Source organism: Pygocentrus nattereri, chromosome 25, assembly GCF_015220715.1.
Source record: "Pygocentrus nattereri isolate fPygNat1 chromosome 25, fPygNat1.pri, whole genome shotgun sequence".
Classification (NCBI taxonomy): Eukaryota; Metazoa; Chordata; class Actinopteri; order Characiformes; family Serrasalmidae; genus Pygocentrus; species Pygocentrus nattereri.
In genome coordinates this window covers 16,192,830-16,252,462 of record NC_051235.1, presented here as the reverse complement: position 1 = coordinate 16,252,462, position 59,633 = coordinate 16,192,830, and the positions used below count along the sequence as shown (strand labels likewise).

Genomic DNA, 59,633 nt, shown 5'->3' with positions numbered 1-59,633 from the left:
AAATAAAAAATAAAATGTTTTAATAAAAATAAAAAATTATTATTTTTTAAAATAAACCTTAATTTATATCTGCTTCTGCTATCTGCAGTTAATTATTTTTGCATAGAGGCCCAAGAAGACCCTAGTTATGCCACTGTTTGGGAAGGTTACTTTTCACATATATTCCAGCACAAATTAATGAATACATGTTTTCAAAGGAGTGTAATTTTACAATTTGTTCCGTAATAATAAACAATGCTTTTCAGTGCATGGGTGGCACTTTGAAGCCAGGTGTTAGAGCGATACACCAAAGGCCCACATAGCCAGGAAAGCAAAAAGCATCATGAAGCCATCATGTTAACTGTGATGTAAAGTAGAATTTTTTTAAATAAAAAAATTATATATATAACATTCAAAGTTCAATATTCAAACCAAGTTGTAAATCAGGTTGTCTAAATGTGCCATTCCCATGCTCCCCACACAACGCTTGAAGTCTGTGTATGTCTACAGTTTGTTATGGATTTAAAATACATTATCTACTAGTTTAGTTAACTAACTAACTAACTACTCATATAAACAGTTCTAGAAACAAGCACATTGAAAGGAATATTTCTAATGCAGCTTAATGTAAAGTTAAATTAAAACATACTTGTCCATTTAGAATAACATTGAAACTTTGTTATACTGTACTATGTCAATGTCAATCAATATAGATATTAATCTGAGCAGGTTACACCGTACATCATGAGAGCATTAACACAGCAGTAGATTAGAAGGAGTGCTACACCGTGAGATACTGGCACTGTTGCAGTTTCATACCTACAACCATCACACAATATATCAAGGTAGAGCACACCCTTGAGTGTATTATTGCCATTGTGTTATTTATTGATATATAATTTTTTCTAAGTGCACTGAAAGCATTTAAAAAGCAACATGTCTAAAAAAATAAGTGCACATTTTGGACATTTATGCAGCTTGAGCAACAGAAAAACAATGGTTGTGCTGACTAAGGAAGGTCAGAAGAATTAGTGAGCAGGGAGGAGTAACAGTTTAGGTAAAACAGGGAGTTAACCCTTGGGCCCCTGACAGGGATGCATATGTGATCTGACAAAGGTAAAACTAGGTGAACAAATTTGACTACACAAAGTTATTATGTTCTTATGATGTCTAATGCTATATTTGTCAATGTAGGGTGACCAGGCATCCCATTTCTCCAGGGATAATCCAGTATCTCTATCCATGTCCCAGTGTCCCAACTTGTTTTAAAAGATGTACATTTGTCCTACATGTCAAATGAAATGAGAAATTGATAATGAGTCACAGAGAATCACAGCCAAAATGCTTGCGTTTATGCAAAAGAAACATACCAATTATTTCATGTTACATGTATTACATGTGTACATGTCTAACCGTAAAGCGGCTAATCAAGTTTATTGTTTTTGCAAAAGCCTAATATAATTTAGCCAAATCTCAGCCAACCTTCTTTGATGTTACTTACTGGCCTCACTCTGCACGATGGCAGTTTTACTCGTGAGATGGCTAAATGTGCTTGTTCTTTTAATTAATAGTTTTTCATTTTAATTTTTAAGTTTTTTTTATTTTGCATAGAGGTTGCAACAAAGTTAATCAGCATATTCAAAAGAAAACACAGAAAGAAACCTGAAAAAGCATATGTGACAACCCCAATTCCAATGAAGTCGGGACATTGTGTAAAACATAAATAAAATCAGAATACGATGATTTGCAAATCCTTTTCAACCTATATTCAATTGAATACACTACAAAGACAAGATATTTAATGTTCAAACAGATAAACTTTATTGTTTTTTGCAAATATTCACTCATTTTGAATTTGATGCCTGCAACACGTTCCAAAGAAATTGAGACAGGGGCATGTTTACCACTGTGTTACATCACCTTTCCTTTTAACAACACTCAGTCAGCGTTTGGGAACTGAGGACACTAATTGTTGAAGCTCTGTGGGTGGAATTCTTTCCCATTCTTGCTTGATGTACAACTTCAGTTGCTCAACAGTCCGGGGTCTCCGTTGTCGTATTTTGTGCTTCATAATGCACCACACACTTTCAATGGGAGACAGGTCTGGACTGCAGGCAGGCCAGTCTAGTACCCGCACTCTTTTACTACGAAGCCACACTGTTGTAACGTGCAGAATGTGGCTTGGCATTGTCTTGTTGAAATAAGCAGGATGCCCCTGAAAAAGACGTTGCTTGGATGGCAGCATATGTTGCTCCAAAACCTGTATGTACCTTTCAGCATTAATGGTGCCTTCACAGATGTGCAAGTTACCCATGCCATGGGCACTAACACACCCCCATACCTTTGCACTGATAACAATCCGGACAGGCCTTTTCCTCTTTGGCCCAGAAGACATGACGTTCATGATTTCCAAAAACAGTTTGAAATGTGGACTCGTCAGACCACAGGACACTTTTCCACTTTGTGTCAGTCCATCTCAGATGAGCTTGGGCCCAGAGAAGCTGGCAGCGTTTCTGGGTGTTGTTGATATATGGCTTTTGCTTTGCATGGCAGAGTTTTAACTTGCACTTGTAGATGGAGCGATGTGGTGTGTTCAGTGACAGTGGTTTTCTGAAGTGTTCCTGAGCCCATGTGGTAATATCCATTAAAGAATGATGTCGGTTTTTAATGCAGTGCTGCCTGAGGGATCGAAGGTCACGGGCATTCAATGTTGGTTTTCTGCCTTGCTGCTTACCTGCTTACCTTAGATGATGAAATCCCTAAATTCCTTGCAATTGCACATTGAGAAATGTTCTTAAACTGTTGGACTATTTGCTCACGCAGTTGTTCACAAAGTGGTGAACCTCGCCCCATCCTTGCTTGTGAACGACTGAGCCTTTCAGGGATGCTCCCTTTATACCCAATCATGATACTCACCTGTTTCCAATTAACCTGTTCACCTGTGGAATGGTCATTTGGCTGGTCATTTGTCTTTGACCATCCTGTCATTTTATAATGCTCACAGTGATGAGCTGAATGTCTAGCACGTGTTATAAATCTTTATACAGAATGATGATGTCCTGTGAATGCAACATTGTCTGCCTACCAGCCTGTAAATTTACAGGAAAGATTACCTCTGTGTCAAGGCTTCAGAGAATAACATATATTGTTTTATGATCATGAAAAACTAGCCTTAGACAGCACCGATTGTGCTGAACAGTCACAAATGCATTCTGTACATTTGAGAGAGCCTTTGCTGGTGATGAAGTTATACAATAGATAATGATGTCATCTGTATAAAAGTGCATATCGGCATTTAAAACAGTTTTGCAGAGATCATTAATGTATATCGTAAACAACAAAGGCCCCAAAATGGAACCCTGTGGTTCCCCAGTTCAAAAAGTACACTCTAACTGATATTAAACTGATATTTAAACTGATATTAATAGTAATATATGTAATAAAGTCACCACAATTGATAGTAACTTAGCTCATTTGCAGTGCTTTTAATTAGCACACTATTTCAACTTTAATATTGTACTGATACATGAATATTATCTTGGCATAATGTTACTCCTGTCATTATCGACTATTCATGTTATGTTTTAGTAAGTGACTTTAAAGAACCAAGAATTTGGTTCTGGCTTTTTTCTAATGTAGGCACATATAACGCAAGATCTGAAGACATTGTGCTGAATATTAAGTTTGAGACATTCATGCTCTAAAGCCACCAGAGATCTCTTAAATTACTGTTTAAGTCAACAGATTTACAGATTACCTTTTCAAGCAGGGTTGTTTTTACATATTAAATGAAAACAGATATTTTGCAAAAAATGTTTTCATGTTAACACAATTCACAACATTTATTGATCGGCTGAAATAATAAGAAAGTTATGCAGAGAATGTGGGTTGCACCTTCTCTCTGGCCATACTGTTTAAAAATATATATTTTTTAAAAATAGTTCTTGACCTGCATGTGTTTATGTGGAATAAACCAAGGATTAAGCAGAAGCAAAAATCTTGAAATTAGGCCTCACACTTCAGGAGATGTGGGCCAAAACTTAAAGGTGTTGCTCTATAGCACCACCATCAGGTCAACTGAGGTCATTTCACTTGCCTGAGTAGGGGGGGGTTGGGATACTGCACATACTGCTATAAGAGCTACCACCACTGCTGGGTGATACTGTCGCTCTGTTAGCTGCAGTGATGCTGGCTCTACTGCCGCTCCGTTAACTACTCCTGCTGGGTCCTAGTAGCCTATGGTTCGCCTGCCTTTCGCATGTTCTTTATTGCATTAACACAGCACTTTGTTTCATACCTTACATGCTTTACAATACTACTAGGATGACATTATATACAAGGATTACATTCTGTTTCCCTTGCTTGGAAGCCTGGACACTGGAAGCTATGGGTGAGGTTTGTTAAGTTGAAAATTGTTTTTATTATATAGAACATATACGCTCACGGTTTCCTCCGGGTTCTCCGGTTTCCTCCCACAGTCCAAAGACATGCAGTCAGGCCAATTGGACGTGCTAAATTGCCCCTAGGTGTGAGTGACTGTCTGTGTCTGTCTGTCTGCCCTGCGATGGACTGGCGACCTGTCCAGGGTGTATCCTGCCTTCCGCCCGAAGACTGCTGGGATAGGCTCCAGCACCCCCCCGCAGGGGCGGCACGATAGTGTGGCGGGTAGCGCTGTCGCCTCACAGCAAGGAGGTCCTGGGTTCGATTCCCTGTGCCTTGTGGATGTGAGAGTTCAGAGGAGAATGGGCAGACTGGTTCCAGATGATAGAAAGGCAACAGTAACTCAAATAACCAACCAAAATCTCTGAGGAATGTCTCCAGCACCTTGTTGAAAGTATGCCACGAATAAAGACAGTTCTGAAGGCAAAAGTAGGTCCAACCTTTTACTAGCAAGGTGAGTGTATATATCACTGCTGTCAGATTTTTCAGTTTTTATCATTATTGGAAATGTCTGTTGCCCTTTACCTGTGTACATTTCATGATGAATTGGCCAAAAGAAATGGACCAAAATGACTTGGAAAGATGTCTTTTTCCATTGACTTCAAATTGACATCAAAATTAAAATAATTTATATATATATATATATATATATATATATAATGTAAATATTCTCAAATTTTCTATTCAACTTTTTCCTTGCTAAATGTATTGCTTGGTCTAAATAAAAAAACATTAAATCTTTATTTCACAGGTTATGAAGCCCAAAGATAGGAAAATGTACTTTCTTGATTCAAACAACCCCTCTGGGTTGGGAGATGAGCAATTTTTGATGCTCTTCAGGTTTGCTGGTGTTCAGATTTCAGCTCATTTTGTTGCTATTTTGCAGGCTATTCTTTGATGTTTTTCTAGTCAAATTTATTTTCTGTTTTCAGTGCACGTCATTTTGCTAAAGTTTAAAATTAAGATCATAGGTATACACAGTATAGACAGAAAAACATAACAAGAAAATAACACATTTTCTTACTAACATTAATGGAACAGTTCCATGTTCCATATATTGCATGTATAATCATGTAAAAAGAAGTGACACCTTCCTGTACTGTGGTTGAACGAGTGATAATTTTCTCAAATCCACTTACTGGGGGTGAATGTGCCCATACTCTGCTTCAGCATCTGAATTTTAAAACTTAGCGCGTACCATACAGTGGAACTTTAAGATCTGGATATGTAGTAAGGGACCTAGTCACCAGGTAGTTCGCAGATCACAAATGATAAAGATACTTCCATCAGTGTTAGCCTCCACTAAATCACTGAGTGTATGAGCCAAACTCCAACCAGTGTAGCAATCTAGCAAGCTGGCAAAGGTGCAGTCAAGTACACTGTCCACAGCAATACAGCTGTGTACACGTGGTACAGCGGGTACACATGGCATGGCACATGTCCACCTTTATCTAGTTCACTCTGTGAACTATACACTATGATCAAACAGTTCAAAAAAAGATTACCTTTGGATCAAGGTAGATTAAACACATGACTTAAATAAAAAGACAAACATTATGCCAAACACAAGACAAACACAAACTATCTGGTAATCCTCGAAAAAGGACTAAAGTTCCCACTACGACTGAAGGCAGCTGTTATTTCAATCTCTAGAATGTGGTATCATGTGCTGATTTTTAAGACCTTCTAGCTGCTTCACATCACTAAACAGTCTCTGAGATGTTTAGATTCAACAGGTCTGGCAGTAAGCATGCCTGGGTGTAGCTAGTGAGACTGAATCCAGTAGTCAATTGAATTTGGTTAACTGGTTGATTTAGTAGCTAAGGGGGCACTTACTTTTTCACAAAGGGCCAGGTAGCACTGAACAGCATTTTTCCTTTGATAATTGAAATCATCTTTTAAAAACAGCATTTTGTGTTTACTGTATTTTCTTCATCTGATATTAAAAGTAGTTTGATAATCCAAAACATTTCATTGTGAGAAATATGCCACAAATAGAAGAAATTGGGAAGGGGCAAATACTTTTTCACAGCACTGTACTTTATTTTATTTTAGGATATGTTGTACAACAAGCAGTTTACTGATTGATGACAGAAACACATTGCAGTTGTTCTTTTTTTACTGCTAGTACATAAACCTGATATCAATACAAGGTCAGATAAGGGTATAAAGAACATGTCACATGTGTGGACAATATACTTAAAATTGTACCATGTGTGATTCTTCTGTCATTACACCACCCAGCTTCACGAGGACTGGTGATCAGTGGCTGTTCTCCAGTGCTGATACATTAATAAGATTTGTAATAAGTGATTGCTGCTTTTATTGGAAAGTGTACAATTTCAATTAGCAGTATGTTTTTCTGGCACACAATAAAAGAAACTTGCCAACCGAATCTCAGTTTTAATGATGTTCTGAATTCCAAAATGGGAAATCGCAATTTTATTCAAATTTATATTTATTTATATTTAGGTTATAGTTCTCAAAGAAAGTCTGTCCACTAAAAGGTTTAATAATCATAATAAAGTAATCATAATATTTTTTTTTTTTGTTGGTTCATACAACTTTTTTGAAAAGAAAAATGAGCAAATAGCACAAAGACAAAGATAAAATACTGGAGTCCTTTCTTCTGATGGTACTTTCTCACACTCTTCAGACTATCAGTCAATGGGGGCGCTCACCTTCCTCTGATGCTTTGAGTGCTGTGAACATCTTTGAGGTGTGCAGGTTGTGTAGATCAGGTGCAGAAGCCACTTAGCTCCTTTTATTCGTGTCCCAGACTTCTCCTCTGCAGCTGCTGGAGGAGAGTGTGTGTGTGCTGCTCAGTTGGGTTCTAGAAGATTGTCTCCACAGAAAGAGGTGTGGCACAGCTGTGAATGTTTCTGAGTGGTTCTAGAGTCAGACTCTTTAGTCAGTTTATTATTTCCAGAGGCTTCTGTCTGTCTAGTCTGCAGTGGTTGTCATTCTGGTCCTTCTCATGTTCTCAAACTCCACCTTTAGAGCTACTCTAGAGAAAATCCATCTGCACCGGGGTAACCACTGGCTAAGTCTTCTTCGTCTTTTATGGTCAGTCGGTGGTGGGTTTTGATAGATACCTTGCCTTGCCTTTTAATTAAAATGACAGTATATGAATCTCAAATACTCAACTCATAGCTGAAATATAACAATATTTAGTTTTTTTTCTTATATGGCTCAGTCATTGTGATGTTGAATTGGTGTTGCACTGCAATTTAGTGAATGGTATTTACTTATCTTGGTATTTACGGCATTGTAACAATTGCTATAATTTGATTATTTATTATTATTTATTAAGTTAGATTATTAAGTTAGCTTTGTAGTTCATTTCGCACGTCTTAATTGTTTACAGGTGTCAGTTTACTACCTAATGTAATATTAAACTTTTCCTTCAGTACAGTCTCTATCTCACTGTCTGGTATTTTCCTCATATCATAGAGGTCTACATCTTTTTGAGGGTTAAATGTGACCTCACTGTAGATACAACCAATCAGAGTTCTGAAACCAGTGGGTGTCTGAAGGGAACAGATGGATTTCTGGGTGAACAAAGACTCAGGACTTGTCTGCAGGTACTCAGAGGCCTCCAGAAAATGGTCAATATCACGTGGCGTTAAAAAGAAGCTGTATGTGGTTTTTGTCAGGAGCTTGTTAACGAGACTGCACTTGGCAAAGGCCTCATTCTGGATCAGCGGCTTCCTCCCTGTCTTCTCCAGGGTCCACCTCTCACCATCATTCAGTAGACGGAACACCCCTGGGGCCTGAGGTTGGTCTTTACCTGCGATCAGTTCTAATGGTTCCCAGATTTGGTATGTCAACCCAAAACTCACATCAGCAATATAAGGCTTACTATCGATCTCAACCAGGTTAATGAGATGCGTATCCATGAGGCTGAACTCGTTTGTGACCTTGTTGAAGACCTTAGAGCCCAGCATGGTAAATTTGTAGCCCATCTCTCTCAGCACCCAGGAGAAGAGCAGGTTGTTCTCACAGCACCAACCTCCACGATGATCTAGCACAATCTTCTTATAGATGACTTTCAAGTCCACAGTGTTCCTCTCTCCACAGTGGATACTGAGGTTCTCGAAAGGAACAGTCATCACATGCAGCTTGTGTATGGTGCACAGAGTGGGCAGGTCAGCTTTGTCGTACAGACCAGTGAAGCCAATCCTTTTAAAATATTCCTTCAGGTCCATTATGCCACTGCAAGAACAAACACATTTTTTTTTTTTTGCTATACAGTATCCAGCTGCATTGCGTTGTAGCATCATGAAATGTGAAAGTATGATTCCACAGTTTAGCACAATTTCTGCATGAGATAACCATTTAAATGTAAACTTAGTTTTAAGTATTTTGATCTGAAATGATGCATTATAGGGAAACTTAGTAGCTCTGTAATTCTTTTACAGTGATGATGATGAGAACCAAAGGTTGCCATGTTTACAGGGCAAATGTTACTAATTTATCTGTTATTGAAAACTAACTGATGTGTCTTCAGTGTTAAAATACCGCATTTACTCCTCCACCATGGTTTACTTAATAAAAAAATCATTTTTTCAGCAAAATCTTATTTCAAAACTATCATAAAACAAACTCTCAGCTATCATGTTTGGAACTATTTCATGTAATAGTTTTCTGTGTAGCTAAGATTCCTTAAATGCTATCAACACCATAGTGAACAATTCTATATTCTACATATTTTTCTAGAATGGCACATTTTACATCAAACCACATTGAATGCTCGTGTTTACATCTTAACAATTTTATTATGGAGAAATTTACAAAAAATCTATGGAATTCCCCATCAAACTCTTTTGAAGTTCAACACAGATTACAAAAAATGAAGTGAAAGTTTGTTCTATTAAACAAACAGGACATAGTAATCAGACTGCAGGCGATCTAGTTTTCAGTTTTAGTACAACCAATTCAGGAAAAACAACATGTGAAATCCAGCTAAACAACCAGCATTTAAAAAAACAACATGCCTAAAAAAACCCAGATACACATTTTAGAAACTTATACAATATATGTGACCTGGGAGGAGTGACAGTTTAGGTAAAATAGGGAGTTAACCTTTGGGCCCCTGACATAGATTTGCTTAGAGTTAGGTCAACTAAGTATAACTACATTTAGATTTATAATATTGTTATGCCCTGTAGATGTAGATTCATACCTATGACCATAACACAACATACCATACAGTGTATTATTGCTGTTATGCAGCTGATTGTATAATTTATTGATTAATGTAACTAGGGTAATCATACTGATACAGAGATTTATTTTGCAGATGAGCCCTCGCCAAGAAGGCAAACCAAAGGAGAATACAATAGAACTTGTCAGGGGGACAAACTCCAATTAGATTTTTTTTTTTTTTTGCAGATAATTGCATGCAGATAGAGCACTGTAACTACAAGCTGCCTTGCCATATTCAGACCATAATGTCAGAACGTCCCACTGATAATGACAGCAAATAAATTGTACCTGGGCTTATTTGTTGATAAGAATGTAGCTTCAAATAGTTTTTGTGCCTGTTCAGTAAAGCAACAGCTGTTACTAAAATGAAATTCTTTATCCTTATCAGTTGTGCATTATCATTTAACATAAAACCCAAATATTCATAAGATACTAAACTAATTACAAAACCATAGCCTTGAGTATCTGCTGATACTGACACCAATCCGATACAGTCTTTTTCCCCTCTGTTAAACAGCTACACTGTTAACAGTTTGCCTGGATGCACTTAGCTTAACCCATATATCTAAATAACATGATGCCCAAACCATGATAAAAATATTCTACTCCCCCAAAGGACGAAACAAATAGCCCACAACATGACTCAGTTATGCAATAGTGCGGCTTCTTTTTAATTTTTTTAATTTCTTTTTAATTAGCATTTTAGAGTGGTCAACATCTTTCAAATATTTAAAATAAAATTTAAATTTGAAATTTAAAACACAACATTGGGCAAAAGTTTCAACATTTAATGTAGCCTATACTTCAGTGACATAGCAAAAAACAAGTTGCAATGTAGACCCTAACACATAACCTAAAAGTAACAACATTTCCAGTATAAAATGTACACAGTACAGCAGATATGGCATATTAAAGCACTCACAACTCAACTAAAACTAGGCTATTTAACCTGATATGAAATTAGCTGCATTACTGACTCCACACAGCTGATATGATGACCATGCTGCAGACAGGTTTCTCTTAGCTTGAGCTAGTCTTCACGTAACACATGCTGCTCATCTGTCTTGTGATTAGGGCTGTAAAATTGGCCAAACATGACAAACACAAAGATTCAAACCATTCAGACATCTATTTTTGTGTATTATATCCAAAAGAAGGCAAACCATCATGTTCAGCTGCCCCTCAAATTCACATTTCCCTCACTGAACCGTGTTTGGAGGAGTGCACATTCACTGAGCAGAAATCAGTAAATCTTCATTTGACTCTGATTGGATTATTAAATTGAGGCATGAGACTTTTTTTTTACCAGTTTCTCTTCTATTATTTCAGTGCTCATACTATTGATGTCTGGCCTGCAGCTCGGTTCCAACATACAGAGAAAAGCACATATCAACAGTAATTCTCTTATTTTGCCAGTTTATCCCGGGATAAATATATAAACTGGTAGCTCATAGATCCCAGATGATAAACGACACCTCGTTCAATGTTAGCCAACACTGAACCTCTTTGAGTATATGAGCTTGACACCAGCTGGCAAAGGTATAATCAAGGGTGCTATCAATGCCAAAACAGCAGGTACACAAGTCCACCTTCATCTAGTTCAACTGTGAACTATGAACTATGATCAAAACAGTCCCTCTGGATCAAGGCAGAATAAACACATGATTTAAATAACAAGTCAAATATTAAGCCAAACACAAGACAAACACATTCTGGCTGGCATTCTGGAAAAAGGACCAAAGTCCCCACTATGATTGAAGGCAGCTGTTTAGATAAAAAGACTGCCAATGCCTACAAAGTATCGTGCAAGCACTGTAGTTGGTTTAAGAAGAACCTGGCTATTTCCTCCTGTTATAACAGAAACATGACTGCAAAAGGGCGGAGGCCACCCACAAGCAGGTTTTCAGTGACTGCAGCTAAGAAAAAAGAGTTCTTCTATAGTTAAGATGTCAAGCTTGTAACAATAGAAAAAAAGAATAATCTTTGGTGATATATAGAAACATTTCTGAAAAGTTTCTTTATAGAACCATATATAACACTTTCTCCATCAACCTGAAGAACCATTTCATTATGCAAATAACCATTTAAGCATCTTTATCAAAGAACCCTTAAAGAAACATCTTTTTTAAGATGGCAAAAGACAGGAATGGGACCCCAAATGCACACTTTGAATTTTTTTGATGCAACTTTCTATACTGCAAGAAATGGAGATGATTTATCTATTATTCCTCATTTTGAAATTGCTGAATGAATATTATAAGATCAATTAATTCATTTCCATGCATTTGTCTCCTATAGATGCTCTACTATTGTGAATATGTTGTCACAATGTCCTAGAATCCTCATAAGTTCCATTATGTTGTGCATAGAACTCCATGGAATTTTGCTAAGCTGCCAACAACTATGTCATGCTGTCATAGCTCCGTACAGCAACGTTACTGAATAATGAGGTTGTGACATGTTGTAGCAATGTTATTAGACAACATTATGACATATTGTGTGTTTTCTGGGTTTGAAGATGCCGATGTGAAAGTAAAAAAAAAAGATAATCAAGTTTTTATCCATCTTAATGATCCTCTCCAGGCATCGATGAAACCCCCAAGAACATATTTTTGTAGGAGTTGAATTTGGGCTGATGGACTGAATAGTTTAGTAGTTTTTAATATTTTCTACTTTCATGTTTGGATGTATAATTCTAGCAGTATAAGAGTGTAAAACACTTTAGGAAAATTAGTATTCTTTGTTTATTTGTTATGTCTTGTGATTGGTTTGGGAAATCACATGATTTCCAGTCTCCTGAGAAAAATGTGCGCTTCTACTCCACCCAGCAGGGAAACTCCCATTAGCTACAGTTGAGGGGCAAACATCACCCAGGCAGTTTGTGACTGTAGGAGAGTCTGACCCTGTTACTCAGTCAAGTCCTGTCAATACACCACAACATAGCAATTGTCACAGTACTGATTTCAACAGTGCACAACAGATTTGCTTCTGGCCATTTATGTCACGTCTCATCCGCAAATGGTGTAAGAGATGTGCTCTATGTGATGCTAGATGCTGTCCTACACCTCATCAGCACCTATGAAAACAAGTGTTGCTACTGCACCATTTCAAAAGGTTGCTGCTGTCATACTTGAACTTCCTATCTCAAGCCATTGGCAACAGATACATACTTGTTGTTCACGATTATTTTTCCAAGTATGTAAATCTTTATGCTGTTCCAGATCAGCGCTCTACGACAGTAGCCAAGTGTCTTTTTGAAAACTACATTCGGGAACGTGGCATTCCAGAAACCTTACACACTGATCAAGGCTGTCAATTCGAGTCTGACCGGAGTCTGATCAGTCATCTGTGTAAATTGCTTGGTGTTCAGAAAACCCGAACAAGCCCATATCATCCTCAGTGTGATGGCATGGTCGAGCGTTTCAATAGAACTCTCATTGACCAGCTGGCTAAATCACTTCTCCAACAGCCTGGTGAGGATTCTAGCAGTGTAAGAGTGTAAAGCACTTTAGGAAAATTAGTCTTCTTTGTTTATTGTCACAAATATCTTTTCTGTCTTGTGATTGTGATCTTTTCTGTCTGTTGTGTGAGAGATAGCGATATCAACAACGAGACAGTGAGGCTCGAAAATTAAAAACGCTGCTAGAGAGAAATCACTCTCTATCCTCCTTCCTTTTTAAACTATGATCCAACCACCTTTTCATGAAAAAAAATATCCCTAATATCTTAAAAGTTGCTTAGATGTAATTCCTCAGCTTTGCCTTTATACAGTATGCACAGATGTTTGAACATGCTAATAGAAGTTAACCTTCAAGGCTTTCTGCCAGAAATTGGCTCCATTTCCCAAATGTAATTAGTACTGTAATTAGCTTACCTTATCTTGCTAACGCTATACTAGCAACATATGAGGACGACCCCCAAAGTTGTGATTTTTTTTATGGCAGAATTATCGTAATAGCCATTATCTAACTCTGCAAGCTTAGCTGTCTGACAAACTTTTTGAGTAACGTTTGCCCTAACTGTATTCAACATCCTGAAGTGTATAAAGTGGCAGTATAAAGTGACCTGTCAGCATTTGACATGAATCATCATGTACTTTGTACAGTTGTGTTCAAAATTATTTAACCCCCACTGCAGTAAAGTGTTTTAGCAAGTTTGACATTTATTTTTTATCTTGTTCGCAATCAGATCAAATAAGGACTTGTATAATAGACAATTGCAACTTAAATTACAACATTTTTTGTAATATACCAACAAATGTCCTTTTTGTGATTTCCTCATTGACAAAATTATTCAACCCCTTAGTCGCATACATCATGAGTACTTAGACCAACTCCCTTTGGCATTAATAACGTCCTTCAAACGTGAAACATAGCTTGACACAAGTTTCTTGCAGCAATCAACAGGTATCTTAGCCCATCCCTCATGGGCAAAGGCCTTCAGTTCATTGACATTCTTGGGCTTGTGTGCTGCAACTTCCTTCTTCAGATTCAGATTCCTTTATTGATCCCATGGGGCAATTGCAGGTCTTCAAGTCCCACCAGAGATTTTCTATGGGATTTAAGTCAGGCGATTGCAATGGCCACTCCAAAATCTTCCAGCCCTTCTTCTGCAACCAAGCCATGGTAGAATTGGAGGTATGCTTGGGATCGTTGTCCTGTTGGAAGGTCCAATGTCACTGATTGCATGACATTTCCACCCAAGATCTCGTGGTAGTTAACTGAATTCATGGTACCTTCCACACGGTGGAGATTCCCTGTACCTGAAGCAGCAAAACAGCCCCAGAGCACGAGTGAACCACCGCCATGCTTCACAGTAGGCAAGGTGTTTTTTTTTTTCAATATAGGCCTCGTTCTTCCTCCTCCAACATATCATTGAGCCATAGGCCCAAAGAGTTCCAATTTTGTCTCGTCGCTCCAGAGAACAGTATCCCAAAATGTTTGTGGTTTGTCCGCATGGCTTTTGGTGAACTGGAGTCGACTCTTCTTGTGCTTTTGGTCAGCAGCGGGGTGCGCCTGGGAGTTCTGGCACAGAGGCTTTCATCTCGCAGTGTGTGCCTTATTGTCTGGGCCGAAACCTGAGTACCTCCCTCTGACAGGTCCTGTTGCAGTTCCTCAGCTGTCAGCCGAGGATTTTTCTCCACCTTTCGTTTCAGGTAACGGACAGCAGTCGCCAACAGCATTCTCTTTCTGCCATGCCCAGGTAGTGTTTCTACTGTGCCTTTAGCTTTAAACTTGCAAATTATGCTTCCACTTGTGTCTCTTGAAATGTTTAATGTCTTTTCTATCTTTTTATATCCATGTCCTTGCTTATGAAGAGAAATTACCTCCTTTCTTGACTTCTTTGACCATTCCCTGGACTTCACCATGTTGCAAAGACACCAATAACTGTCTAGAAGGAGCTGAGTATCTCAGTCCTTTTAAATCTGCTTAATTGCTGCTCGTTATGGTTCTGCTCACATCTACAGGTGCTTTCAATGCCTGATTGAAAACACCTGATTGAAACCTCTGTTCTTGAGAGTGGTAATCTTTAAGAGGTTGAATAATTTTGTCAATGAGGAAATCACAAAAAGGACATTTGTTGGTATATTACAAAAAATATTTTTGTAATTTAAGTTGCATTTGTCTATTATACAAGTCCTGATTGATCTAATTGTAAACAAGATAACAAATAAATGAACAATATAAAACAAACAAATAAAATTTTGAACACAACTGTAGGTCTGAACATTGTCTAACATTATCTAGCACATTGTAGATTTGTTACAAGGCTGAAATCATCTTCTTATTCACCAGCTTCATGTTCAAATTTCCTGTTCCACTTCAAATATTGCAGCAATTACATTCTGGTGCCTCAGGCCTTCTTATTCGAATATTACTGTAAATGCTGCACCAAATTAAGGTGCAGTGGACTTCAGCTTTGTGTATTTGTTGTGTACAGTCAACAGATAAAACACAAGAACAATAAGCTTACCATTAGGCTCATACTGTTTCTCCAAGGTAGAGCATCTAGTTTATTGTTTTTGTGTTAAATTTACAAAACAGTTATCTGGGAAAAGGCTACTGCAGACCTGAGTTTCTTTGGAAGTTTGGCTTGAATAATACAATATAATGATATAATAAATAAACTTTTACTTGTTTTTGTTTTTGCTTTTAAGATCCTTTGGTGACATATGAATGTTCACACTTTCTCCTTCAACTCCTTCAAGTTTACAAACTTAATTTTCACTGGAGGAGGACTTTAAGATACTATCTTTGTATTATAGTCAAAGCCTTTTGCTGAAACAAAACAAAAATGAAAAGTACAGTTTAAATGTTATTAATTGATGCTGCACAATAATGTACAATAAATGTAGTCATTATGGTTAATTTCTTCAATTTATTTACACATCTTTATTGTTTTTGTAACGTGTACCCCGAAAGCAGACACTTGTGGATTGCAAACACAAGTGAGGTTTTACTAGTAGAATCAGGGAAGTACAGCGTAGTCAGGAAGCAGGCAAGAGTCAGTTCCAATAAGCACAGTAAAGTAATGACGGTGAGCATAGCAGACAAGAGCAAATCCAAACGAAGTCCAGGAAATAGGCGAGAGGTCAAAAACATGAATACAAGAAACCAGGCAGAAGTACAAAAGGGCAAATCCAAAAAACAGAGTCAGAGAAAAAACAAGCAGAAGGTCAAAAACACGATACACACCAGTAATAAATGCTCAGTAGTTTCACAGGGAAAGCAAAGCCTCGGAACTAATACCGGGTAAAGCCTGGGCTTATAGCCATATGACATTGACACAGCTGAAACACATTAGTATTCGGGTGAATGTGAGTACTGACAGGAGTATAAGAACTGGTCAGGAGTTACGTGACTTCGCTGGGAAGTCTGGCTATTGGAGTTAGAGTCTGATTCCAGGTTTGAGGGAAGTAGCTCTGCCAATAGATTCCCCAGAGGATTCTGGGGAGTGTATTTCTTCTCCCTCTGAGGACTAGCAGAATGCGTGATAGTTTTTAGGAATCAGTTTACTACCCAATGTCACATTAAACTTTTCCTTCAGTACAGTCTCTATCTCACTGTCCCTCATATCATAGAGGTCTACATCTTCTTGAGGGTTAAATATGACCTTACATTATGTCCAACCAACCAGAGCTCTGAAGCCAGTGGGTGTCTGAAGGGAACAGATGGATTTCTGGATGAACAAAGATTCAAAACTTACCTGGAAGAACTCAGCAGTCTTCAGAAAATGGTCAACTCCACGTGGTGTTAACATGAAGCTGTATATGTTCGTCTTCATAATTAATCTATTAGTATTTTTACTTTTGATACTTTACATTTGAAGGTGAATACTTTTGTACTTTTACTCAAGTGGAGGTCTAAAGGGAGGACTTCTACTTTTACTGGAGTAACATTTTACCCTGGGTATCTCTACTTTAACTCAATTATATGATTTGTGTACTTTGTCCACCACTGATGAAAAGTAGTACTGCCATGACAATCTACGCAAAACTTCCCAAAGTGGTGGTCAGCATTCTGCCTGGTCAGCTGGCCTTAATGTCATCCGAGAAATAAATGCTATTAAAAGACAAATGGCCTAAATGACCAAATATAAGTTTTGCTGTAGACTATCCAATGTCACTTTCACTACATTTCTGTAAAGCTAACTATAAGATCCATTCATGCTGCTCATTTTCACAATTACATTACAAAAAATTGGCTTTGAATTTTCACGCATGTTGGTGGTGTCACACAACCTACCTTGGAATGGAAGTCAGGGAGAGTGGTCGTCCTGGCTAAGGTGTAGGAAGTCAGCAGAATGAAGGCAAGCAGGGAAGTGTGAATGGTTGGCTAAAAGAAATCAACCTTTGGATCTAAGGGTTAGTGATCATACTCATCCCTATTATGATAAATTATGTCACAATACATTTTCATGGAGCTGATTGGATGTTAGTTTTTTATGTTGTTATCATGTATCAGATAAAAAGAATGAGAACACATTAACTGACATGCAGGATTTACATGGATAAAATGTTTTTGATTTGAACAATTTTAACAACACTGCAACAGATGAGCAACACTAGCGTAGAACTAAATTATTAGCCTTAGTAACCCCTTAGTGCAGTGATTGATTGAGTTAACATGAATAGACTTTAAGAGCAGAACTTGCCTGGAAATGATGCCTGTTTCTTAATATTTTGAAACTTTACTATTTACTACATTAGCTAAGTTTAAACTGGGCTCTAAGCAGTGCATTTTTCTGTCTTTTTTATAAGTCCTTTTTTAAGTTTTTTACTTCACACTACTTACTTGGTACTTAGTCAGCTAAGAGCTACACATGTAGCAAAAAAAATCAAAACACTTAAACCAGACAAAGCTTTCACCTAATGTACCTTAAAAAAATATTTAAGCCCAAAAGTTTAAACTTTTTAATGTCAATTTTACCTTCAATTTAAATACAGAAATCCAATGTAAAAATGGTATTATAATTTGTTTCTCCATCATGTTCAATGGAGATTTTTATGTTCATTATATTTAAATTAGAAGTGCTTGTAGAATTTATGCAATTCTTTAACATAAATTTATGTATTTCTAAAGAGTTAATAGTACCTTCTGTATCACAGCACAATTACTTAGGCTGGGTAAATGTATTAAATGACGTTAAATTCACAAACATTTATTGTAGTCCAAACTGTATTAAACAATTTGCTGAGGCTCATTACAAGACACATGTACACTTTAAAGTCTAATGTGAAAGAAATAAACTTTATATATTTCAGCTGTGATCAAATTCCCTGCTTCCCTGAATTTCTAATCACTCGCAACTGAATAATTAAAGCAAATGTCATGACACGCAACATTCCTACTGAGGTGCAACTCTCATGCTAATTGTCAGCCAGCTAAAGCTGTCAGTCACTTCATGCCATGCTCATGTGTCAAGGTCACCTACAGTTACAAAAACCATGAACTGTTGATTTGAATATTAATGGATATGTCTTTATATACTACACTTCACAATAAATCACTCCCCTTGTTTATTTAATCTACCTTTTATACCTGTTAACATGACATGAGACCTAGCGAGGATGCTAGTTCGCTGGTGTTGTCTAGAGTATCTCTCAACATAAGCAAAATGAAACATTAATATTTGGTCAAAAACATTAAAAACACAAATTAAGTTAATGCGAATCACTATTTCATTGCAGCTGCACTGTATAACAAAGGATGGCAGGAGATTGTAAAAATAAAAAGAGCCATTTCATGTCCACCACGCCAGCTGAAGCAAGTTCCTGGTTGATGATGTGTTTCCTGTTACTACTGCACTGCCTGCTAATAAAATTCAGTGGAAAAGTCTTTCAGGTCTTATACAATTCAATTACATCAGTTTGGGATTTATCCAAATCGAGTTACGTCTAATGAATATAAATAATGTATATTTTTATGTTTTTAAATATGTTTTATGTAAAATAATTGGTTAATATTTGTGATGGCCATGGGTGAATTCTGAAAAACATGGTTTATATTACGAAGTTCGCTGTGCTAGTTAAATAGCTTATGGAGGCCAGTCTAGGTGAGGTCCACTGCCCTATTGCTCAAAAACACGCTCCTCATGTCCTTTGTATGAGCTTTGGTGGACCCCATGACCCAAACCCTGAATTTATGCTGCCTTCTCTTGAAGCTTGAAATTCTCTTGAAACTCAGAATTTCTCACTTCGGACTAGGAAAAATAAAAGCCCCATTAACTGGGAGTTCCTACTCAGAAAGTTGTGATGGTGTTATTGACTCTGAGCTCAGCATATGATGCTAAATCAGCTTTTGCTCACACAGTCAGCATTAAAACAAATCAATACTTTAATTGTAAGTGATATTTGCTTCAGTTCAGTCAACATCCAGACACTACGGTAGGTTAAACTATAACACTGACCATAAAGTTTACCATTCTGAGAAGTTATCAGTCATATCCCTAACATCAGCTGGCTGGCTAAGTATAGGCATCCATGTTTTTCTCCTCTTTGTAACTCGAATGCGCAAAAGCTGAAAATGGCACAATTCCAAGTTTCAACTTTCCTCTTATGAGCCAAGTCAAACACAACATTAGGAATTCTCTTTAGAGGTTTTCTTAATGTGTTGAGTATAATGTATAAAGGGGTTGAGGGAATATAGAGCGAAATAAAAGAATTAACATTAATTAGGTAATTAATAATAGTAAGGTCTTTGGCCAGTGTTTCTTAAATTTGCTCCTGGCGTCCCATAGCACTACACAGTTTAGTCAGAATGAAAAGCCAAACACAAACAATCATCGGCGCCACCTGCTGGAGATCCACTTTTCATTTTCGTTTTCAAACTGACCAACATGCAAATATATGTTTAACACTAGGTGGCGCTACGGGGTACATTTCAGGACATGCTCAGACCTCTGCGTCAGAACGGCATCATTCCTCAAGCTAAAAGACTTTGAATCTTAAGAAAAACCATCGTCAGGTGTCAGATCTGGTGAAACTGAACATCAGACCGAACGCCATCAGACCAAACAGCCTCAGATAAAAGGTATCAGAGAAAATGCAAGCCTGATTGAGCATATACAGGTTCGAATAACTTTGAAAACTATTGTGCATTCTCGATATAAATGCCAGTATAACATTTTCAGGTTTTTCTGAGGCTGTTTGGTCTGATGTTCAGTTTCGTGTTGGTCAGTTTGAAAACAAAAAAGCAAAAAATCTGATTTATTGCTCCAATCCGATCTCTCTGATTGGTTCACACTTGTTTAGATAAGTGATTCAAATCAGTCATTAATGTGAACGAACCTGCGTCACGTGCATCATCAGCAAACAAACGGCAGAACAAGCCTTTGCTGCGAAGATCATAAACACTGATCAGCTCTCAGCTGTTCGTTTATAGAGAGAGACGAAGGAGAAAAAGGTGAGATGTGTTGCTTTTCCACCTTTTACAGACTTTTAGGTGTAGAAACTCTGCTGAAGTCATCATAAATGGTTGAGCTAACTTAAGCAACTATGCCCAAGCTCACTGTATTTTCTGTTGTTATTTTGGCTCCTTATTACTGTGCTGGACTTGGATGTTTTTTGAGACTTTATGCATGCATTTTGTTAGGAAGTGTGGTTTATTGATATTTACAAACTCCAAATGTTGAGTTATGTTTGGTTACATGAATGCGTAGCTATGGTAAGGATGTGCTCTGGAGCCAGCTGAGTTAAGTGACAAAGTTATTTATGTACCTACTATTTTTACTGCACTTTCACTGAATGTTACTTGGCACTTCACATTATGCGTTTTCTAGTTCTTTTTGTTATGAAACTGATGTACTTTTGCATGACATAACGGGCTGTGGCATACACATGTACAGGTAGAGATTTTATTTCAATACTTAACAAAGAGAAGCAACTTTAAGTGAACTAAAAGAAAAGCAATTGTAGACGTGCTGATATTTGATGGATTACTAATTCATATTATACAAGTAACCATAAGCTGTTAATTTAATCAGACAGTGTTCTGATAGATCTACGGGAAAATACTGGTTACTGATGTATTTACTAAAAGAAGTTATTTTTGATGGTAACAATGACCAAAAAATAGCTAATGAAAATAATTACATGCAATCCTTAGCAAAAGAAGCCAGCCTGCCTGCATGAAACACAAAAATGTCTCCTGTCTGCATTTTCCCTGTTTTATACAGGTTCATGTTCATGGGTACCTCACCTCTGTGGGACCTGTAACATGTCTATCTATCTATCTTAATGTAGTCCTAATGTAGCCAATCTATGTAATGTGTTTGCTATTGTAAGTTTAGCTTAGAACGTTGAACTCTTCTTAACTCGTTTTGACTAACAGAAAAAAAAAAACACTTTTTTCCATTTTGGCATTGGTCCACTGTGTCAAATATATTATTTCTATAAAGTTAGTGGTGAGCTAAATTGAGACGATTAGGCTATGATATCTTGTTTTCATCAGTATTATCTTGTCACTGATAACCAATGTCTTCATAAGTCATCATGTGTGAATCTGTCATCATGTATGTTGTCCTGAGTCCATCACCATCATATGTTATCTTGAGTCTCCATCATGTGTGTAATGAGTCCATCGTCACCGTTCATGTTTTCCTTCATCCATCATCATCATGCGTTTTGTAGTCTGTCCATCATCATCATCATGCGTTTTGTAGTCTGTCCATCATCATCATGTGATTTGTAGTCTGTCCATCATCATCATGTGTTTTGTAGTCTGTCCATCATCATCATCATCATCATGTGTTTTGTAGTCTGTCCATCATCATCATGTGATTTGTAGTCTGTCCATCATCATCATGTGATTTGTAGTCTATCCATCATCATCATGTGTTTTGTAGTCTGTCCGTCATCATCATCATCATCATGTGTTTTGTAGTCTGTCCGTCATCATCATCATCATGTGTTTTGTAGTCTGTCCATCATCATCATGTGTTTTGTAGTCTGTCCATCATCATCATGTGATTTGTAGTCTGTCCATCATCATCATGTGTTTTGTAGTCTGTCCGTCATCATCATCATCATCATCATGTGTTTTGTAGTCTGTCCATCATCATCATGTGATTTGTAGTCTGTCCATCATCATCATGTGATTTGTAGTCTGTCCGTCATCATCATCATCATGTGTTTTGTAGTCTGTCCGTCATCATCATCATCATCATCATGTGTTTTGTAGTCTGTCCATCATCATCATGTGTTTTGTAGTCTGTCCATCATCATCATGTGTTTTGTAGTCTGTCCATCATCATCATGTGATTTGTAGTCTGTCCATCATCATCATGTGTTTTGTAGTCTGTCCGTCATCATCATCATCATGTGTTTTGTAGTCTGTCCATCATCATCATGTGATTTGTAGTCTGTCCATCATCATCATGTGATTTGTAGTCTGTCCGTCATCATCATCATCATGTGTTTTGTAGTCTGTCTTTCATCATCATCATCATCATCATGTGTTTTGTAGTCTGTCCGTCATCATCATCATGCGTTTTTTAGTCTGTCCATCATCATGTGTTTTGTAGTCTGTCCGTTATCATCATCATCATGTGTTTTGTAGTCTGTCCGTCATCATCATCATCATCATCATGTGTTTTGTAGTCTGTCCGTCATCATCATCATCATCATCATGTGTTTTGTAGTCTGTCCATCATCATCATGTGTTTTGTAGTCTGTCCATCATCATCATGTGATTTGTAGTCTGTCCATCATCATCATGTGTTTTGTAGTCTGTCCGTCATCATCATCATCATCATCATGTGTTTTGTAGTCTGTCCATCATCATGTGATTTGTAGTCTGTCCATCATCATGTGTTTTGTAGTCTGTCTGTCATCATCATCATCATCATCATCGTGTTTTGTAGTCTGTCCGTCATCATCATCATGCGTTTTGTAGTCTGTCCATCATCATGTGTTTTGTAGTCTGTCCGTCATCATCATCATCATGTGTTTTGTAGTCTGTCCGTCATCATCATCATCATCATGTGTTTTGTAGTCTGTCCGTCATCATCATCATCATCATGTGATTTGTAGTCTGTCCATCATCATCATGCGTTTTGTAGTCTGTCCATCATCATGTGTTTTGTAGTCTGTCCGTCATCATCATCATCATCATCATGTGTTTTGTAGTCTGTCCGTCATCATCATCATCATCATGTGTTTTGTAGTCTGTCCGTCATCATCATCATCATCATGTGTTTTGTAGTCTGTCCGTCATCATCATGTGTTTTGTAGTCTGTCCGTCATCATCATCATGTGTTTTGAAGTCTGTCCGTCATCATCATCATCATCATCATGTGTTTTGAAGTCTGTCCGTCATCATCATCATCATGCGTTTTGTAGTCTGTCCATCATCATCATCGTGCGTGTTGTCCTGAGTCTCTCATTGTCCACCTGAGTTCATTATCATGGTTGTTATTTATGTATGTTTTTTCTTTTTTAACTTTTTTTTTTTTATTACAAAAGGTACAATACCATGCAGCTGGAAACTGCACAGCACAGCAATTATGAATTTGTTTGTTTGTTTGTTCTTGCAGGAGCACAATGAACCACCATTTTAGTGACTACAGATGAGGTCAAAGCCCACCATTCGCCACCCTGCTGAGGATGTCATTTCCGGTTCCGGTTGAGTGTACGCTGTGCGCGTTTATTTATTTATGTATGTTTTTTTTAATTTATTAATTTATTTTTATTTGTTTGTTTATTTATTTATTTATTTTTACGCTGTGCGCGTTTGGCTGCCGCTACTCGCCGGTGTTTTGTTAGTTTTTCTTTCCGTTTTGCGGGACTTTTGGCACAGATACTCTCCGGTATCGATGGACTCTCTCTGTTTTCTGCGAGCGAGCTGAATCTGGCTCTGATAATGCCCATGACACGCCTGCTCCTCACCTGGGCGAGCCCTCTTCCTCTTCTCCTGCGCCGTGACCCCACCTGAGGTGAGTGTGTTTGTGCCCTCTTGCTTCGTTGCTGTTGCCACTTTGTTCTGTGGTCAGCTGCAGCATTTCTGCTTGTGCTCCTCAGTCTTGGCTGCTGGTGTAGTGGGTTTTGGTTGGCTACTGAGTTACGCTCTGGAAATGTTTAAATACTCACGAACTGAACTTAAACACCTCGACTGCCATGCGCGCTTGGATTCCGCGTCATATCGTCTCTGCCGGACACGTTTCTCGACGTCCACGTTACATCCACCGCTCAAAAAGAGGACCGTCGTTTGGTTTTGGCTGTGATGGCTCTGATGCGCGGATCCAGACTATATGGACATATAATCGTGCTCGCCAGCGTGACACTAAAGCCATCCGTGGAGTAAATCATGGCCATCTCCGTCCACTTTCAAAACTGGTTGAACTTTCTTTTCCCAGCCGTCGTTGCTTTAAACTCGCCCATCTTAACGCACGATCCATGACCAATAAAGCCTCGTTAATCAACGACCTCATCACCCAGAAAAACGTGGATATGTTTTTTTTTCGGAAACCTGGCAACAACCCGGTGACTACTTACATTTAAAGAGGCTGACGCCCGTCGGCAAAGAGCCAAGACATTTGCATCAAGTCAGATACTACAATGATGATTCCTTCCTTAATGTGGCAGTTGTTTTCAACACCACCCCACTCCCTGCTCATAGTTATAAAGAAGCATTCCGTGTTTTTACATGATTACACAATTGCATAAAGACAGATGGTATGATCATGGCAATTGAGCAATAATCTACATTATGGTGAGAAGTTTCTTCTGGTGGTTCAAATAAAGTCATCCAGCAGAGAATAGAAGCAGGGTGGAAGCAGACGTTACATTCTCAAAGCTGGCTTTTAGCTCTGCACAAACTCAGCAGGCTGTGCATAATGCATGTTTAAAACATTATTCAACAATTATGGCAATTGGAGAAGGTCATTTGATAGATTCAACTGCATTAGGCCTAGTTGGCTAAAACTGCGTAAGGCTTTATTGTGCTGATGGGTTCCTAAACCTGCTGATTGCCTCTTGTGTCTATATTTTTAAGTTGGCTTGCAAGAAAGGAGAGGTTTATAAAGCCTTCTTGAAGTTGAAACTGGGTGCTACATTATTTGCTCTTTTGTGGTAGTAGTGGAAGTAATTTATATCTCACAGGGTTTGCAGTTGTCTAGACCAGTATCCCTGGCATTGAGGCAGCTGAAGCCAGAGGTTAGTAATTGCACATGCTGTGTACTTTTTGCGATTGTAACAGATTGTAGATTACATTCAATTTATTGTCATTGTGCAGAGTACAGGTACAGAGCCAATGAAATGCAGTTAGCATCTATTTACAGTATATACGGTATTATTGACATGTTAAGTGCAGGAAAGTAACCATGGTAAGCAATGCTGTAGTTACAGTATGTTGTAAATAATGACCGTGGAGTGGTAAAAAATGGGTATTGCATTAGTTTTAGTTCCTCTTTTGTTTGATACTGGTCCGCCTACTTGAAAGTGGGAGTAATTTCCACCTCAGAAGGTCTGCAGTTGTTGAAACCAGTATCCCTGCTGTTGAAGGAGTTGAAGCCAGAGGTTACACATGCTGTGTACTTTTTGTGATTGTAGTATTTTTACTTTTTTAGTCCACTCGAACAATAAGATTTTATTTCATTTATTCCATGTTATTTTGCTAATTATAGCAAGTGGAAGATCAATTAACGGCCTCAGATGACCATTGCTGTTTCTTTAACTTCAATCTGGTTGGTGCTCATTTGAAATCTTATTACTGCTGTCGAGTGATTAAAGGCAGAGTAAGTGTTTTTACATACTATGTAATGTTACTTTCAATAAAAAAATAAGCTGCAAATTATAGCCGATGGGTGCCCAGTTACAGGCCTTAGTTGACTAGTGCTGCTTTTCATTTTAAATGGAGTTGTGTTATGGGCTGGTTCCTTCAGTATATTTTTATTCATTAAGTTATTATTTTATAATGTGATGTGTTTAATTTAGTATCTTTCTGATTGCCTCTTGTGATCTTGGGAAGCTGGGAGGGTGTCCAGATGGTAAATAGCTGCTGCAGTTATAGGGGCAATTAATTATACAGGTATGAGATGTGGTGCAGTGTTGCAGGAAGTTGCCTAAGGTAGCAGAATGAATAAAGATTTTTGTGTGTGGTAGCATAGCACTATCAACTGTTTTTTGTGTTTAAGTTTTAAAACATTTTTTGGTTATATTGTAATTTTCTTTCTCTTTTTTGAAGGCCAGATATAACAGCCGGGACTAGACAAAGGCTCTGATATCCTAATCTGTAAGTATGTTCTAAAATTTATAAACGTTTATATTGCAATTTGCAATTTCTCTCGCTCAAGAAAACGAACACACACAGTCAGCGTATTCTCTCCAACCTCCTGGTTTATTAAAAAGAAACCACACCAGTGGCGTCTCTGCCACAGAAAGCCATGTTTTTCTCTTGAACCTCTCTGGATTGAAGGAACGTTTTTTGTCCTCTCCAGACTAAATGATGTTGAAGTCGTGGATTGTGTGGTCCCAAATGTTTAATCTCTAATTTCTGCTCTAATGGTAGGGTATCTAATTTAACCTTTATTATGTTTTTGACTTGACTCATTATATTGCTTTGCTATTATGAGTCACTACCACAACTGATGAGAAACAATGGCTAGCTGCATAGAAACTCCCATACCATCAACGTCTGGATGTATATAAGTTTATTATTTTTTTATTGGCTGCTCTCAGCATGGGGCCAACATGATTGTGCTTCACAGCTGGTTTTTGAAAGCACACTGAACATGCGCAGAGTGTTTTTAACTGCTCACTTGGTTAGACGAGAGCTGATGGGCCAGCCCCATGCTCACCAAAAGAAGACTCACTAGGAGAATTAGGTCGGCTACTGGCATTGCAACAACAGGTACAGGAAAATATTTGGAATGTATCGGACAGCCTCACCATTGTCATCTGTAATAAATGTGCAACAATGTTAATTACAAAGAAAACAAAATGTATATATCAATTGTTATACTGAATCATTGATCATGTTGTGCACTGCTCCAGAGAGACATCCAGCTCCTAATGTAGAGACTCCACTGAAACACACACAGAGATATATGTGGCAGTTGTCTCTCAGCTCTTGTACACACACTTGCAACCTCTACTCTGCTTTCCTGTTCTTATGTATGCAAGAACATTTCTTGCATACATTAGCACGTCTAAGATGTTATTTCCTCTTTTTCTCATTTGAGGCTAGACATGTTTCAATCCGATCACAAATGTCAGACAGTTATGTGCAATGATTTTAATAGAAATGTTAGACACATTTGCTTTTTCCATCATAATTATTTGGGATTTATTTTGAAGTGAGTGGATTGTTTTAGCACTAAGTTCCATGGGTATCCCATAAATGCTTGGGAACTAGCAACATAACCTTTTTTGAGACTTTGAAGATGGAAATGCAAATCACAGTTAAGCCTCTATTTGGCCTCTTTTCCACTGCTGGGCTGAATGTTTCTGAGCATGGAGGGAAACCATTCCAGTGGCTTTAACACATAACATGGTGTGACACAAAATGCTTAGAAACTGGGTTCAGCTTGAAAAAAAACATGTTTTCACCTTACTCTGGTCCACAGAGCCATTCGGTGGGATGATGTAAAAACATAACTATTTGCTGTTTGGTTCTATATTTATGTTGTATTCTGCCACAGTGTCCTGCATTATTTTAAACTCAAACACCATCAAATAAGTTCACTTCACTCACATGGATTCCAAAGAAATGAAAGCAGTGCACAAGTTTAAATCTACTATTCAACAAACGACAAAGCTTCAATCAAACTCCATTTTCAAACTCCATCGCCTTTCACAAACCCTAGGACACTCTACATAGTGTCAAAAAATGACTAAAGAGTGGAGAAAAGGAAGGTTTTAGCAGACATTTGAAGGAAGATGAAAAAGAGCAATTATGAAATAGTGGAAGGCAGATAATTCCAGAGTTTGGGGGCAGCAGCACTGAAAGATCTGACACCCATAGTAGAAAGTCTAGTTGAGGGAACTGTGAGGAGTCCAGAATAGAAGAAATGAGACATTATAATGAAATGAGAGCAGAAAGGTATATTGGAGCCAGACCATATGAAGCCCTGGAGGCAAGAAGAAGGATTTTGTACTTAATCTTAGAATTAATAGAAAGCCAATGCAACTGTTGAACAGTTGAGCTGTGCACTTAGTGGAGGTTAGAACCCTGGCTGCTGAGTTTTGGATGTACTGAAGATGATTGATTAATTTAGCTGGAAGGCAATAAAAAAAGTGAGTTACAGTAATCGATACGAGAGAAGATGAAAGCATTAATCAACATTTTAGCATCAGTATCACGGACCATGCAGATGGTAAAATGCAGTTTTGGTGACAAGCTTAATGTGAGACTCAAAAGTGAGAGATGAATCAAGAAGACAGCCAAGGTTCTGTGGACGAAACCAGTCCTGAGTGTTCGTTGATGCAAAAAAAATTGAGACGAGTAGATCAGACTGAAAAACAAATGGTTTTATTACAGAATTCTGGAGAGGTTACAAACAGAGAACATGCATCATGTATCTCCCAAGTAAGCTCTGACCTCTTCTCATCTGACTCCCTTTTTTATAGTCGCATGACAGCTCCTCCCTTACCCAAGATATCAGTAGATTCCATCAAGCCTCCAATGTGTGTGTTAGCCCAGCTCACCAATCTATACCATAAAAGTTTAAGCATGTGCCCGAGACGTGAGCGTGTCTGCAAGGTCAGCTTAAGGTATTCCCTGTGTTTATCAACTCCCCCCGCTTTCCAGACAATGGCTCTGCTTCTCTGACAAGATGAAACACATGTGGGGTGTGCTAATCCCAGTGTCTACTAATATCAGCTTCAAGGTATTTCCTGTTATCTGACGTCCTTGTGCATTCCACCGTTAGTCAGCACACATATAGTTGGACAATATGACCATTAAGCTTTCAATACTAAACATAAGCTTTCTTTAATAAATCTAAAAGAGTAATATGAACAATAATAAGGCTAATAAATCCACAGTTCTTAACAAACTGGACTGGCTTAATATCGACACCATCAATGTTGACTGAAAAGTTCAATACCCAGGAAAGTGCGGTTTTAGTTGTAGTTGTTGGTTTTAGGTGGTAGTTGTTTTGCAACCAAACTTTCAAATCTCTAACACAAGAGCTGCAAGCCTGGGCGGAGGCAGGGAGGAAGTAGTGTTGATATAAATTTGAATGTCATCAGCATAGCAGTGAAAGTTAAAACGATGGTTGCAGATGATCTGACTGAGTGGGGAGATGTAAATAATAAAGAGGAGGGGTCCAAGGACAGATATTTGGCTTATACCTTGATCTACAAGAGCAATACCAGATTTGTGGGAGCCCATAGAAATGAACTGATGCCTATCAACAAGGTATGACTGCAACCACTGAAGGGCAAGGTCAGTAATGCCAACAGATGACAGTCTATTTATAAGAAGATTATGGTTAAAGCTGCTGTTAAGTCTAAAAGAATCAGGATGTTAAGAAATCCAGCAAATGTAGACAGCAACAAGTCATTTACAACTTTTAACAAGGGAAGATTCAGTACTGCATAGGGTGTGGAAGCCAGACTGAAAAGGCTCATATAGGTTATTAGGAGGATAGAAAGTCATGCAGTTGAGAGGCTGCAGTTCTTTCCATGACTTTAGCTAATAAAGGGAGATTGGAGATTGGTCTGTAGTTGGCCAGTGAGGATGGGTCCAACCCAGGTTTCTTTAGGATAGGAGTGATTTTAGGATAGGAGGAAGCGGACTTAAGAGTAGCCGTAGGAGCAGGATCTAGTTGAGATGTACAAGAAGAGAATTTGGAAATAATCTCAGACAGTGGAAAAGTTCACAGGGGAGAACATACAGAGACAATTATCAGGTAAGAGTGAAACAGAGGCCTGAGAAAGAGAAGTGCTGGTTGCTACAGGGAAATGCAGATAGATCTTAATAACTTTATCCAGAAAATAATCCAAAAACGGTTGACACTGGGCAGAGGAGTTCAGGATGGGTAGTGAGGGAGGTTGAAGAAGTTTGTTTATAGTATGATAGAGAGTTTTATGCCTGTGACTGCCAGAGTTTATAAGATCAGAACAGAAAGAGGAGTGGGCTGTGTTTAATGCAGCTTTATACATGGAACCCTACCGCTAATACCACCAAAGCACATTAGCCAGACCAACGACCCCAACCCAACAATTTAAGTACAGGATAGTGAAAACTGCCCAGTACCTCAGATTAATCAACAGAACTTAGTGAGGGATAGAAACTCACTCACTGCAGCTGCAGTCGAGAGGTAGGAGGAAGAAGGAAGAGGGCTGGCGTGTGGCTAGCAGGCAGTCGAAAGTGCCAAGTATACAGTCATGGGAGAAGTTCCAACATGAAATCAGAGAAGGATGCAGATTCAGAGAACAGAGAAGTCAAAAAAAAAAAAAAAAAAAGAACAGCGGCAGGAACAAAACACAGCAAAAACAGAAGCCGGAGAGAAGAGGCAGCATCAGACAGCAATGTACTCTCAACCAGAAAAACAACTGATGAAATGAAAAGTTTTCTGAAATTAAACTTGTTCTCTTGGTGTTTTGTTGCACATATGCTATCTGACATTCATTCAATTGAACAAATCTTGTAGAAGGGGAATAATTGTGTTAATGTTTAATAACCTTTTCTACAAATATGTTTAACCCATAGGCTGTTCTCGTCCCTTAATGGAGAGTGCTATAGTGAGATTACTTTGAGTTTAAGAAAAAGGGTAGTAGAGATACTAGAGTAGTACAGTGGTGTGCTGTTTGGGTTGCTGTTTGAGTTGGCCAGGTCCAGTGGAAACAAGCCAGCCCCTTCAGCTTGTTCTCCCCTCTGCTTTTGTAGTTGGGGCCTTTGGTAAATGCCCACAATTACATTATATGTAGAGACGATGCAAATATAACATAAATTTGTAGACTTAATGAAAATGATAAAAATGGATACTGGTCAAGGGGAGGTAACCATGTAACCACAACATACACGTCAGCTGCCAGCACATCCTTTCTACACCATAAGACATTCAAACCAATAAAAAGCAGTTTATACACAAGGGTGTAGGGTGTTTTAGTTTTACTAAAAATCATCTGTGAGTTAGCCACTAGACAGCAATCTGAAGTTGTTAGAATGAAAGAGCCAGTTACACAGATAGTTACAAATTTTCTTTTCCAATTTTTTCAAAATATTTGATCAAGTTTACTCACTGTTGCCTCCAGCTCTGCATTTTGACCCAAGGTCCAGAAGTCTTTTTGGTTGAAAATAATGTTCATGGCAAGGGTTTCCTTTTGGGTCATTTTTTCTCAAAGCCCAGTCAAACTTTAAAACAGACAAAATAAAAACAAAGCAAAAAACATATTTTAATTCAGTTCATATGGGTACATTATATTGAAAATACTAACCAAAATAGCAAATATTGTAAATGTAGTCAATGTGTACCATTGTTATTTGTCTATGACTTGGTTATGATCACAGCATTCTCTACTGGCACGTAGGCCTGTGATCTGACAGACAATTGCATCTCCTGAAGCAGACATTTAGAGAGTGTATTAGAATATAAACTCCTATTTAAATCAAGGGGTGTAAGTTCTAAACATTCCACTTAGAAGCAACACTCGGCACTGGTATTAGCGCTAAAGAACAGAAGCGAGGAAGATCATGGGCAAGTAATTTTTATTTTCAAACTGGGTAACTTCAAACTACACCATAAGTCAAAGACCAAGCAAAAAAGGGGAAAAAATCTGGAGTTCGTGCAAACAAATCCAAGAAATTATCCAAAACTCAAAAACCAAGAAACGTAGACAAGGGTCAAAATCCAACAGGGCATAATAAGAAACAATAAGGCTCAGAATCGACAGAAAACCTCTCTAATAAGATTTCACAAAGAATATGGGAACACACTGGCTATAAAGAGGGAAACAGATTGCTAAACAGCAGTCAGGTGTGCACATATCTTCAGCACCTTTCCTGTGCCACCATCAGGACCAGCAGCTTTTCTGGGGTTCACTGCCCTCAGCACGCGTCTCACCTCATGCTCTTGCACAGTGAGGATGTGGTTGTGGGAGAGTGGTGGAGGTCTTGTGTCTGTCTCCACTGCTTTCACCTCATAGTGAGCAAAGAAACAGTGAAGTTCCTCTGCCAGTGAGGCGTCACCCTTAACTGTTGTGCAGCTTCTGGTCTTGTGATTGGTGAGGTGCCGAATGCCCCTCCGCAGCTGCCATGGGTCGTTGTTGTTGAAGTGATCCTCAATTTTCCACTTGTAGGTGGTCTTAGCCTCTTTGATGCCTCTCTTCATGTTGGTTCTAGCTGCTACACCCTGATGTTTTTGTCCACTGTAACATTGCCCACACAATTTGCTGATGAAACAGCTGATGTGTACTCCTCCAAGTTCTAATCTTCAAAAACATCCCAGTTGGTCCTTTTGAAGCAGTCCTGCAGCTGTGAGGAAGGTCCTTCAGGCCATGTCTTGATAGTCTTTGTGATGGGTTGAGAGGGTGTATGCAGGAGTTAAAAATATAGAGCAGTGATCTGATTGGCCCAGATGTGGTGGTAATGTTGATTTAAAACTGTTCTTAATGGAGTAGACCTAATGTATTTTCATCAGTACAACCAACACAGACAGAGATTCAAACAAAGCAAACATAGACCAGCAAAGACAAAGGGCAAACACAGGGCTTAAATACACATGGAAAACGAGGGACAGGTGGAAAACGGGTGGAGACAATCAGGGGCGGAGTCATGAAATGAGGGGGCTAAACCAGTCCTGCAGCTGTGAGGAAGGTCCTTCAGGCCATGTCTTGATAGTCTTTGTGATGGGTTGAGAGGGTGTATGCAGGAGTTAAAAATATAGAGCAGTGATCTGATTGGCCCAGATGTGGTGGTAATGTTGATTTAAAACTGTTCTTAATGGAGTAGACCTAATGTATTTTCATCAGTACAACCAACACAGACAGAGATTCAAACAAAGCAAACATAGACCAGCAAAGACAAAGGGCAAACACAGGGCTTAAATACACATGGAAAACGAGGGACAGGTGGAAAACGGGTGGAGACAATCAGGGGCGGAGTCATGAAATGAGGGGGCTAAACCAAAACAAACACACATGGACAGGACTGGGAGGGGGCAATCGTGACAGTACCCCCCTAAAGGCGCGCACACCGAAACGCAGCAAACACAACAGAACAAAACAAAACCAACTAGACACAAGGAACCAAAAACAAAGAACCAAACTAGACAAGAACAGACGAAGGCACAGAAGCAGAGGCGGAAACGGGAAGACTAGCGGAAGACAAAGGCACAGACACAACACCAGACACAGGAGCAGATGAAACACGAACAGAACGAGGACGAAACATGGAGGGAGGACGAGGAGGCACACCACAAAAAGATGCAGAACGAGAGACGAACGGAGGAACAACAGGACGAGGAAAACAAGCACGCAAGACAGACCACTCAAAAGAAGGGGAACAGGAGCCAAAATCGAAACAGGTGCAGAAACCGGGACAGAAACGAAAGGACACAAAGACAAAACCAGGAACAGACAAAGGCAAAGGAACTGAAACAGGAGACCCAGAAGCAGACACAGAAGAAACAGGAGGCCCACGGTGGCGGCGGGTCCGGAGGCGCGACGACTGGTGGCGGGTCCGGAGGCGCGACGACTGGCGGCGGGTCCGGAGGCGCGGGCTTGCCACGGGGTGCAATCACGGGATCAGGAACTCGGGCTGGGGACAGCTGCTCCAACCTGGAGGAACAAACAGAAACAGGACCCACTCGGTTGTTCCCAAGGTTCACTTGAGTGATAGGCATCTCGCAGTGGCGCTTGAGAATGAGCAGAGTACTATAGTAGGGGTTTTCTGTATGCTCAGTCCATCTAACCACGCCTTGCGCTGCAGGTCACTCCTACCTGCAGCGTTGCTCAAGACGGGCAGACCCAAGGCGCTTACCTTATGCTTGTCGTCCAACTCGAAGACGGGATGCTCCTTCGTCTTCCTCCGGGGCCGTCGAGACGCTTGTGTTCCCTCAGCGCCAGGGGATTTGCTGTCTCCGGCTTGGTGGCGTTGGGACATATTGAACTCAGGAACTTAGAAACAGCTGGAGTTTCCTCCCAACGGAACAACCACATACCGGAGTCTCGCTTACTTGCTGTGTCCTTTGGAGGCTGGTCTTTCTGTGGAGACAATCAGGGGCGGATTCATGAAATGATGGGGCTAATCCAAAAAAAAAAAAAAACGCACATGAACAAGGCTGGGAGGGGCCAATCGCGACAATTCGTTTAAAATAAATTAATAAAATGGGTTTGTGAACTGCAATGTTGTAACAATGAACTGGTTAAACTCGACTTCTAAAACTTTATTTTTTAAAATAACTTTTTAAAAGTTTTTGGACCTCTAGTCTCTGTGGTTCCTCGCTTTTCTTGACATCTGCAGTATTGGAAGAGAAGGAACGCTGAGAAGGATATAATTTAACACAATAATTCATGTTAGACACTATTTACTTCTGAAACACATACTTGAAGATCTCTAAATCTGAGGAATGCTGAAACTACTTAACCTTACTCATCCTGTCTGAGACATTAAGTAAGGTAACGTTAGCTGGTAACACTTTACATTAAGGGTACATGATCTGCCAGATCATAATTAAGACATTTACTAATGAACTAATCAGAAAGTAATGAGTCATTAATCTGGAACAAATGAATGTCATATATTAACAACCACAAGACTTAATTACTAAACACATGTACTAATGAATGAAGATAAAGGCTTTCTTCAGTGCCTGAATTTATTAGGAATTCATGTGTTAATTAATGTTGATGTCAGATTCCCCTCAGACACAGCGCTCTGGAATATTATGCCTATCAAAGTCAGCTGTGTTTTTCTCTGTAGCTTCATCCTCTCGTCAACCTGTCCTTCTGCTTCACCATGCTGTGTAAGCAGCACTTGTTTTTGCCTGTTTCTAGCTGTCAGTTCTTATGCTACCTCGTCTGTGTCTACCCACCTAGTGACTGTTTAATAAAATTAAAAGCTTACACTGACATTGTTTTGTAACTAGTACTCATGTGTGACAGTTCTAATTCATCTTTCATGTTAATAATATGACGTTTTAACTCCTGTATTGATATACAGAGCCTCATGAGGGAATGGTTTATCCTACAGTTACCACTGACCTCAGAAATCAGTTAATTATTGAGAGGGAAAGTGTAGAGCCTTTCTCCTGGGGTCATAAGAATCCTTAATTGTATGCACATTTTTGTGCTTTCCCACATCTAGCACCCCTGATTGAACTCAACTGCTAATTTACAAGGTTGAGGCGTGTCGGAGTGAGAAAAATACAACACTGTGCCATGTCAATTCTCAATTCACTATAAAGAAAGCAATGATTACTGATAACACACTTTATTACTTATTATATACCAGCTAATTTTTCATGATGAATTCATGTTTGTGCCCCCTAAAGTAAAGTGATGAACCAGTCACACTTTATTACTGATTAAAAGCTAATAAAATAGCAGGGGTTAAGCATTACTTACCAAAATGCAGTCACTCTTTTGCCCTCTCAAGAACAATAATGAAAGATAAGTACAATATGGCTCATTTAAAACATGACATTGATGAAAATCACATGAATAAAAAAGCACATTTTATTATCATCTTATGATTTCTACACAATACACAGAACTACAGCATGTGGATATGTCACTGTAGTAACGTTACAGGGAAAATGAAGAGGAACCAATACATAACGCTACATAACACTACATAACGCTACATAACGCTACCGGCTCTGTTGATCCTCACACATCTGTAAAACGGACAGAACTGCTATCAGCTAATTAAAGTCACGAAGATATTCATATTGCAGTGAGCGGTGTTTCCAAATAACTCACACAAGCTGAAGATCGAGTCTGTGACTCAGCTTTACTGAAAAAGTCAGACTTGAGAACAGAAGAAAGGGGAGAATATCGCGCCAGGTTAGCACTCGGCTAAGCGCAGTTAGCGCCCTCTCGCCGTCTCGGCTCAGTCTGTTTACCACCTGGCCCGGTGAAGCTCTGCCAGCGCGCACACACAGCCCTTCAGAATAAGAGTCCCTGTCGAAGGAGGAATAAATGAACCAAGCAGCATAAAATCAACATGTGAGTTTAACCAGACAGAACAGATGTACCTGATGCTACATATTACTACTAGAATCACACGACGCTCGAGAGAAATACAAACACCTTACTACTCTTAAAACCAGAAAGTTTTACTGCAAATAAGTGAGCACCAAACCAAATATTGAAACTACTTTACAACAAATTTAGAAATAACAGCATCTGCAAATCCGTTCTGTTTTACCACAGATAACAGCTGCAAGTTTTACACGTCAGTCTAAAAAGAGGTGAGGCACGAACACTCAGCATAACAGATGTAGCATTTATTGCAATTACGCAAATTTACTGGCGAAAAAAATAGCAGTAATTTCCAGCTTTCAAACTGCTGTTTCCAGTCCTAAAACATTTAGATATAGCAATTTCTTAAAAAGAATAACACTTTCATTTTTCTGAAGGGGGTATGTTTCAGAATAATTGTGGCATATATTAAGATATTTCACTGTTTTAATTCAATCAAATGCCTATTTTCAGTAAATAAACTAGTTTACAGTTTATTAAACATACTACAATTGTTGTAACAGTTTGACATTGCAGTATGACAGGTAATCATAAATAGCATGAATACAGAAAAACTAAGAGCTTCTAGCAGTTCGCCAGAGTATACTAACATTTTTTGTATGCTTAATTAACACAAGAATTCCTAATACATTCAGGCACTGAAGAAAGCCTTTATTACCTGCATCTTCATTCATTAGCACATGTGTTAGTAATTTAGTCTTGTGGTTGTTAATATATGACTTATTCATTTGTTCCTGACTAATGACGCATTACTTTCTTATTAATTATTCATTAGGAAATGCCTTAATTACTGACAGATCATGCACCCTTAATGTAACATGTTACCCGTTAGCTAGCTAGCTAACTACAACACTGGGAATCAGCTAATGATTTACCTTCATAATCAAAAATAAACTTCTCAAAACAGAATTTATATCTCATATCAAGTTTTGCATGTTTGGTGCTTGATAACTTCCACAATTCAGATCACATCATCCTCTCTAAAGCATGAGAGTTCAGCCAAAGATAATGCTGTGTACATACCACTTGTACATAGGGAGCCAGCAGTCACTCACACAGTGAAAAATGGTCTGGGGAGACAATGTGTGTGAGGAACTGTGCGACCCTTATGGGGAGGACATCGACAGTCTCACACAATACATAACGGACTACATAAACTTGGAAAACAGTGTACGCATAGAGACTGTTCGGTGTTTCCCCAACACAAACCATGGATTAATCCTGATATAAAGGCTCTTCTGAAAGAGGAAAAAAGGGCCTTTAGATCAAGTGACAAGGAGAGCTGTTCACAGGAAACTGAGAAGGAAAATCAGGGAACGACAGCTATAGGAAGAAGATTGAGGAACAGCTGCAGAATAACATCAGTGGGGTCTGAAAAAGTCTAAATACAATCTTTTGGACTCTCCGGCTACTGCCCTGCATCCACTCCCTCAATTACCTCCCTTTTCACAATTCTCACCTCACAGCCACACCAACCACTGATTTCTCTGCTGTCAGCTCAACCCCCCTACCTGCACACTCCAGCACCCAGCCCCCCTGCTCCAATCTATGCCTTACAACAGCCCAGATGAGAAAAGAGCTCAGAAAGATCAAAGTGAGGAAAGCTGCGGGTTCGGATGGCATCAACGCCTGACTTCTAAGTTCTGCGCAGATCAGCTGTGTGGGATAGTTGAACCACATGTTCAACATGATCCTGAAGCTTGGGAAGGTACCACAACTGTGGAAAACATCTTGTGTGGTACCAGTGCTTAAGACACAGCAGCCAAAGGACCTCAGCAGCTACACGCTGGTGGCACTGACGTCACATCTGATGAAGATGCTAGAGAGGCTGGTCCTTGTTATATCTCCGCCCATCTATGGACTCACTTCAGTTTTCCTGTCAACCTGGGAGTAGATGATGTGGTCTGGAGAAGCCTGGGAGCACTGTGAGAATCATGTTCTTTGATTTCTCCAGTGCTTTTAACACCATACAGCCTAGGCTCCTGAGGAACACAGGGGTGGATCACCATCTATCAAACTGGATTCTGGACTATCTCACCAACCGACCGCAGTATGTGAGGGCACAGGATAATGTGTCTGACATGGTGTTCAGCAGCACAGCGGGGGGCAGGGAACTGTTCCTCTTCACCCAGTACACTTCAGACTTCATGTACAGCTCACCAAACTGCCATCTACAGAAGTTCTCTGATGACTCATCAATCATCGGACTCATTACAGATGAGGATGACAGAGTACAGAGAATTGACCCTGGACCTTGTGGACTGGTGTCTGAGGGACCATCTCCTGATCAACGTGGGGAAAACCAAAGAGATGGTGGTAGCGTAGTTACCTCCCTCAACCAGTGAACATCCAGGGAACGGACATTGAGAGGGTGGACTCTTATAAGTACCTGGGCTTTCATCTTAACAACAGACTGGACTGGTCAGAAAACATTAGTGCACTTTATAGAAAAGGCCAAAGCAGACTCTACCTGCTCAGATGCCTGAGGTCATTCTTTGACACCGTTGTGGCATCAGCCATCTTCTATGGAGTGGTCTGCTGTGGCAGCAGCATCTCTACTACAGACAGGAAGAGACTTGACAGACTAATTAAAAGGGCCAGATTTGTCCTGGGTAGCCCCATAAACCCAGTGCAGGCAGTGCGAGACAGGAGGATGTTAGCCAGACTAGCCTCCAATGCTGGAGAACAGCTCCTACTCCATGCATGAGACTCACTGGGCAGCACTGGGCAGCTCCTTCAGTGCAATAATCAATTTCAGGCAAAATATCCTTACAATGTCAATATCTTAGCTTTTTATTAATTTCTAATTCTTTATATTGTAAATTATTTGTGAAGGCTAGAGTTTATATTTTTTAATCTTATTTTGTTTAGTTTTATATAGTCTATGTAGTAACAAGTAACAAACTGTGTAAAAAAAAAACTTAACAAAGTTAATAACTTACTTATTAATTCTCTTCTTTTTACTTTTCTTTTTCGAGTGCCTTGTTGTCCCTGTGCTGCTGTAACACTGAGAATTTCCCCATTGTGGGACTAATAAAGGATCTTATCTTATCCGTCCCATTTGTTTGACAGTGCAGTCTTTTGCTGCATTTTTGTAATATATGCCTTCTATGTTCAATGTTCTATGTTCAACTTCAGAGGACAAAAAAAGGGAATTCCACCAATTAAAAAAATTCTCTGTAACAAAATTGTTAAGATGCAATTACAGTCATTCAGTGTAGTTTGATGTGAAATGTGCCATTCTAGAAAAATATGCAGAAATAGAATTTTTCATTATGGTGTAGAACCAGACGTCCAAAGTATTTGATGTCTCTTAAAGCTACATAACAGAAAACTATCAGATGAAGTGATTACAAATATAGCTGAGATGTTTTTATGATGTTATAAGATTCAACTAAACATTGACATGGATGGTCCAACCAACAGCAGAGGTGGACTTAAGACAGTGCCAAAAAATGCTTAACAAGACCTGATCATCACCAAAACTACAGTGGGTTGCACACGGCCCTTACCTGATGTATCTAAACAATGAAACAACTACTATTTGTGTATAGGTGCACACGAATTTGCCTTTCCCCACATCACCACCCCACATCCCCACATCAGGAAGAAAACTGAGAGAGAACAAGAGAGGGAGCAGCAAAGTGTGACTAACATTTGCTGGCTCTGGCTACATTTTCAAGCCAGTTAAGTAGAACAGCCTAACAATACTGCTGTTGCCATAAATGTCTCAGGCATGATAAAAGCTCCCACACACAAGTAATATCAGGTAGGTCCTTTAATGTGCCAAGACCTACCTCTTAGCAGGCAACAGTGACTCGGACTGGAGGACAGAGGAGCGCAGCCAAGCATCTTCAAAGTCCTCACTGGTCCATCACAACACCTGTAGAGTAGTTCAGTAGAGTGAAAGGGGAGAGAGAGAACAAAACATAAGCACATCGCTAGCACATAACAGAGATGCAGGACATTTTAAGGACAAAGCGAACTTTAATTTAGCACTATGGTAACACAAACACTTGTAAGTTAATTTTGATAAATAAAATGGTATATTTGTCATGTGAGTATAGCAGTCATCACCAGCATTGTAAAAAATTGGAGTTGCTAAGTTTCTCTATAATGAACCACTTCGTTATAACTTAATATTAAAACAGTCAGAATGACTTTGTTTACATTGGAGCAATTGTATTATGCAGAAATTGTGAAAAAAATGTGGAATTTTCCTTTAATGGTATTGTGTAGTACAACCCCAATTCTAATGAAGTTGGGACGTTGTGTAAAACATAAATAAAAACAGAATACAATGACTTGTAAATCCTTTTCAAGCTGTATTCAATTAAATACACTACAAAGACAAGATGTTTAATGTTCAAATGGATAAACTTTATTGTTTTTTGCAAATATTCACTCCTTTTGAATTTGATGCTTGCAACACATTCCAAAGTAGTTGGGACAGGGGCAACAAAAGACTGGGAAAGTTGAGGAATGCTCAAAAAACACCTGTTTGGAACATTCCACAGGTGAACAGGTTAATTGGAAACAGGAGAGCATCCCTGAAAGGCTCAGTCGTTCACAAGCAAGGATGGGGCGAGGTTCACCACTTTGTGAACTCCATTGAGCAAAGCTTTTTTTTTTTGGAATTTGGAGCAACATATGCCAAGCAACGTCTTTTTCAGGGACATCCCTGCTTATTTCAGCAAGACAATGCCAAGCCACATTCTGCACGTTACAACAGCATGGCTTCGTAGTAAAAGAGTGTGGGTACTAGACTGGCCTGCCTGCAGTCCAGACCTGCCCCCCTTTGAAAATGTGTGGCGCATTATGAAGCGCAAAATATGACAACAGAGACTGGGCTGTTGAGCAACTGAAGTTGTACATCAAGCAAGAATGGGAAAGAATTCCACCTACAAAGCTTCAACAATTAGTGTCCTCAGTTCCCAAACACTTATTGAGTGTTGTTAAAAGGAAAGGTGATGTAACACAGTGGTAAAGATGCCCCTGTCTCAATTTCTTTGGAACGTGTTGCAGGCATCAAATTCAAAATGAGCGAATATTTGCAAAAAACAATAAAATTTATCTGTTTGAATGTTAAATATCTTGTCTTTGTGGTGTATTCAATTGAATATAGGTTGAAAAGGATTTGCAAATCATCGTATTCCGTTTTTGTTTTACACAACATCCCAACTTCATTGGAATTGGGGTTGTATATGTATGTGTGTAGTACAGTAATATCAATTAGTTTGTTTTTGCAGGAGCACAATGGACCTGAAGGAATACTTCAAAAGGATTGGCTTCACTGGTCTGTATGACAAAGCTGACCTGCCCACTCTGGTCACCATACACAAGCTGCATGTGATGACTGTTCCCTTCGAGAACTTCAGTATCCACTGTGGAGAGAAGATCACTCTGGACCTGAAGGTCATCTATAAGAAGATTGTGCTTGACCATCGTGGAGGTTGGTGCTTTGAGAACAACCTGCTCTTCTCCTGGGTGCTGAGAGAGATGGGCTACAAATTCACCATGCTGGGCACCAAGGACTGCAACCTCAAAAACGACTCCAATCCCATGGATACACATCTGATTAACCTGGTTGAGATTGATGGTGAGTCTTATATTGCTGATGTGAGTTTTGGGGTGTCGTGCCAAATGTGGGAGCCATTAGAGCTGATCGCTGGTAAAGACCAAACTCAGCCCCCAGGGGTGTTCCGTCTACTGAATGATGGTGAGATGTGGACCCTGGAGAAGACAGGGAGGAAGCCACTGATCCAGAATGAGGCCTTTGCCAACTGCGGCCTCTTAAAAAAGCCCCTGACACAACCCATGTTCAGCTTTTGTTTAACACCACGTGATGTTGACCATTTTCAGGAGGCCTCTGAGTATCTCCAGACAAATTGTGAGTCTTTGTTCACCCGTAAGTCCATCTGTTCCCTTCAGACACCCACTGGCTTCAGAGCTCTGATTGGTTGTAACTACAGTGAGGTTGCATATAATCCTCAAGAAGACGTAGACCTCTATGATATGAGGGAAATACCAGACAGTGAGATAGAGACTGTACTGAAGGAAAAGTTTAAGATTACATTAGGTAGTAAACTGACACCTGTAAACAATTAAAATGTATGAAATTAAATACAAGGTTAACCTCTAACTGAAAATCTAGCTTAAATCTAAATCAAAATCATAATCAAATTGTAGTAATTGTCACAATGCAATGAAAACCAAGACAGGTGACTGTTATTAATTTACCATCACAAATGAACATCCACTGATGATCACTCCTCAAGAAGGTGGGTGGTGTATTGATAAAAGAATCTGACATAGTACGATTTTAAGTGTATTTAAACCAGTGATGTGTTCTTTAATAGATATGGCACTAATCTGATACAGTGTTGATATTAGGTTTATATAATACCAGTAAAAAAGAACAACTGCAATGTGTTCCAGTAATAAATTTAATAAACCAATATCAGAAAATAGATTGTGGTACAACATATCATGAAGCAAAATAAAGTAGGTCTATTATTAAATGAATAGTTTTCAAATATCCCAACTTTTATCCTGTGTCATTCATGCAAAACACAATTCTTTCTTAGCATGCCTAGTGCTTATGTGTTTCCTCAACCTACCACAACCTGTACCAACAAAACAAAAACATCTTACAGTAAATTCATTAACTTTTTTTTTTTCCATGTCGTTATGAACATAAGCAAGTTGTGCAAATGGCAGTATTTAATCTTTGTTATTAGCCTTTAAGCCTGTTCCAACTAGTACTCTAGCCTTGTGTTCCTCCTCCACCGTACCACTGTGAATATACAGGGCAAAAGATCTCAAGGTTTAACAGCATGCATTTGGGATAGACTGGTGATGTTCAGACTATGCAAAATATACCATGCCAGGTTTTACATTAGATTTAAAAGCATGTATGTTGCTTTTAGTTGAAGTATGTTTTGAGGCATGACCTTTGGTAACTCCATAAACATAACCATGACCTTAGTAATCCTTAATGAATCATATTGAAAAAAGATAAATCTGGAGAAATATAGGGCCCTGGTAATCTGAGACATTGGTAGCAAAGGACCCTTCCGTTTAGAACAAAACAAGTTTTAAATATTTAATTATAAAATGGATTCAGTACAGAAATTTGTTTGGCTAAATTGAATTTGAATACACACCTATTGCCCCAAAACAACTAAATTCTGTATTACTGTGCCACATCATTAAAAATCCTTATATTGTTAATGGGATAGTTTTGACTGTTAGGCTCCTCGCATGGGTGAGTGTACTGATAAAATAAGAACCTGGTTTTGTTTAAACGGAGGGGTTGACAATTAAGCTTTCACAGGCTCTGACTTAAGGTACTTGCTACATGACTCACTAGAAAAATGCAAGTAAACAATGTGTCACTTGAATGTCTTACATGCTTCAAATATCCGTGTTTTAGTTCTGCCTTAAGTCGCATTAAACCTAGGCTGAAGCTAAAATTTAGCCTTCCTCCCAACTATATAACGCACTATTGTAAGTTATGAAACTTCTACACCCAGTGCACCATTTGTCTAGTACTGAATGATACACACATGAATATGGCAGCATATTCTGATTTTGAAGGATAAGCAGCTTAGAAAATGGGTGTATGTGTATGCGTTGTTATAGCATTTCAGTTTATAATATGGAGCTAGCAATAGCATCTGCTGCTAGTAACATTTTAGCACTCGCTAACCAGCCTGAGGATAGTTCTGTCCAGAATGATTTTCATGTGGAAGTAATCCTTGACCGACTAGAAGAGCTTGTGAGTGTCATGAACAACATTAGGGACATTCTTACTGGCGTTGGACAAAGACTTACAGTACTGTTGGAGGAACATTGGTTCTGAATATTTAGTGCTCTTACTGCTTTTACACACATATTACTAATAGTCAGGGGCTATTAATGAACTGGGTGTCCTGACTTTCCAAAATCATCTTATTGTTAAAGGTGGAGTCAGTGATTATGAAGAAAGATTGCTAATAGTTGAACACAACAGTAAAGCAAATAGCTGCACCTCTCCGTTCAGTGCACCTTCAGATGCTCTACCATCCAAATTCATGGACACACAAGGTGAACAACACTGAGCTAGCAAACATTTTTTTAGGTCTTTGTGGCCATGGAACCCTTCAAAAACACAGTATGAACAGTTACCATAATTTGATATTAGAGCAAACAACAGAACAGAGAGTAATGTAACTAACATTAGCTAGGTTGAGGGATAACAAACTGCTGCTACAATTGCTGCTGTGAAGTTGACTCGTTGGGATTAGCTATAACTAACTTTAGCAAATGGGACAAAACAATACTGACCTATTAGTTCTGTGAAACTTTCTGTGAAAGTTACCTATCCTCATCCCAATAGCAATCCTCCTCATCCCATATCAGTCAGCTTCTTTTTCTCCAGTTTCTTGTTCAGATTTTTTAATTCCACTTTAAATGGTGCTGCAGTTACATTCTGGCACAGGTGATGTTATTATGACATTTTGTTTTTGTAATCCTGAAATGAAGAGTGTCAGGATGCAAGAAAGCAATTGAATGGTAGCTGATACAATGTAACATGATTACAGTTAATGTTCAGGTAGTGGGTCTGATTTATCAGCCACCATATGGTTTGGAGTCTACAATCTAGTTTACCAAAGAACGGCCTTGAATTGATTGTGCACATGCATTGACCACATGTGACAGTGCTGAATGACCCACATAGAAACAGCTGAAGGCTAATGTAACTATTAAAGCTAGCTGCATTAGAGTAGTGAAACTACAACTATTGCTCTTCAAAAAAAAAAATTATGTTTATCTTATGGCCTGTTCAATGGCCAGGCCTTTGTGCCTGAAAGTGTCCATTTGAGTGGAGTAAACAAATACATTCAGTATACTTTAAATAATTTTGCAATTGAATGTTAATGTGTTTTCACTAAAATGCCCTGAATGTAAAACAAATTTAAAAGTAAACATGAAACTGCAAAAAAGCTGTATATTTTAATATATTAGTCTACTTAAACTATATTCAGGATCATCCAAGAATATTCTGTTACTTCATACTTAACTCTTTACCTACTGAATTTTAGTATTTTAGTACACTTATATGGTTATATGCTATATTTCAGAAAAATATATAATGTGCTTATTTTACAATAAAACTATACTTGTTTTAACTATAAAACTATAAAGTGTCTCCTTGGAGCATGTTTTAGTGTGTGTTTAAAATGCATTTCAATTAAATATGCTTAGAAAAACACATGCTACTTTTGTTTTGAAATAGTGCTTCATCAAATTTTGCATACAATGAACTGTGCTTTATGCTTAAACTAAACTTTCACAAAAAAGACCATTTGTTGCTGTGTTAAATATGCCTTATATTTGAAAAAGAGTATGTATTTCTGCATTAAACCTGTGTGTCAATAAAGTATACTACAAAAAGTTTAGTTTTGTCTTGAAAATGTGCTTACAATGAACTGCGCCTGTTTTCTGCTAAAACTATACTTTCACAAAGTATTTCTTAACAATGTGTTATTTATGTGTTAAACCTGTACTTCAATAAAGTGTGCCTAAAATATTGCTCACAATGAAATATTCTGTATTAGGAACATGATATTATTAGTGATAAATGTGATGCCTGGCCATATTGAATGTGTAAATATAAAATACAAGTACACTTCAAAACTTTTAAACTGATGAAAACTTTTTAAATGATCTTCCTGGTGCTACTTTGATGTTAATTGTATAATACAATTTTTATTTCAAATGTAGCTCTAACAAACATCACATCAATAGGATACCAGCGTACTTACATTAGAGAGTATTCCTGCAGTGTGCTGTTATTCATGGTAATAGATTTGAAACTATCTGAAATTTTACATCACTTCACAGCATTTCCCCTTGTGAAAAAGTAAACTTAAGTGGTGCTTTAATAGATATTTCATATACTGAAGTTATTTTGGAACCACAAATTTCTAATAAATCACTATTAATGTGTATCTAATATATATTTAAGTCATGCTATATGTACACTACATGTACATTAAATATTATAGTCACCATTCTTATGATATAATTTAAGTATACTAGTGTGTGCTGCCAAACTGAACACAAAAATTCATTAAAAGAGGCCTAAAATAATTTTGTAGCATTACCCATGTGCTTTTTAATCACATATTTAGTGTATATTTTATATCATATCTAATCTAGCATATCAACTTATAAATTAGTATATTTACAAATACTGTACAGTCAGGTACACAGTACAATTGTGTGTGTACTCATATTACAGAGTTCTCAAATACATGCTTAGTGTACCAACTTAGCACACCATAATATATTCTGCCTGTTAATAAACGCACATTAATGGCTATTTTAATTACTGGATTGGATTAACTCAGTTTGTCCCCACCACTGGTCCTGGAGAACACCTGCCCTGCACATTCTAGTGTTTTGCTGCTTCTAACACACCTGATCCAACTGATGACAATAATAATTTCTATATTTTCAAAGCGTTTGTGCATTTTCAATGCATTTTCGGAATTTCAATGCATTTGTGTTGGCTCAGCAAGTGTGACTCATCAAAATCAGCAGTTCCTACCGGAAATGTTTTAGTTTTACATTTAGTAATGTGTGCGGCACAATAAAAGTACACTGGACTCAGAAAAATGCTTAAAAAGAAAGAATAATCATGAATGATGCTAACATTCAATTAAATGTACACTGATCTCAACCCCCCCCCCAACCCTGAGGGAGAAGCGGCTTTGAAAATGTGTGTGTGTGTGTGTGTGTGTGTGTGTGATCTCACCCCTTATTTTAATTGTCTGTGCTCCAGTGCAATTCAATGGAATTCAGTGACATTATGAGGGAATTCTGTTTTGTGTTCTGACACCGTGCCACAGAAGTATATGTAAGTATATGTAATGTCACGCTGTCCTGACTGTCCAGCTGTTTTTTGTGTCGTTTAAAGTCTAAACCTGCTGTACTGTGATTTGTATCACTAGCGCTGCTTGCAAGACTCCCAGCTTGAAGTAAGCTAGCTAACAGCTAACTATGTTTGTTAGCTAGCTAGCACGAGGTCAGACTTGGCCTCCTTAAACCGAGTATAAAGATTACTTTATTACTTTTATACTGGTTTACTCATGCTGAAAAATGTCTTTTTGAGAATAATTTATGAATGTCAATCACTTTTATCAAATTGTTGTCTCGTGAGCCAGACATCCCAAGTGACGAAAACTCATTTCAGGGACTCTGACCCCATCCCACCAACACAACCCAAAAAAAAAGAAGCTAAAAAACCTTTCGCACACACCAAAGGATATGGGTGATTGTATTTTCTCTTTTTGTAAGGCCCTGCCTCCGCTTTCCCTGCCTCCCTGCCATGATGCTCCTTCTCTCACTCACTGAATGCAGGCCGTCCAGGAGAAACAAAAACACTGCCCGGCCCACACTAAAAACTGATTGGCTGACTGACAGATTATTCTATTCTATTTGCATAGAATAGGCCAACCAGAACCCTCCCTGATAAGATAAGATAATCCTTTATTAGTCCCACAGCAGGGAAATTCACAGTATTACAGCAGCAGCAGAGTAACAGGAGTAAGGCACTCATAGAAATGGGAAACAGTATAAACCTTATCAACATTATAAATAATAAAAATTAAAGCTAAATCTCTAGACTATTTACAGGAAAATAAGGATAATAATAAAATAAAATAAGAGTTGCATAGAAATCTGTATTGCACTTAGGAACATATTGCACAATGAAGAATGTTCGCATTCTGTATGTGTGTGTGTGTGTGTATTGTATGCTTGTATATTGTATGTGTGTATATTTTATGTGTGTGTGTATATTGTATGTGTGTATATAGTATGTGTGTGTGGTCTACTGGGAGCAGTGCTGGTTGAACAGTCTCACAGCAGCAGGAAGGAAGGACCTAGATAGCGCTCCATCACCCACTTGGGGTGAAGGAGCCGGTCACTGAAGGAACTGCCCAGTGCTGCCAGAGTCTCATGCATGGGGTGGGAGTAGTTCTCCAGAATGGATGCTAGCTTGTTTAGCATCCTCCTTTCTTCCACCTCCTGCACTGGGTCTAGAGGAGTCCCTAGGACCGAGCCAGCCCTCCTCATCAGTTTGTCCAGTTTCTTCCTGTCTGCAGTGGAGATGCTGCCACCCCAGCAGACCACTCCATAGAGGATGGCTGATGCCACCACTGTGTCAAAAAAGGTCCTCAGGAGTGGCCCCTGCACTCCAAATGACCTCAGTCTCCTGAGCAGGTAGAGTCTGCTCTGTCCTCTCCTGTAAAGTGCAGCAGTGTTGTCTGACCAGTCCAGTTTATAGTTAAGGTGCACAACCAGGTACCTATAAGAGTCCATTCTTTCAATGTCCGTTCCCTGGATGTTCACTGCTGGAGGGGGATGTGTGCGCCTGCGGAAATCCACCACCAGTTCTTTGGTCTTTGTATGTGCTTCATGAATATGTACACAAGGGGAGTGTGATACCACAAGGTAGGCTACCACAGCAAGTACGGCCTCTCCCTCTTGGTATGTATATCATATAATATGCGGAGACTCCCGGAACTTCCGGGAGACTTGGGATGTCTGGGTGAGCTGTTTGAAGCTTAGCCAGTTACATTCAGTTACAGTGACTGTGTTTACATGCAAAGAGTTTTGCCAATCCGATTGAATACATTCCGATTCTAAATCAAGACAGGTGTTTTTATGCACGCTAAGAGGTGTACTCACTTGTTTTGCCAGCTATTTAGACATTAATGGCTGTGCTTTGAATTATTTTCAGAGGACAGTAAATCTATACGGCTATACAAGCTGTACACTGACTACTTTAAGTTATATGCAAGTTTCATTTCTATAGTGTTGTCACATGAAAAGATATAATAAAATATTTGCAGAAATGTAAGGGGTGTACTCACTTTTATGAGACACTTTACCAATCTAGTTCACGTTCCATATTGATGATTTTGTCTTCATTTGAAAGAGTAAAAGATTTGCTAAATTGTTATTGGCTTAAACTGCAAGTGGTACCAATGACAAAGGATCCCTCACTGACATTAATACTACTTATAGTAGTTTTTAAAATCTGGAAAATGAAAAACACTTAAGTATTCTTCATGTACCTGGGTACATTTGATATTACAGCCTAAATCACAACAAGATTTTTACCACTGTATACTTTGTTCTGTTTGTACAGAACAGTTTGCATCTGTATTATTGTTTGGTGCTAGAGTCTAAGCTATGCTGTTTTACAAAGCTATGCCAAAGCTATAAAGTTATTTGTGACAGAGATGCCAGCTCTTATTATGCTAAACTTTGCAGTAAAGTTGCTCTCCAAGAGGTGGGTTGAGAACCACAACCCAGTGGGATTCTAGTGTTTATATATTTTAGATTGTGATTGCTCAGTAGACATCTGAATACTTCTCATCTGCTTTGTGAGTTATTTTATGGCTTTTTGACACACTAGTCTTTCTGAAGATGCTGATTTGTGTAATGGGGAGCGAGGTAGCGGACGCATGTGTGGAGGTAAGTGACTTTTATTCCGGACAAATCCAAAATCAAGCCAATACGGAGAGATCATGGGATAGACATGACATAAACCAGAAACAACCAACAACAGAGAGTCAAACAAAGGCCGATACAAAGACCAGCAAACACAAGGGGCAAACACAGAGCTTAAATACACAGGGAAAACAATCAGGGGATCGGCCAATTTTAGTCCGTTTGTGGAAGAGGAACCAGAGAGCGGATTACACCTGTCCTGTTAGAATCTCTCAGTCTCAGCGAGCATGCCCGGTGCAGGAAGACAGAACCACTCTCGTAATCAATCAAAGACTTTATTAAGTCTTCCGCACAATGAAAGAAGGGCACTCCTTCTTTTATACAAACACGTCCTGCCCTGTTGCGTACAAGCAAACAGGGTGGACCCAAATAAGTTGTCTAACAGTCATGAAATGCTAAGCTGACAGAAACACACTCACGGACCACCGGAACTGCCCAAAGGAGGGGTGCTTCTGCTCTGTGTACGATAATCTTACCTACAAAAGAGAACAAATGGTTCTGGACGGAATGTTTCCCGATAAGAGGAGCAAGTTGTTTGCGCAAACTGCCAAGGACAGAAGTTATGCTTGCTGCAAAATCTGCTTAGAGCAGAGTTAGAGCAGAGTTAGAGCAGAGTTAACCCTTTCAGACCAATTCAATCAAAGAAAGACCGATACAAAGACCAGCAAACACAAGGGGCAAACACAGAGCTTAAATACACAGGGAAAACAATCAGGGGAGGAGTAACCAAACAAGGGGCAGGACTTGAAAAACAAAACAAACGCACATGGACAGGACTGGGAGGGGCTATATCTATGAATATGCAAAGTTTGCCTTCAAGGCTTTTTGCCAGAAAGTTGCTTTCTCCACTTCCCATATGTACTCGAATTAAATAACCTTATCTTGCTAATGCTATATTAGGAACATATGAGGACAACCCCCAAAGTTTTTTTATGTCAGAATTATCATAATAGTCATTATCTAACTCAGCCAGCTTAGCTGTCTGACAAACTTTTTGAGTTACTTTGTTTTCTTTGTTGACATCCTGAAGTGTATAAAGTAACAGTATAAAGTGACCTGGCAGCATTTGACATGAATCATCGTGTACCTTGTAGGGCTAACATTGTCTAGCATTATCTAGCACAGTGCAGATTTGTTACAAGGCTAAAATCATCATGTAATTCATCAGCATCTTGTTTGAATTTCCCATTCCACCTTAAATGGTACAGCAGTTACATTCTGCTGCCTCAGGCCTTCTTGTTTTAATTTTTCACAGAAAAATTTGTGCCAGAAACTTGAAACTGACTTCAGCTTTGAAAATTTGCTGTACACGCTCAACAGATGAAACACAAGAAAAATAAACTTACGGTTGGCTTGTACTCGCTGTGTCCCCAAAGTAGAGTGCCAAGCTTCAAGACAAATTTAGTGGCTCACCCCATCTGTTTTTGAGTAAAATGTACAAAACAGTTCCCTGGAAAATGGCAAAATTTTCACTGTAAATTTGGCTGAGACAGTCCGATTTTTCCAAATAAACTTCTACATTTTATTTTATTTTTTTTTTTAAGATCCTGTAACATATGAATGCTCACACCTTCTCCTTCAACTCTGCACCCAAAAACAGAACCCATGTCTACCATTCATTTTTAAAAAACGAGACATAACTAGCTATACCTGATTCTGACACACCTTATTATTATGCTAATTATATGGAAACCCCATTTGATGGACACCATCAGGTCCCAGTTTCCCTTGCCCGGATGAGCTACATGGGACCACACTCTCAAGCACCCATCATCTGTGGGAGAGGCGCTTATGGAAGTCCGGTGCAATGTGGATCGGGTGGCAGCTGAAGGCGGGGGCCTTGACGTTCCTTGGCTGCTGAAACTGGCTCTCGGAACGTGGAACATGACCTTTCTGGCAGAGAAAGAGCCCGAGCTAGTGTATGAGGCTGAGAGATACCAACTAGATGTAGTTGGGCTCACCTCAACACATAGCGGGGGCTCTGGAACAGACTCTTTCGAGAGGGGTTGGACTTTATTCCATTCTGGAGTTGTCCAGGGTGAGAGGCGCCTTGCAGGAGTGAACTTACTCATAGCTGCCCAGCTCAGTGCCTGTGCGTTGGGGTTTTTTCCAGTGGACGAGAGGGTTGTTTCCCTGCACATTCGGGTTGGGGAGCGGGCTCTGACTGTTGTCTGTGCTTATGCACCGAATGGCAGTTCGGAGTACCCGGCCTTCTTGGAGACCCTGGAGGGGGTACTGGAAAGTGGCCCCTGTGGGGACTCCATTGTCTTGCTGGGTGACTTCAATGCTCACATGGGCAAGGAAGGAACGGCCTCCCTGATCTGAACCTCAGTGGAGTTCTGTCCTCACCACAGCCTGTCCATAACAAACACCATGTTCGAACACAAAGGTGTGCATACGTGCACATGGCATCAGGACAGCTTAGGCTTCAGTTCATTGATCGACTTCGTAGTTGTGTCATCGGATTTGCTACCATGTGTTTTGGACACCCTGGTGAAGAGAGGAGCGGAGCTGTCAACCGATCACCACCTAGTGGCGAGCTGGATCAGATGGCGGGTGAAAATACCGGACAGACCTGGCAGACCTAAACGTCTTGTGAGGGTTTGTTGGGAACGTCTGGCAGAAGAACCTACCAGAAAGATCTTCAACTCCCACATCCAACAAAGCTTTGACTGCATACCGAGGAAGGCCGGTGACCTTGAGTCTGAGTGGGTCCTGTTCCGTGCCTCCATTGTTGATGCAGCGGATCGGAGCTGTGGCCGCAAGGTTGTAGGTGCCTGTCATGACAGCAGTCCCCAAACCCGTTGGTGGACACCTTGGGTAAAGGAAGCCGTCAAGCTGAAGAAAGAGTCCTATCGGACCTGGTTGGCTTGTGGGACTCTGTAGGCAAAAGATGGGTACCGAAGGGCCAAGTGGGTCACAGCTTTGGCGGTTGCTGAGACAAAAACTTGGGTGTGGGAGGAGTTTGGTGAGGCCATGGAGAAAGACTATCGACAGGCACCGAGAAGGTTCAGGCGCCTCAGGAGAGGAAAACGGTTCCCAACCAACGCTGCATACAGTGGGGCTGGGGGGGCTGCTGACTTTGAAAGAGGTTCTTCAGAAAATGGTCAGGTCCACGTGGTGTTAACAAGAAGCTGCATATGGTCTTCTTCAGGCCCTTGTCAATGAGATCTAAGGAGTTCCCAGAAAATCTATGCATATGTAGGTCTGAATAGACATATAATAACTATGATATACATAATATTACAGAATGATATGAACTTTTGTAAAAAGGATAACATTTGTACAGCAGTGCAAATAAGTATTGTATTACAGAGAAGTTACTATAATACAGTAACAGAGACTAGTGTGAGGTGTCTACTGTAATTGATGAGTGCTACAGCTCAAATCAAATCACATTTATTGTCACATCACATTTACACAGGTGGAAAGTGAGTGAAAATCTTAGGTGTGTAGCCCCTTTATAGAAATTAAATACAAAAAATATATAAATATCTAAGAAGAAAATAAAAATATATATATGTATAATGAGACATGGATAGAAGATGTACAAGATGTCAATCTATATGTGCAAGTACAGATTTGCTAGATTGAAGGTGCAGAGTGAGTCTGATGAGATGTGGATGAGGTGTAGATTGTCCATGGAGATGATGACTTAGACCAATACACCAGCACTACTGGCTGTTTAGCAGCCTGATGGCCCGGGGGAAGAAACTGTGCCGGAACTGGCTGGTTCTGGACTTTGCGCTTCTGTACCTCCGGCCGCTCAGCAGCTGTGAAAACAGACAGTGGCTTTGGTGGGTGGAGTCCTTTAGAATCCTCCCAGTCTTCCTCAGGCAGCGGCTGGTGTATAAATCCAGGAGGTTTGGGAGCGGGACCCCGGGGACCTTCTGGGCTGTCTGCACCACCCTCTACAGAGCTTTCCGCTCAATGGCAGTGCAGTTTCCATACCATGAGGTGACGGAGCCTGTTAGAACGCTTTTCACAGTGCATGTTCATGTTGAAGAGGTTCATGCCAAACCTCTTCAGCTCTGGGGAAAAAGTCTGTCTGGCTGTGCAGGTTTTGATGACCCTGAATCTTCCACCAGAGGGCAGTGGCTGGAAGAGGTGTTGTCCATAACGAGAGAGGTCAGTTTGCCCTGCACACTTCATCACTCTGCTGTTGTAGATGTTCTGAAGCATTAGTAGACTACATCCAATAATGCTCTCCGCTGTCCCGATTATGCACTGGAGTTTGGCTCACTCTTGTGAGATGGACGAACCAAAACAGATGGTTATGGATAGGGATGCATCAATACCAATACTGCTATCGGGTGTTGGGCGAAGACTTCTCATTTACTCATACTGATAAAAAATTTACTGATACCAAGATTCTGATACCCTCTGATACCGTGTGACGTATGTGTACACTGCCACTCTAATTAACTCCAGCTGGCAGAGGCTCTGTTCACAAAGCGAAGAGTTATATTGGTATATTCCCACAAGAATACACTGTGCGATTTCACCCCATTTTAAAAACACACAATCATTACTTCCCCAATAGGGGTGGACACATGCAGGCTAAGAAATGGGAGCAGGAAAGTTGATGTTAACTACAAAATGTTGCATATTCCCGCTTTACTCTGTTGGACTGAGTAGAATTGCAAGGTATAAACATTTTTTAATGATTTTTTAAACTGTTTTTGTAAAACAGGTTGCTACCATCACTGCTACTGGGTGCCGACTGGCTGGCGAGCGGAACAGCTCATTGGCAAAGACATAACAGTGATGTTAAAATATTTTGTGCTGTTTTATGCTCAGGAAATGAATTTATTCTTTCACATTAAAAATGTATAAGCATTTATAAACTATGAATCCGGTCAAATGCTTCATCTTAACCCATTAATTTTGGACTCGCTAGGGAGCGCCCTGTAGTGTTTGAGAAACCTCAAAGACATTCCAGAGTGGTAATTCTTCTCTCTACAAATTCTCTGATAGTACCATCATTGTGGTTCAAACTCAGGATCTCCTGATGTTGGGGAGAATGCTTAGACAGTTAAATCACTCAGGAGTCCCTGAAGCTACTTAGGTTTATGTGTCCATAAGTGTTTAACAAACTATATCTTTTACTGCAGCAGTAATATTCCAATTTGTAAAGCCAGATGCTGTCAATCTCGATTAAAAAAAAACTCTCAGCATTACACTTCAGGTAAGGAAGCCAGGTTAAAATTGAATTCAATTGTGAAAATGCTCATGGTCCTGTTTTTATATATCAGTGGTTGTGAAGACTATGAGAAGGGAGCGTGAAAGCTAAGCCTTTTTTAAAGTCTGTTTTCATATAAAAAATAAATGAAAAAATTTGTGGACCATGACCCCAGACTTTTACTTTTGATACTTAAGTTAATTTGAAGATGAATATGTTTATACTTTTACTCAAGTCTACTGAGTGCAAGTTTACTGAGGTCTACAGGGAGGACTTCTTCTTTTACTGGGGTGACATTTTTCCTCAACTTCCTTAACTCAAGTACATGATTTGTGTACATTGTCCACCACTGATGAAAAGTAGTACTGCCGTGACAATCTACGCAAAGCTTCCCAAAGTGGTGCTCAGCATTCTGCCTGGTCAGGTGGGTTTAATGTCCCCTGAGAAATAAATGCTATTAAAAGACAAATGGCCTAAATGACCAAATATAAGTTTTGCTGTAGACTATCCAATGTCACTTTCACTACATTTCTGTAAAGCTAACTATAAGATCCATTCATGCTGCTCATTTTCAAAATTGCATTACACAAAATTGACTTTGAATTTTCATGCATGTTGGTGGTGTCACACAACCTACCTTGGAATGGAAGTCAGGGAGAGTGGTCGTTCTGGCTAAGGTGTAGGAAGTCAGCAGAAAGAAGGCAAGCAGGGAAGTGTGAATGGTTGGCTAAGAGTCAACCGAACAGAACAGGTTAACTGATGCAGGATTTACATGGATAAAAATGTTTTTACTTTCAATTTGAACAATTTTAAAATACTGCAACAGATTAGCAGCGCTAGCATTTGTGCTTGCAATGGAACTTACATGTACATTTCAATACTGTTTCAACACATGCCCTAGTCAAATTACCCTCACCATTTCCCCATGTCATTACAGGCCATTCCATTACTGTATTAGAATAGACTTTAAGAGCAGAACTTTCCCTGAATTGACACCTGTTTCTTAATATTTCAAGCAAGCAAAGTTTATTTACATAGCGCTTTTAACAACAGGTGTTGTCACAAAGTAGCTATATAGACAAATCCGGGTCCAAGCCCCCATGAACAAGCCAATGGCGACAGTGGCAAGGAAAAAACTCCCTAAGAGCAAGAGGATGAAACCTTGAGAGGAACCAAGACTCAGAAGGGGAACCCATCCTCCTCTGGTCGACACTGGATAGCAAACAGTGCTATAAAGTATTATAGTACAAAACAGGGAAAACATGCGGAGCAATGGTTAATTAGATTCATTTTTGCAGCAGCAGTATCATCAGGAGGGTCCGTTCATGAGGGTGAGGTTTGCACTGCGTTGTACAGCATGAAACTCAAAGGTGGTCAAGCCAGTCCAGAAGGCTGGTGAATAGTCGGCACCATTTAATATATTAGTTAAGTTTAAACTGGGCTTTAAGCAATGCACTCTGTATGTTTTTTACTTGACACTAATCAGCCATGGGCTACACAAGTAGCAACAACAACAGAACAATAATCAATGTAACACACTTAAACCAGACAAAGCTTTCACCTAATGTACATTTAAAAAAATATTTAAGCTCAAAAGTTAAAACTTTTTAATGCCAATTTTCCATTCAATTTAAATACAGAAATCCAATGTAAAAAATGGTATTATAATTTGTTTCTCCATCATGTTCAATGGAGATTTTTATGTTCATTACATTTAAATTAGATGTATTTGCAGAATTTAAGCAATTCTTTAACATAACATTTATGTATTTCTAAAGAGTTAATAGTTCATTCACAGCACAATTACTACACTACACTTCACAATAAATCACTCCCCTTGTTTATTTAATCTACCTTTTATACCTGTTAACATGAGACCTAGCGAGGATGCTAGTTCGCTGGTGTTGTCTAGAGTATCTCTCAACATAAGCAAAATGAAACATTAATATTTGGTCAAAAACATTAAAAACACAAATTAAGTTAATGCGAATCACTATTTCATTGCAGTTGCACTGTATAACAAAGGATGGCAGGAGATTGTAAAAATAAAAAGAGCCATTTCATGTCCACCACGCCAGCTGGAGCAAGTTCCTGGTTGATGATGTGTTTCCTGTTACTACTGCACTGCCTGCTAATAAAATTCAGTGGAAAAGTCTTTCAGGTCTTATACAATTCAATTACATCAGTTTGGGATTTATCCAAATCGAGTTACGTCTAATGAATATAAATAATGTATATTTTTATGTTTTTAAATATGTTTTATGTAAAATAATTGGTTAATATTTGTGATGGCCATGAGTGAATTCTGAAAAACATGGTTTATATTATGAAGTTCGCTGTGCTAGTTAAATAGCTTATGGAGGCCAGTCTAGGTGAGGTCCACTGCCCTATTGCTCAAAAACACGCTCCTCATGTCCTTTGTATGAGCTTTGGTGGACCCCATGACCCAAACCCTGAATTTATGCTGCCTTCTCTTGAAGCTTGAAATTCTCTTGAAATTCTGAATTTCTCACTTCGGACTAGGAAAAATAAAAGCCCCATTAACTGGGAATTCCTACTCAGAAAGTTGTGATGGTGTTATTGACTCTGAGCTCAGCATATGATGCTAAATCAGCTTTTGCTCACACAGTCAGCATTAAAACAAATCAATACTTTAATTGTAAGTGATATTTGCTTCAGTTCAGTCAACATCCAGACACTACGGTAGGTTAAACTATAACACTGACCATAAAGTTTACCAGTCTGAGAATTTATCAGTCATATCCCTAACATTAGCTGGCTGGCTAAGTATAGGCATCCATGTTTTTCTCCTCTTTGTAACTCGAATGCGCAAAAGCTGAAAACGGCACAATTCCAAGTTTCCTCTTATGAGCCAAGTCAAACACAACATTAGGAATTCTCTTTAGAGGTTTTCTTAATGTGTTGAGTATAATGTATAAAGGGGTTGAGGGAATATAGAGCGAAATAAAAGAATGAACATTAATTAGGTAATTAATAATAGTAAGGTCTTTGGCCAGTGTTTCTTAAATTTGCTCCTGGCGTCCCATAGCACTACACAGTTTATCACTACCTGCTGCAACCCACCTGATTCAGCTCATTACAGGTTCTATATGTGCTGAATTGTTTTTTGGTTATTTTGCACTTGTATGTATTTAATGCATTTAATCCATACTTTAAATGTATATTTGTAAATATTATATCAGTGGAACACGAATGGTACCCAATTGTGGAATCAGCAACTGACAGATGTAGGGTTCTAAATTAGACAACTGATGTTGACTGACACATTATGTCCACTTGGTGGTGCAGTAAAGTTTAGTGTTTCCTCTCCATGGTTACTTATGATTGCACTCACCTGTTGCTTATTGCAGGTTTCCTCCTCTCTGTTTAACTGCTACTTGGTGATTATGAAGTCTTGAAGATTTAATGTTGCTTGCATTTATGGGCCTTGTTTTGTGATTTATTTTCTTGTTTTGTTTTATTTATTTATTTTTGGTCTTTTCAGTCTGATTTTTTGATTATCTCTTCTTTGTATGTGTGCCTTGGTCAGATTACTGCTTTTTGAGCTTTGATCCCTCTCTTTAAGTCCACTATGTTGCACCTTGATTATAGTATCATATTATAAAATAAACAAATATACTTAAAGCTTTCATCTTGGAGAGAGAGGAGAAAATCAACTCTACTGTTGCTTCTAATCTGAAAACAAATAAATAAATAAATCCACAGGTATCTCTGTCCATTCTTCCACTGTGAAAAAGACAGCTCAGTGCTATGGATCTGAAAGGATGTGCAGCTATCAAGAAAGTGCTGGTGTTCTTGGATCAATGGGCTGGTCACTCCAGAGTCCAGATCTCAACATCATTTAAGATTACTTGGATCATGAGAAGCAGAAAATCCAACCAACTTCTAAGACTGAACTTTGGAGATGTGGCAAAATATCCCTCCAGTTTCCTATAATAATAATAAAAGTAAATCTCCCATAAAGAATGAAACTGTGTAAATTAGTAAAATGTGTTTTTTGCTTTTTTTGACATTGAAAAAAAATATATATATCTTGTACTTAATGGCCATTTTGAATATTAAATAAATGAAGGATGATCACTGACTTTTGCACAATTGTAACAAGCTTCCAAAATGATGCAAGCGCTTGCAGGTAAAAGAAGAATGAGAGGCTTTACTGATGAAAACAATCCAAAATTGAAGTCAACAAACAGGCATAGGTCAGATCTAAAAAGGGCAAAAAACAAAGAAGCACAAACATACAGGCAAACAATCTGAAAAAAGGACAGGCAAAAAGGTGTCAAAAACAGGATATGTACACTCAGCAGCTCTAGAGACAGAAGCAATACCTCACAAAGAACCTGTCCTACAAGCCCAGGCTTTATACTAAACTAATCAATGAGTTGCAGGTGGACATGATCAGTACTCTGGAGAGCTAGAGTGCTGATTGGAGTGTGAGAGTGAGGCAGGAGTCATGTAATCCCCCAGGGGGTTCTGGGCGATGGCATCCAAAGAGACCTCAGAGTCAAAGGGAGTCGTGACAACAATTCTGCATTACCTGGAAAAACAGCTACATAAATTATATCAACTCAATCACATTTTGTT

General features: G+C 39.0%; 2 protein-coding genes across 5 annotated transcripts; one reads left to right on the top strand and one right to left on the bottom strand.

The window, feature by feature from the left end:
• Nucleotides 1–6,438: 6,438 nt before the first annotated feature.
• On the bottom strand, nt 6,439–17,474 carry LOC108424922 (arylamine N-acetyltransferase, pineal gland isozyme NAT-10-like). Its single transcript, XM_017693255.2, has 2 exons — nt 17,373–17,474; nt 6,439–8,634 (listed from the first exon to the last, which is right to left on the bottom strand). The coding sequence occupies exon 2, from the start codon at nt 8,625–8,627 to the stop codon at nt 7,773–7,775; it is 855 nt and encodes a 284-aa protein (XP_017548744.1). The 5' UTR covers nt 8,628–8,634; nt 17,373–17,474; the 3' UTR covers nt 6,439–7,772.
• A 5,979-nt stretch (nt 17,475–23,453) lies between these two features.
• On the top strand, nt 23,454–45,720 carry LOC108424918 (arylamine N-acetyltransferase, pineal gland isozyme NAT-10-like). Of its 4 annotated transcripts, none has more exons than XM_037534400.1 (3): nt 23,454–24,060; nt 26,315–26,357; nt 41,527–45,720. In XM_037534400.1, exon 3 carries the CDS (start codon nt 41,534–41,536, stop codon nt 42,383–42,385), a length of 852 nt encoding a protein of 283 aa, XP_037390297.1. In that variant the 5' UTR covers nt 23,454–24,060; nt 26,315–26,357; nt 41,527–41,533; the 3' UTR covers nt 42,386–45,720. The 4 variants fall into 4 exon arrangements, with proteins under 4 accessions (XP_037390297.1, XP_017548737.1, XP_017548739.1 ...); XM_017693248.2 differs by having other exon boundaries at nt 23,455–24,060; nt 26,310–26,357; XM_017693250.2 differs by lacking the exon at nt 23,454–24,060 and adding an exon at nt 24,075–24,836 and having other exon boundaries at nt 26,310–26,357.
• Nucleotides 45,721–59,633: the final 13,913 nt, after the last annotated feature.

Coding starts and splice junctions, on each gene's coding strand:
- LOC108424922 (XM_017693255.2), bottom strand. CDS start 8,627: ATGGACCTGAAGGAATATTTTAAAAGGATTGGCTTCACTGGTCTGTAC.
- LOC108424918 (XM_037534400.1), top strand. CDS start 41,534: ATGGACCTGAAGGAATACTTCAAAAGGATTGGCTTCACTGGTCTGTAT.